This window comes from Mytilus edulis, chromosome 8, assembly GCF_963676685.1.
Source record: "Mytilus edulis chromosome 8, xbMytEdul2.2, whole genome shotgun sequence".
Taxonomy (NCBI): Eukaryota; Metazoa; Mollusca; class Bivalvia; order Mytilida; family Mytilidae; genus Mytilus; species Mytilus edulis.
In genome coordinates this window covers 12,989,328-13,058,451 of record NC_092351.1, presented here as the reverse complement: position 1 = coordinate 13,058,451, position 69,124 = coordinate 12,989,328, and the positions used below count along the sequence as shown (strand labels likewise).

At 32.1% G+C, this 69,124-nt stretch overlaps 2 protein-coding genes across 3 annotated transcripts in view; one reads left to right on the top strand and one right to left on the bottom strand.

Annotated features, from left to right (window-relative positions):
* Window positions 1-3,909, bottom strand: part of LOC139484836 (uncharacterized) — a 9,291-nt gene extending 5,382 nt beyond the window's left edge. Inside the window, exons 1-3 of the mRNA XM_071268827.1 lie at window positions 3,803-3,909; window positions 1,474-1,556; window positions 468-573 (exon numbers count right to left, since the gene is read on the bottom strand). Coding sequence (XP_071124928.1) covers window positions 468-573; window positions 1,474-1,556; window positions 3,803-3,888 — 275 coding nt within the window. The 5' untranslated portion in view covers window positions 3,889-3,909. The remainder of the gene's footprint in view (window positions 1-467; window positions 574-1,473; window positions 1,557-3,802) is intronic.
* Window positions 3,910-8,460: 4,551 nt separating this feature from the next.
* On the top strand, window positions 8,461-55,764 carry LOC139484851 (uncharacterized). 2 transcript variants are annotated; one of them, XM_071268850.1, is made up of 12 exons: window positions 8,461-8,611; window positions 22,303-22,351; window positions 23,708-23,768; window positions 30,222-30,399; window positions 34,066-34,368; window positions 41,446-41,512; window positions 46,683-46,744; window positions 47,077-47,145; window positions 48,761-48,802; window positions 50,425-50,520; window positions 51,866-54,971; window positions 55,264-55,764. In XM_071268850.1, exons 3-11 carry the CDS (start codon window positions 23,718-23,720, stop codon window positions 54,763-54,765), a joined length of 3,768 nt encoding a protein of 1,255 aa, XP_071124951.1. In that variant the 5' UTR covers window positions 8,461-8,611; window positions 22,303-22,351; window positions 23,708-23,717; the 3' UTR covers window positions 54,766-54,971; window positions 55,264-55,764. The 2 variants fall into 2 exon arrangements, with proteins under 2 accessions (XP_071124951.1, XP_071124949.1); XM_071268848.1 differs by lacking the exons at window positions 8,461-8,611; window positions 22,303-22,351 and having other exon boundaries at window positions 23,638-23,768.
* The last annotated feature ends 13,360 nt before the right edge of the window (window positions 55,765-69,124 follow it).

Sequence of the window (69,124 nt, the reverse complement as noted above, 5' to 3'; positions counted from 1 at the left end):
CTATGTGTAGGTTGTCTTCCTCGCCTGCCTTCCTTGTGCATGGACAATGTAAAAGTGCCTTTCCCCCTTAATGTCGCATACTTATTGGAAAAGGATAAAATGCAAAATTCGTATGTCTTAGGTTTAAACCCACGACCTCTCGAACTCGACGCAACCGCGCTATGACCAGCCCATCAATGCGGTGAAATAACATTGACAAGCACTTATCGGTCCTGTCAGATTATTTGCTTTACTGAAATAATTTCATCAAGTGAGTATAATTATAGAAAAGGGAGTTTACGGTATATGCATCCATGGCACAATGCCAAAATGTGACCAGCAACAAACACATAAAGCAAAAAAAGAGTGCCTTCATCGTGTGTTCATCTCATAGTCATGAAAATCATACCGAAACCATACAATGGTTATTTTTATAGTACATACATTGTAGATAAGCAAAATTTACTCATAAGACATATTAATCTTACCTTTCATTTGTCACACAGATACACTTGAATGCACATCTTTCTCCAAAAAAACCTTCTGTACACTTACGGCAATGGTTGCTCTCATTACTGAAACCCTTTGGACATGCTATAACCAAGAACATACAAGTTAATTTATCAGTTTTACAATTTGGTACATGTATTGGGATTGGACTGTAGTAGATCTTTTTTCATGTCGTTGAAAAACTGAAACAACTTATGTTTTAACTAATTATTTGATGCAGGAGGCTAGATTGTTTTTTATGTACATTGACGGACATTGTAATTATAAGAATATCTTTTTTTATCCTTAGCTTAATTGTGACATTTTAAAAGAATCATAAAAAAAGTTCTTGACAAATGACTGAATAGACACAATACGATATTAGTTCACGGTTTTGATTCTTAACTTAAAAATGAGATTACCCCGGGGACAAAAATGGTATAACATAAAGAATTTTGCGTTTCATTGCAGAACGACTTGTTATTTTCATTTAGATTATTTGTAGTTTATTCCATAATAAATTACAAATTTTGAAATAGAAAAAAAACCTTGTGCACATTTTCACTAGATGACTTGTAACACAAAACACATACTGATGATTAACACGAGGCCAGCACAATGACGATATTACACAAGACTTTACTTATCACAAACACCAACACCACCACTACCACCATCACCGATTACATTACCTATATTATGTCGATAAATAACGAAAACAAAAACAAAATATACAAGAAAAATAACTGAACAGAGATTAAATGAATTCCAAAGTCCCTCCTTGATTTTTTATGTAAATTCTTAACAAATTGCAGAAATATTTTGCGAATATTTTGTTAGAAGTGGGATGCTTTGTAGTCCTATATCGTACACCGGTATGTCTTGACCTCGAGAAAATAGTTGTTATTTCTGTTTCCGATATTCAATTATTTGCTTTTATTTGCTGTTTTTACTTCAATATGCTAACAGAGTAGTCCAATGTATTCTTATATATATGATACATACTTTCACATCTTCCATTCTTTTCAATGGCACTAGCGCAGCAATAGTATTTTATAGAATAAGTTGTTGTTCCTCCAGACAAAAATCTACAAATATTGAAAATACATTAAAAGATGACGGGTTTATTAAGTTTTTCTAAGGAGTTGGCTCTGTGTCACTTGGCCTCTTAAACATTCATCTGACGTTGTAAAATTTCAGCAAAAAAGCTACCGGCATAATATGAATATGTTTAAATCACATTACTCTATTAGTAAGTTTTATAAATATTCGTAGCTTAATGAAATAAATATAGGTCACTTTCTCATTACTGAAATAATAAAACTCCTACCGATATCTTTATCCTTTATCAAGTTACATATGGGTTTTGGTATTTTACTTCTTAAAATTATAGTAACTGTATAATGTTGCTGTTTTATAAGGAGTTAATGAGATAAATACATACTAAACAAAAATACATTTTATTAGTATGTACAACTCTGTAAACTTAGGCATTTTATGGAAAATAGGAAATCTGCTAAATTTTCCGAGTTATCTGCCCTTTGCTTTCTTCAATTTTTTTTCATGGCAGATATGGCTATGCAGAGGTCCTTATATTATGTTTTATCTCTGATGCCTTCTATATTGATACTTCTGATTGATAATTCTGATTCATTTTTCAATACACGAATATTTATTGAAATAAATAAAGTGCCGAATTTCAAATCATTTACTCGGCTTACATAGTAAGGTTTAAGATAAGCTCTTCTACTCTCTGTTAGAGCTGTACAGTTTAGAATATAGTGAAAATCATCACCTATCTCTTGAGAGTTACATAGTACATAGTTCCTTTCCTGTCTAATAATTCTACGCCATCTACCGGTTTCTATAGGTAACCGATGATTTCCAGTTCTAAACCTACATAACGTTATTTTATCTTTATATGGTAATAAATTTATATATTCTTCAAATTCGAAATTTTCTTTTTTGTAACATATGGCTTTTGGAGAATTTTCCATTTCTGATTTCCAAGTCTGCTGAAATTGGTAAAAAATCTTTGTTTAATGCTCAAATTTAACCATTTTGGATTAAAACTGTAGTTACTCTGATTTAACCAAATATTTGAATATCCATATTTATTCAAGATATTTTTTATACAAATCATTCATTCGAAAGTAAATCCACCACCTACGTTGAGTTTATTAATATATCTATATATGAAGCTTTTACGAGTACCATTATATAAAATGGCTTCACGAACAATTGGTTTTGGTAAATAATTGTCATTTCATAATTTTCTCGCGGTACTCTCTCGTAATATAGAATAAGACAATTACTATCTTTAGTATCGGAAAATATGTGGTTTAATTGACTTTTGAAAAAGAAATATTCTCTTCGGCCGTTGGCCTCAGTTTTCAAAAGTCAATAAAAAAAACATTATTCGACTGTGTATGTGTTGTGGTTGCGCATTTTTCAATAGCTTCTCAAATAAATTTTGTTTGTACAAAGGAGTAGGTTCAGTAAGACCCCTTTTTGGCCCCAAAATATAGCAGTTTTAACAAATTGTGAAAATGTTACTCTTAGCTATATTTTGGAAAGTAAAATGCTTCTGCTACATAAATATGAGCTGTTTTTGTCAATACAATGCACAAATATCGCGTTCTAGCCTCATTAAGTCATGCTAAATTACTGAGATGTTCAAAATTTTAACATTTTGGTTAATTTTTAGACGGTTTCCTTCTGAAATGAAAGTGGCCGCATTCGTGTTCATTAATGATGATAATACAAAACATATATAAAGGTTGAGGATAAACACGGATGCGGCCACTTTCATTTTTGACAAAAACCATCTGAAAAGTGGCTTTTTTTTGCATATTTGATAGATTTGTCATTTTTAAGCTGGAATCAGAGCGTTTTTAATGACTAAATCAGTTAAAATCTTTCACATAAACTAATCTAATCAATTGAAATAGACACTTTTTAAAAGTGTTTAAAAAGTGTCCAAACACTTTCGTTAGATGAACCTGAAATTTGAGGCCAAAATCGGCCCTTACCGGACCTACTCCTTACCAATTATATTTCTTTTAAACATTCAATTGAGTGAGATTAAGAAATTTTCAAAGGATCAGATTTAATTGTTTCAAACACTTTAGGCTTTTAACTCTCACACTCTTTTTTCTACATTGTTTTGGGGGGATTTCGAATCTATTTGTTTCTGGAATGAACGCAAGAAGAAATTCCAGAAAAAAAGTTTGTTGCATACTGGAATAATCATAGTTTTAATTTTGCCCTTATCCAATATGTAAATATTTTTTAAACACATCAAATGATGTTTGAAAAAAATTTGAAACCATACCTTTCTCGTTTGCTGCAAGTCTGTGAATGAATGCTATTGATGAGCAGAAATTGCATTGCGACAAACAAAAACCGATGCGAAGCCATTGTACCTAAACCAATAAGGAAATATTCACAGACATGACATATTTTATTGAAAACGTTTATCCAGGAAGTCATGTTTATAAATACCGAGGCTGTTAATATATAATAATTATATATTATTTATCAATGTTGATATTTTCATTGCCCATGTTATGTTAAAAATAGAAGGTCAAATATGATCTAAATTCCAGAGTGATTTTGTCCGAAAATAAATCTTAAGGTCGCATAAGTTCTCCGGTTAATAGATGATTTTCTGAAATGATTGATATGTTTCTGAAAACTAACTACACATACATAATGAATGAATTCGAAAAAACAAAATGATGGAACGAAAGGGGCTTTGTTTTGTTTAGACAAAATTAAAAGTATTTTTTTTACATTTTAAATCTATTCCGTTTTTAATTATCTAAATGAAATATTTGCTTACTTAAGGTAGCACAATACAAAGATTTTAACCCTCCAATTCCCCAGTTTTAAAATGCTGTAACTTTCGTTATAATGCTTGAAAATTTATAATAGTGGTATCCATGGATAGCTAACAGACTACTCTTTCAAATCAATGCAAGGTTAGCATTATACAACAATTATGTAATCAATTATAATGATAACTGTGTCAACAAAATTTTACAACAAATGTCCACTTTCAATTGAAATTAGCTTCTTCATGGATCCCCCTAGAGGGTTGATTTTATTATATGTTGTTCCTTGAGTCATTATCTACAAAATAGTGTCTCAGATTTTGAATAGAATGTATAGATCAAATTTTACACCAAATCATACATTATCTACTTTTATGTGGTAAGGATGTTTACACTAATTACAAATTTATGAGAGAATGGAATACGATAGCGATAATTTGAGACACCCTTTTGAAGCTCCTGCTAGTAGTAGGGACGGATCAGTTTGATGCACCCCAAAAACGCGTGGCGCTGTGGCGCATCCAAATATGGTCAAACCCCGCCTCCGGAAGTGACGTCACGGGTGAATGGTTAAACAATGAATCACGCATAGGGACGCTGGAAGTCCTAATAAGGCCATGACGCTCGTACCCTATGACTCATACCATACCAACTTACCAAGTTTGGTGATGTGCCATGATTCATTCCAGGAATGACAAAAGACGAGCCAGCCTCCTATAACGAGTATTTTTTCTGTTCGTTATGATGTTTTATGCAACCCCAAAAACGCAAGGCGCTAAGGCGCTGACGTCATATGAACAGTATGACTCACGTAGATCTTTGCCAATTCTAGTATGAAGGGCTATATATCAAAACGGAAGCACCAGATGTCGGATTATGACTCTTGGACCACCATATGATGAATTCCATATATGGAAAGCGACCACAATACCCTATGACCATATATGGAAATTATGACCAAATTTGGTAAGAACCTTATTTTCACTCCAAATAAACATACATGACCATATATGGAAATCATGACCAAATTTGGTAAAAACCTTATTTCCGTTGAAAAATCAAAATAAAATACATGACCAGATATGGAAACCGACCAGATACCCTATGATCATATATGGAAATGATGACCAAATTTGGAAAAAAAAACTTTTATTTTCACTCAAAAATCAAAATAAACATATATGACCATACTATGGACAGCAGGTCACGTGATCGTATCGAGGAACGTTAACTCTGTTACAAAACAAGGGAAGCAACTCTGTATATATATATCTCGTGGAGTGACAATTCAACGAGGCAAGGTCACGTGATCGTATCGAGGAACTCTGGTACAAAAAAGGGAAGCAACATCAATCACCGATTAATCGTATCGTGAGGGTGGTAAAGGGTTATATTCGTGCAACGTTTTCCGCCTTTTTAATTCACGTGTTTTCGTGTTTTGAAGTTTTATTTCTCGTTTTCTCGTGTTTGACTCGACGTGCGTGCCTCAGTCGTGTTCTCCTTTATTTATTTTCCGTGTTTCGTGTCGGTACTCTTAAGGGCATACGATACAGTATTGAACCTGTATTTACAAGTTGATGAAAATTTGCATATAGGCTATTTTTTATCTCATTAAATCAAATATGTAATAAAAAATATACCTTCATGTGCTACTTTTTGAGTAAAATGAGTTCGAAATTTTGTATATTTGCTCAAAATTCAGATTGTGTCCGTATTTTCTTTTTCGAAAGAAAGAAATAACTTTTTTGTTTTAAAAGACAAACACAAAATGGTTTTTGTTAAATAATCGGTAATTTCTATATTTTATAAGTCTCATTAAAAATTATGCAATTTTTTATTCCGAAATAACTCTATATTTATCAAATGTTCGTGAATAGAGGAAAAAACGTCATTTTTTGCTGCATGCATGTTTATCAAAATTTAAAAAATTGCGCTATTTACAGTTTTATAAAATTTGGGTCACATAATCTCCTTGCAAAATGAAACAAATCGCTGTTTTAAAAAATAGGGGTCCATGCACTCGTTTTCAAATTAAATCAGTTTGAATGACAAAAAAACAGTCGAAAAATGCATCTTTTCCCGATATTTAATGTCAGAGTTTGTCGTCGCGAAAATAACATTTTACGTTAGCAACGTAATTACATTCCCTGTAACTGTATCGTATGCCCTTAATTTCTCGTGCTTGTCCTGCATTTGATTAAGAGTAAGGCCAGGATTAAATTCAAAGCCCCGGTCAGTAAGGGGATTGTTTTAAAGTATATGTGTTCCCATGCAGAATATTTAAAATTGCTATAAAATTAATTATTATGATCTATTATGAATAATATTTTTCTTTTAATTCAGTTGCAACTAGCGGACGCTAAAATGTGACTGCAGGGTCATCATGTCCATCATATATAATGGCTAGATGATCTCCAAGAACGGCTGATTAATAAATTATTTTACTTTTTACATTAATATTTACTATTTTATTTCTCGTGCTTCGTTTTTTCCGATTTTAATTTTCCGTGCAACGTTTTTGCCATTTTAATTTCACGTGTTTCCGTGTTAAGGGCCCCCCTTTACCACCCTCTATCGTGTTCGGGGCAAATAGAAAAAATACCAACGCAGATGTCAGTTTCATATATACGATAAGTTAACGTTCAAATTTCTTGTGTAGCTATAGAGATGAAAGAGCTAAATTCATTCAAGTGAACTGACCAAGATTTTGCCACTAATTGCATACTAATTGATTACATAACTTATAGCCATTATTTTCCCATGAAACTGACTTTAAATGAAGTTTAAATAAAGAGCATTAAATTCATTCTTTTCATGATTTTCCGGTGTATATATTTTAAACCTTGTTCAATATACAATATAAGGAAATGTCTTTACATACCATCAATGAGGTATTGCGTTGAAGAGAAATTAAAAAAAAAAAATATTAAGGGGCAGAATGTTTTTTTTATTCTGACTATGAACCGATTAAAAAAAATTGTGAGCTTTATGCAGATGATCAAAACATACTAAAAAAAAAGAAATAAAAAATGTATATTCTCTCTGAAAAATAGTTATATTTCTTTTTTCATTCCTTATAAGGCCAATTAAAATTAATTGATAGATTTTCATCCCCGCCCGCCCCTCTGACATCGTCCCGCCCCGATTTTTTTTATTTTGAAAAATTTACGATTTCCGGATTTGTTCATCTCCGTTTCCGGTAACCGTCAAAAATTTTGTTTCCTTTCAGACTTCCTGTTTCAATTTTATTTTCGGTTTTCGTATTTGGTTAATGTTCTCTCTGTACAATTACATTATATGGATCATTTTGAAGGTCTTTTGAATCCCCCTTTTTATGATTAATTGTGGATTCAAAAATTTAATTTGCGAAACCATATATATATGCAATAGTGTCACATGATGTAATCTACAAAATAAAGACAGAATGAAAACTTTTGTCTGGGTCTAACTTGAAATAATAAACGTAGGTTGAAAAACTGTCAAAATAGGTACCGTCACGTTAGTGAAGCTAGTTACAGTAGCGACGCGACGCCAACTTAGTCGATTGCAAAAGAAACATCTTCAATTTAACAACTGCGTGTTTTCATATTTAATAATACATGTATACATGTGTGTGTACATGTGTGTGTGTGTGCGCACTACAAATTGAAATAGAGGGAATTCAATGACAAACTTTTGATGAATGTTAAAAGGGTCAAATCAAGGTGGTTCTAGGGCATATGAGTAAAAAAGTGGCAATGTGGGAATGAGGGGATAAATAATGATTTGTCAGTTCCTCTTTTTTAGTAACCTAATTTCCTTAACGGTTGTTTTACGGTCAACAAAAAATGTGTTATTGCATTAGAAAATATTTACATACAAGGGCCAATAAGTTCTGTCGTGTTGTAAATTTCTTCTGTTCATAAAACGACACGTGTTAATATCAATTTTCTAAAAAATACTCCCACTCTTATTTTGGATGTCTTCCAAATATTCGCCTTTTATCGTTTCTGATGCAGATAGCACGAAAAGCGCTTCGGATGCATGCACTTTGCTTGTGTTTGTGACAGCGTTGAACATTTCTTACCGTTAAATAATTAGTTAACACTATTCTTCGATAAATCTACTTCGATAAGTACTTAATATAAAACTATTTTTAGAAATGCAGGAAATACCTATTTTAAAAATAGAAACATATATGTGGACTTGGCTGTGTGCACGACGATGAAAACACTCATACGTTTAAGTGAATATTATAGAATGACTTTTAATATTTGGTTATGTGAACATATTTGATTCTCCATAAACCGTATAACATCTTAAAATTGGTAAGTTTGATTTATCTATTACAATTTTGACATGATATAAATATGTTACATCGATAAATTATTTCATGTTCACCTTCATCCTGGGCCTCGGTCAGTAGGCAAGCAGCAAATGTATGTATACAGTAATACTATAAATGGGTCGGAAATGTGCGCGGTAAAAAGCTACAAAAAAACCAACATCTCTACTGATGCGTAATATGATCTTATATGAGGAGAATGTGTGCAGGTTATCACCTTGACACTTTAATGACATGAATACACAGCACTGATTATAATATCCTATACAGGTAATAACTTTTCTAAAAAGCTTGCCGTATTTTATTTGCTTATATTGAGATCGGTGGTTTGTGGGTATAGTTTTGTTATGGAATCTTGCACTCCAAGCACTATGAATATAAAGTGTCTGTTTTCTTTTCTCCTGGTTTTTGATTTTAGTTGTAGAATGGTGGATCAGGGTTATCATGAAAGGAGGCTTTATACACATATATATGAAAATATATATAATTATGTTACAGTGAATTTGTATAATCAGTGATTATATAGAATCACTGGCTAGTTTAGGGATGATATATAATCACTAAAATTTTCAGGGATTATGTATAATCACTAGAAAAAACTTCAGGGATTATACATAAGAAAATCATATTAAAACATAATCATATACAAAAATTGTAAAATGTTAAGCACAGAATATCAAAATGATAACCCATAAAATAATTTTTTGTGGTCGTATATCAGTATCACGTCGTCGGCGTCGTCAGCGTCGTCCGAAGACGGATAGTTTCCGGATAATTACTTAAGCAGAAGTGAATAGAAATCAATAAAATTTTAACACAACGTTTATAACCACAACAGGAAGGTTGGGTTGATTTTTGGGAGTTATGGTCCTAAAGGTTTAGGAATTAGGGACCAAAAGGGGCCAAAACAAGCATTTATCTAGTTTCAGGACAATAAGTTGTGTTTAAGTATTTCAATTGCTCTGAAATTGTACCACAATGTTTTATACCATAAGTAGAAGGTTGGGATTTATTTTAAGCGTTATGGGGGCAAAGGGTCTAGAAATTTAGGGTCTAAAAAGGGCAAAAAAGAAGTATTTTTTCTAGTTTACAGACATTAACTTGTGTGTAGGGGTATGAATCTCTCTAAAATTATACTACAAGGTTTCTTACTACAAAGTAAAGGTTCTTGCTCCAAGGGGGTTTCAATAAGTTGGGGGTCAAACAAGGGGCTTAAATAAGCATTTTTGTAGTTTTTAGTCAATAACTTGTGTTTAAGTGTGTATAAATATCTCTGTAATTATACCACAAATGTCCATACTACACAGGGATGGCTACGGAGGGGTATTACTGAAATCATTTAGAAAATAGAGGCAAAAAAGGGGATAAAACAAGGGGTTTTCTGGTTAAAGGACAGTTTAGACAATTTAAAAGCAGTGTAAGGGGGGTGTAATCCAATTCTATTTAAAGAAAACTGTTTAATATATTATTTTTTTTTTTCATTTCAGATTTCAGAAATTCAAAATAAAAATTTCTTGAAATAATGTTGTTTTTAGGGGATTAATATTCTGCAGCAAAGTGAATTGCTCAAAAGGAAACACAAATTTTCAAGTTCATTAGATCACATTCATTCTGTGTCAACAATTTAATCACAATCCAAATGCAGGGCTGTATCCAGGCTGAATGTTGTGTCCATACTTGTCCCAACTGTTCAGGGTTAGACCTCTGCGGGCGTATAAAGCTGCACCCTGCAGAGCATCTGGTTTAATATGTTAGGCACACTATATTGAAATGTTAAACACATTTTTTTTTAAATAATATGCTTCACATTGTTTTTACCACAATATCCACATTTTAAAAGAACCCTTTCCTTCAAATATCGATTCAGATTTTATGACACGCCTTAAAGAAATAAAGTGTTCAGTTAAAACATCTGAAGGTACCCCCATGAAAGGGATTTAGCAACCACGAACTGATTCGAGCAAGATACCATGTTTTGTGGCCAGGCGATATCCTTTTTCAGACTTTTCCAGTTGTGAACAATTGACATAATGTGTTTTGGTTTTCCCTTTCCTTTTTTACCCTGTGGAATTGCTATGAGAATATTACAGCAAATGCCGTCATTTGAACAAAAAAAAAATAATTAAAAATACAAAAAATGTTCCATAATCTTATTCACCATTTGTTTACATGTCCCACAAATAACATGCTGTGTGGATTTACAAATATAACATGCATATCCATTTAATGCTGGCTTATAATAAACAAACAATACATGTAAAGTTATCCCTATAAAGTGAATGTTGATATTATTAATTTTGAAGTTTTCAACTATATATCGAAACCCTGTGTTGGTTATATCTTTAAGATCATCCTATGTGTTTAAAAGCAAAATTATTTCATTGGGCAAGGAATACGAATGTAAAAAATGATAATTTGTCTACATTAATTTTTTTATCAAACAAAGCTAGGATCTTTTAAGTAATAGTAAAAGTTCAATGATAAGTTAATATTGATATTAAAAGACCTCCGAACAAAAAGGGATGTTCAGATCCCAGAGCCCGAAGGGCGAGGGGATTTGAACAGCTCTTTTTGTGAGGAGGTCTTTTAATGTCAATATTAACTTAATCATTGAACTTTTACTGACTTACAAACCGTCAAAATTATAAGAAAAGTACATAAAAAGCACTTGCAGAAACCTAATTCCCCTGAACTGGACGAGTCTAATACAATATGTTCAACTTAAATGATAGTTAAATAGTACTCAGACTGATATATACAATTAACAGTTACCAAATTGAAATGAAAACGGACCGATTTAATGGCATTACATCATAAAATTAATATTTCTGATAAAAAAATATTAGCATCAAAATAACACTAAATGATAGTTTTACAAAATTAGGGGGTAAATTTATATTTTTTTATCCAACTTTTCAAAATAACGATTTCTTATTTTATAAATCAGGCAATCGAAATCCCATACAGACCTCATTTATAACTGACCAATGAATATTATGCCCTAACAACTTCATGCTATATATACTTGATGTTTTTGATCTGTCAGTAATCATGAAATAGATTCGTAAAGATCAGACCTTAGAAAACAGTAAGTAAACTCTTCCAACAATTAGTTTTTTTAAACAGCTTGTTTCAGAACTTTTAATCGAACAGACCTAGATGCATAAGGTCCTGCACAATATTCATCCGGTAAATGTTCCTTTTGTATCTGATTTGGTTATTTTCCTACAGTACGTTACATGCGAATGCAAAATAAGTTTTGTCTATTCAGTCCAATTAATAAAAAGATCTTGCTTTATTTGTGTTTTTAAAATAAAAAACTATGCAAGCAAACTTCAATGAATAAAACCGTATTGAACTAGGTTTCACTGGCCCGATCAAAACTTGTGAGGCGAAATATATTCGAAAGGTCAATGCATTATATGAAAACAAACTCTTTGATTTAGTCGTCCGTTATTCCCTTTTCATGTCTAAATAAAGCAAAAACACCTGAAAAAAACTTTTATCTTTCTTAGTTTTATCCTTGCCTGGCAATTTTTTTTTATAAATCATATTTAAACAGTAGAATAGTAAAAAAATATTTAAAACTTTTTTACGCCCGTCAAAATTTTGACGGGACGTATTATGGTATACAAAATGTCCGGTGTCCGTCCGTCTGTCCGTCTGTCCGGCGTAAACATGTCGCACCGTAACTTGAGAACGACTTATTCAAATTTCATGAAACTTAACATAGTTGTTTCTTATGATGGTCAAATGATCTGTATACTTTTTGGTGAAAATAAGATTAAAACTTTTTGAGTTACGGCACTTTGTAACTAAAACAGGGGTGTGTTTTTTTCACATGTCGCACCGTACCTCAAAAACGATTCTTGATTATGGCTTAAAACTTTAAACACTTCTTAGTTATATTAATCTTAATATCTGTATACTTTTTGGTAATGATTCAAAATTTTATTTTTGAGTTATTGAGTATTTTGTAAAAAAGGGGGAGTTTTTTTTTTACATGTCGCACCATATCTCAAAAACGATTTATGATTATTGCTTAAAACTTTACACATGTCTTTGTTATATTAATCTAAAGATCTGCATACTTTTTGGTGATGATTCAAAATTTCATTTTTGAGTTATTGAGTATTTTGTAAAAAAGGGGGAGTTTTTTTTTACATGTTGTGCCGTATCTCAAAAACAATTTATGATTATTGCTTAAAACTTTACACACTTCTTTGTTATATTAATCTAAAGATCTGTATACTTTTTGGTTTTGATTTAAAATTTTATTTAGATTTTTGTAAAAAAAAACAGGGTTGGGGGGTTTCACATGTCCCGCTGTGTCTCAAAAACAATATATGGTTATTGCTTAAAACTTTCTCGGATCATCAAGATCTTGTCTTTGTGTGCTAAGTACTAGTACAGAGAAATCAATTAAGTTAATTGATTGTTGTTTGCTTTACGTCCAGTAGCAAATATTTCATGCATGTTTATGGACTATAACACATAAATTTTAAATACGATAGATAGGTCGTATGTATTGTAATTAGAGGTCGACAGTGAGGTTGGACGTGAAACGTTAAAATACCACTGGAAAATGAGGGTACAGAGCGTTGATCCTTAAAATCCACCCTGAAGTCGATCATCCATGTTTACGTGTAGTTTAAAATATCATTTCACGCATCCAATTTAGATTAGATACTTTTAGCTAGCTTTAGTAACTGTGAGAATTCTGTGAAACTGTATTGTGTATTGTACTTTAGTTTTTGGTATGATATTCTGTACTACCGATCCCTACCGCTCTCTTGGTTGGTCTCGTGTGGGGGCGTTCGGCTCGAGAGCGGGAGGTCATTTGTTCGAATCCCGAACGGCTCAAACAAAGACTTTAATTAAATTGGTATTCTATTTCAACGCTAAACACATGGATTCATAGACGAAAAGCACAGACTGGCCGGCTCGAGTCGGAAATGTGTCCGGGTCGGATGACTTTTCTTCCTGCGAACTAATATCTTGTGAACTTACACAATAAAAAAAACCGACTCAGCTTGTCAGTCTAGTAAAAAAACGGGATTAATACTCTTATTATATTTACATGTAATCGTCCTGAATATCAATTTTATTTGCCGCTGGTCGTCATCCATTATCATTATATATTTTACAATTTTATTATACAGTGAAGGGTTTTTCTTTTACTGTTTTACATTCCATTTTCTTAAATTTTCACGAATCAAAATTAAAATATGGCAGGTGAAATTTTTCAACCAAGCACTTGTGATTGTTGGGATATCTTTGACGATAATATAATTTAATCAAATGTGCCTTTTCGGATATATAATATTTGACGGTAAATATTATTGAATTAACTCCGTATAACTATTATTTAGTCATGGATGGGTTTTGAGCTTATTATTCTGTATACGCATCTTTTTATATAAAAAAAAAAGACCGAATGTTTATTCTAAATATTTTTATTTATCTGTGTCTTTGGGTTGCTGTCGCATTAATGTATACCTTTATCTCCTTTTATTCAAAACCAAATGATTCGCTTGGGTATAGAAATATTGACATCTCTGGACCTCTTCCGTCCCACAGTATACCCTTGCTAAATGGGTGCGTTCGTTTGGCTTTTTGGTTATATAAATACGCAGCTTTGTCCGATCAAAATATGATAGGAATGTATATCCGATGCCTGGTGCAGTGAGAATTTCACGCTATCTTTACCTTAAAAAAAATCATTCGAGGGAAAGACGATCTACGCACGAGTTGAATGATTGAAATGTGTAAACAACAAGAAAGGTCAGCTAAATCTTTTCAAATAAGTCGCATGGCTGATTTTAACAACATTTTTGTGACTTTTGCTAGAACAATAGTAGATGATTTTTTTTTAATAAAACCGATCAGCAGGACAATATAAAAAAATGAAACGCCCAAAATAAGTTGGATCTTTTTATAAATTGTTGTCAACCTTTTTTCGTCATTTTTTTTATTGCTTTTATGACAACTTTTATACCAGTCTGAGATATAAATAAAGTTAAACAGCAAATGTTGTCACCTAGACGAGACAACCGTCGTTGTACGCTTCAATATATGAGTTATTGCCACTCATTGAAGATTGTTTTTCTGTTCTAGTCCCTCCCCTATTAGTTCTGCAGGAAATTATACAATGTTACCCCTGATGTGTACTACGACAACGTTTTTTTAATGTTAAAAAAAGATTAAATGCAAAGAGAAAAATGATGGAAGAAATGCTAATATTTACGCATAAAAATTCAAATGTAAATAATAATGAAATATATAAAAATTGGAAAACTGTTTGAGACTAATCAACTGAGGACAAATGGTTATACATCACTATATGAAGCTGATTAATTTATTGCTCCTTTTTGTCCAGTGGCAAATATGTCATGCATATTCACGACTAGATTAAAAGTGGATCAATCTGAAGGAAATGCTTACAAATTTAGAGCGGCACTTTTTACAATAAGGCAGAGCGTTCGCTAGAGGTAAAACGTATGCCGTAATAGAATAGATTTCAACCATAATGATCGAACTCGTAAGTTAAGCTATTAGCCTCCTTCCCTTTTTTCTCCACGATAGACGAATGTCATAAACAAAACGTCATGAATTTGCAATCAATAACGGCCACTATAAGTAAATGAGATATGGACTTTTTTATAAACAAATTTCTATTGCAGCCAACATCTCCCGGTTCAGGACAGGTTGTTATTTCCACAAATACCGCCTGATTATTGACCAAAAGCACTTTGAATCAAACAAATTCTTAAATTGTTGTTGTCTTTAATGTCGTTTATTTACTTTTATAGTGAAAGACAACTGTGAATACCGAGTGGTATCCACCCTCTATTACCCTACCGCAGAATTACTACCTCAGGTGTTGGTTCACCATATTTAAATTCTTTAATTGTAAATTAAGGTATTTTGCTGGGTGTTTTTTCCCGATCCTATTTCGGACCCCCTGATTTTAAGATGGCGTATCTAATTAGTCATGCCCGATTAACTTTGAGTAAATTGAACCTCAACTTAAAGACCTACACCGGGTAAATAAGTTCGAGGTACAATAAGTAGACAATAGAAATCCTTTGTGAAATGAGATCGTCCCAGGTTTCTTAGATAATTATTTTGCGTTGAATAACAATGAAAAATGCACGAGCAGGTTTGTAATTATTGATAATTCCTGAAATCATGTTAGGGAATTTGTAGAATAATTTATAAAATTTAATAAATTGCAAATATTTCGGCTCAACAAATGGCCTTCTTCGGTGACAAATGTTTTAACAATAATGATATATAATGTATAAGGTGTAAACATAGATCAGTAATAATACAGGTAAGTTTTGGTCGATTGATTTTAATACAAAATCCTGAATATAATAAACTTTTTTCACCGAAGAAGGCCATTTGTTGAGCCGAAATATTTGCAATTATTGTATAACTTATATCATCTGTTCAGTTTTTCCATCTTTGTGCAATGATATTCAACACTTTTTAGTGTTTGTTTTCCATCTATTTATCAGATATCCTTCTTCAACAATAGCACGATGTCAAATGATTCATGTCAATATATTCAAACTGAGAAACCTTTTCTAAATCTTGTAATTTATACAATTTAAGCGAACACCACAGACGCTGATACAATTTTAAAATTTCTAAACACGGCGCAAAGATTACAAAGATATGCCAAATGAAAATAGTTATTTTCGATGTGAACTGGCACAACTCTAAATTTCCAAAGGTTGTGACAGTTTAGATGTTATAACTGCATTGAGGGCAGTCCTCAAACAAAAAAAATCAAAAATGTCCTAACCGATCCAAGTTTGTATGATATTTCAAATTTGACAACGGTAGGGCAATTGCAGCAGAAACTACATATTTGAGCCTGCCAAACGAATAGCAGTCTAATAATGATTAGAAAAATAAGTTTGATCTAATGAGGTAAAATAATTGAACGTGGCTACGTACTTGTACATCCATCCCGAATGAATGGAGCCCTGTAATTTAAACTGGTATTTTATAAAAAGAATTTCGAACTGTAAAGCCAGTACTAAAGCCGGAGTTACTGGAAACAAGTGATGGCAGGAAAATAATGGACTCATTCTATGTTTTCTCATTTATGGCCTCTTGGGAAACTGTCCGTAACTTATCCAAAATCAATCCCGAGCAACTCTGTCGACCGTCGACCAACCCTCGTTGTGGTCTATGATTGTGATGGTTAGGTTTTTGAAATCAGCTTGTGTGTGCCCAGGTGATCTCAAATGACGACTTACGGGTAGGTCGGGCTTGCAAGTGTAGTCACTTCGATGACCATTCATGCGTTTGTTGAATGGCTGCTCTGTCTCTTCAACATACTGCATGCCACATCGACAATGAAGGAGGCATACAACATTCTGGGTTTTGCAAGTTAATATAGTGTACACAGACCCAGTCGAGTGGCAAGTAAATGTTTGAGTATTAAGTATTTGTTGACAAGTCAGACAACGTCTGTTACCACATGACTTGCACCATCCTGCAATTGAACAGCTTTTATTTGAGGAGACGTCAGCTCTAACAAATAAGTCTTTTAGACTTGCTGGTCTCCGAAAAGCTAAGACAGGAGGATTGGGAAAGATCTTGGATAATTTAGGGTGGACTAAATAAATGTTCAGTAGATTCAGACAACATATAATGGCACTAAAGAAATGTTCAGTAGATACACACATCATACATTTTTTTTAAATAGTAATGCAAGCACAATGGTTACAAAACGTAGCACAGAAATATCAATAGCACACACTAAATGAATGTTCTGTAGATCTTCATCCTAGTTTAAGTAGGTGGGATACTTAATTAGTGTAGTGATATACGTTGATCTGTCCTTGCTGTAGTCTATCCTTAAGTTGGGTCAGTCTGTTGTCTATATTGCGGTACTTTAACTTGCGAGTCTTGCGTTTTCTCCCTGCGTCGTTCTGATCATTATAACCTGTTGAAGTTTCTCCCCATTCTGTTTGTAAGTCGATGTTTTGTCTGGTTGCGGGCTGCCTATGTAGTTCAGTATTGCGTTGACGATACAGTGAGGATTTACAGACTGTAAAGGTTGGTATCTTTTCTACAATCTGCCTGGTGTTTTCGTCCCATTCCCTGCACCGGAACTGTAGTATTTCACTGTCACAGAGTGTGGGTAGTGGGTCTAGGCAGAAGTGTGCTTTCTCTGGTAAGTGTGACATGGATAGCTTGGCTTTGATATATGCATGTGATGGTGGGTGGTTCTGGTCTCTTGGAAATCTGGTAACTAGATTATCTGTGGTGTTTACGTTGCCAGGGCTTACTATTTCTGTTCATTTCCAGTATACAAGTTTTGCACCTCTGCCCTGTTTTCTGGTCTTAACACACTATCTGTAGCTTGGAAAGATTGCTGAGTACTGTTACATAGTTATAATTTTTATATCTTGGAAATATGGGCTTGGGTTGTGAAAAATGTTTAAAATTTTTGCATTGATTAGCAAATATTCTCCGTGTTGAAGGCCGTACCTTGACCTATAATGGTCTACTTTTATAAATTGTTATTTGGATGGAGAGTTGTCTCATTGGCACTCATACCACATCTTATTATATCTATGAACACGAACAATGTTTAATTTGGTAATCACCTTGAATCTGCATCAAGAACATCTTGCGAATTTGTTTTGAGATAAATTAGCAAACATTTACGTGCCGTCATCATTTCCGCTTTCTAAGCAAGGTTTATGATCTGCTCAGCAAAAAGTAAACCATAAAGGATGGGGGATTACTTGGGGTTTCGGTTAAAAATGGGTACAGAAGAGCTACTGGAATGTGACCCTCCTTTTATGTACATATTAATAAATTAAATTTACAGCCCACTCATATTTGAGGGTGGTTCAGAGCACGAAAACACCTGAAATCAAATATGAATTAACCTTTGTGATACATATACACTTTACGCTCTCAGCAATATATATAACAACAGATTTGTACACGCCAAGAGCTTTTCCTTCCGGGGAATCGCAATAATTCAGCACGAAAAGGGCGAAGGGGTTACTTCGGTTTTCGGTTAAAAATGGGTACAGGAGTGCTGCTGAAATGTGACAGTCCTTTCATTTATATATTAAAACATTAAATATACAGCCCACTCATATTTGAGAGTGGTTCAGAGCACGAAAACACCTGAAATCAGATGCGGATTAACCTTTGTGATACATATTCACTCCACGCTTTCAGCAATATATATTACAACAGATTCAACACGAAATGGATGAAGGGGTTACTTCGGTTTTCGAATAAAAATGGTACAGAAGTGCGGCTGGAAAGTACCCCTATTTCATGTCATATTGAGTAGAAGTATTTCGTTTGTGACACGCTTCAAAAAGATTTAAGACCCTAATATCGCCTTACACCAAAACTATATATATCTTCAAGTTATGAACCAGAGTATATTTCGAGTTTTTTTCTAGTATATATATATATATATATTTATCCTAAATGAATTATTTTTATTATCTACAAGGCTTGCGTAAAGGTTGTTTTTGGGATACGATTGCTTTTAAGCAATCTGTAGACTTAAACCATTGACTCAGGGCCATGCCCTTGCGTCAACCGTTTCATTCTAAACATCAAGGAACATCTCAGAGTTTTGATAACATGCGAGAGTTCTCCGAATTCTGATCGATAAATCTATTTCTGTCATATAAGAACTGAAATGGAGTTTTCTGATATGTCACCGTTATGAAACTGATATTTGATATTGTACTTCCATAAAGAAATGGAGGTCGTTTAATTAACATTTAATAAACGTCCTTGATACAAATCACAAGTCTAGGTTTTTTTGGATCAAGTATATAATACGTGATTGTAGTACCATCGGACTTATATTTAAGTCAAATGAAGTAAATCGGTTTTTATACAAGTTAAATTATTTTCCAGGTTTATTATTTGAAGATTGTAGTTATGTTTAATCGCCATATTAAGTTGGGATTGACAGGTCGACAGGACGACAGGTCGACAGGCCGACAGGTCGACAGATCGACAGGTCGACAGGTCGACAGGTTGACAGATTGACAGACCGACAGGTCGACAGGCCGACAGGTCAACAGGCCGACAGGTCGATAGGTCGACAGCGACATGTCAACAATTAGCTTGATTGACAGTCTGACAAGTCGAAAATGTAGCTATTTCTTTTTTTATAATTTTTAAAAGTTTAGGCAAACGGTTCTACAGATAAAAAAACATAAGCATCAACACATTCAATAACAGTATAAGCTATATATAGTTTTTCATCTAATATATAAAAGAAGTGATTGTATATTTTATTTGAGAGGAAAAATTAAATTTCAACAAAACAAAACTCGTCAATTACTTTTTCTAAAAGTTTACAGTGGCGCTTTTTAATCCATTTTAGTTTATCTTTTATTGGCGTTTCATTTTTTTTCATTAAAGATTGCAATGTCCTTTAAAAATTTATGGAAAACGTCTATGGACAAATAATCTATGGATAACATGAAACATCTGCTGACCTGTCGACCTGTCGTCCTGCTGACCTGTCGACCTGCTGACCTGTTGACCTGCTGACCTGTTGACCTGCTGACCTGTCGACCTGTCGTCCTGCTGACATGTCGACCTGCTGACCTGTCAACCTGTCGACCTGTCGTCCTGTCGACCTGCTGACCTGTTAACCCGTCGACCTGCTGACCTGTTGACCTGTCGACCTGTCGACCTGCTGACCTGTTGACCTGCTGACCTGTCGACCTGCTGACCTGTCGACTTGCTGACTATTTAACTGAGTACCAAACCTTCCCTCTACACAACATCCTGACTTAATGACTAATAATCTATGGATAACATGAAACATCTTCTGACCTGTTGTCCTGCTGACCTGTCGACCTGCTGACCTGTCGACCTGCTGACCTGTCGACTTGCTGACCTGTCGACCTGCTGACCTATCGACCTGCTGACCTGTTGACCTGCTGACCCTGTAAACTTGCTGACTATTTAATTGAGTATCCAACCTCATGCTAGTCCCTATCCACATTGACATATTAACAGCTGTTATGTTAACCCCCAAAAACACCGACCCACAAGAACATATTTAATGTTTCAGCGAATGAATATTTCGATTATTGCCGGAACTAGGCCTTCAGATTGTTGCGCGCCTAAACATATTTAAAGTATTGGCGTATGGATATTTCGAATATTGCCGGAACTACTTAAACGTATTCTATACTTGGGCCGTTTTTTTTAGGTAAGTAAACGCATGCGTATAGTTTTCTTGACTTGAAGGGGTATCAGATTGAATGGTTGCTCTGGATTCCCCACTCCATTGATTAATTTGAAACTCACGAGATCCTTTCTATGTCTGTCTGCTATTGAGGGTTATTGTTGTTGCATAATTTTAAATCATTTGCATAACATCATCATTTAAGTTAAGATAAATGTAGTCCACAACGTAAAGGTGTAACTAAAACACCCCTTCGGCCAAAATAAAGTCTTCCATATTATCGCTTCGAGTTGTCTCCCTTCCGTAAGTAACTTTCGTCAAATGACGATACGTCGAGAAAAATTAACTCGTTCTGTCGATAGACGTCGTATTATATTAAAATCGATCGCATAAACAGAGGAATGTGTACGGAAAAGAGTCATGCCTACTGACCCAAAGAAAATTAAATATTTAAAGAGTTAGGAATGGGGTTCTACCTAGAATTCACTTAGGAAAATAGGTGATACGTTACGAAGTGAAATACCTTCTCTCACTCTTAGTGACTGCTGTGGAAAGTAAACTTGGAATTGATATTACAAAAATAAAACACAATAATTACATTATTCATATTGTATTGAGGATTGGCTATTTTTAAAGTTGAATAACTATTCAGATTACGTAAATTACATTTTACGAGCATTTTACACGTGCAGTTGAATTATTTTAGAAAATAATACTTATACATGTATCAATGAAAACCATGGCAATCGTGTCCCTCAGAGCAATCTGCTTTTTGATTAAATGTTTAAAGGCTCGGTTCATCTAGGTGTTTAGTTAAAAGTGTTATACAATTCGTCTTATAATTTCTTTTTGGTTATCAATTTGTGCGGAAATTTCCACATTTTTATGATTTCTATTGAATTCTTTTTGGTGATAGTAATTTTTTGGGGGAAATTTCCCTTTTTTATTGATTTCTTTTAAGTTTTCATCATTTAGTGGAGATTTCATCATTCTATTGATTTCATTTTCGTTAACATATTTTTAGAGAAATTTCCCCATTCTATTGATTTCTGTTGTCATCATTTTTTTGGGTGAAATTTCCCAAATTATTGATATCTGATTGGTTATCAACATGGTGGGGAAATTTCCCCAATACTTGTTAAAATTATTTCTACGTTTCTTGTACATGTAAAGTAAAACGTGTATATTTCTTGAGATTGTTTTCCAAGTTTTGTTGTGTAGTGTTATTTGATACCATCATGACATATATGTAGTGTTACAATCATGGCAGTTAAATTGTTGTTGGAGGTTTTTATTAACACAAATAAAAAACATTGAAAAAGAGAATAAAATAGAAGTTCTCATTTTTAAATAGATGGTGGTATAAGGATAAATAATAATTAGTTAATATAAGCTTAATTCTTATAGTTCTCTGTGGGGTTTGCTCTTAAGGTCTTTTATCTGATGATTTTTCTTCTTAGGTCTGTTTTTATCCATGGGCAACCATCCTTTTACGAGAAGTCTTAGTTGGTAAGTTTTTATTAACGCTATCTTCAAGTGATGTTACAAATAGGTTCCAGATGTCATTTACAAGGAGGAAAGGTTATCATGGAGTAATTTGGCTGTGAATTTAATATTGTGAAGTCGTCTATCACACTTTGCCATTTTGCCTTTTTGTAAAGAGGATCTTTCTTGGTTTCTTTTGTAATTTTGATGGTATTATGTCCACTTCAATATATACAATGTCATGGTTGGATAGGCCATGTACCACTCGTGTTCGTCTAAAGCTACCTGGGTAATTTGTTATAAACAAATCCAAGAGTTTAGTTCGTCTTGTTGGTTTAGTAATTATTTGAGTAAGCCCATTGTCATCTAGCATGTCTGTAAACTTGTGGTGGATGTTGACATTCTGGGTGTTTGGTTTTAGTTGGTTGATTTTCTATTTTTTTTAATATTGTAATGATGATCTCCTCAACGTTAACACTGTCTACTTACATCAACAAAAATTTATGACCGAAAAATATACTAGTAATAAAATATCTCTTTTAAAAAAAGTGTTCATCTGGACTGTTCTTAAAATATCTCTATACACTCAACAATGAAATATGACGATATGCCCACATTATCACACTATTATAACGTTGACTGTGTGTATCGTTTTGGTTTGTTTTGTTCTTACAGGTTAGAGATTCATATTGTCTAACAAAAGCAGCAATAATGTATTAATTTCATTCCATATTCATACTATAAAACATCTAAGAAAAGTATACTACATCTGGTAAATTGAGATATTCCTGTTTAGCCAAATTGTTCAAATAATGCTCTTATAAGAACAATAGGCATTGTCAAGACGTCGATAACGTCGGATCAAAACAAATTGTGATTGCGTAGAAACAAATATAGTTCCCTACTTATTTTACTTTAATTTCATCAAAAAAGCTACTTGCCAATGTGATAAAAAGACTAACTTATAAAAGAATTCAAATTTCTAAAAATATTCAACTCCTGACCGAACAACACTGACAACAACACTGTAAACATATTAATACTGAGTCATACTAAATTAACTCATGGGCTACGCGTATTCGTGAGTTAATGTGTTGTTCGGTTACTCGTTGACTATTGTTCTCTATTTGTATTCTTCGATTAGTTATTCTATGGTTATTTTTTTTCGGCTACAGGAATGAGATAGTGTCGTCTCATAACTTACCCGTACATGTTTATCTCATCAAACAAGACCTCTTGAGATTTGATCAAACATATTTTATCATAGGTTATAAATTGATGTTTAATATTGAAGTAAAACGTTTAGTTGAGATTATCTTTGTTCCATGACACGATGTTGAATCATAATTTATGGAATCTGAATTGTATTTTGTCTTTCAGATTGACAATTATGGATGAAAAATACAACATGTTTTGCTTTAAATGGTTTCGTCTACTTTTTGTAAGTATTTTAACGTATGGTTTATATGTATTACACGACCTTGGACATGTACAAGTTATATACATTACTACACATACATTGTGACGATAATTGTTCATTACATATATAACTGTTGAAAGTTCATGAATTGATACTCAGCTTTACTTTTAATCACCTCTATTTGACCCATTATAGTTATGAAATTTGTGTTACAATTGTTTTACCCAAAGTAAGTATTTAAACGTGTTAAAACCTCGTTTTTAGTATATCAATATCACTATTTTATAGTTACACATTCAAATTAGGTATCTCTAGAACAATTGCTCTACACAGTCAGTTTTAAATTAAAGAATCTATCTAAGATTATATTTTGTTTATGTATGTTATCTTTGAAGATTAGTCTTCTATACAACTGTTACAGTAGTTATATCTCCATTAATTTATGAAGTAGGGGTTTACTATTTTACTCCTGTCAGTCCTACAGTATGTGTGTCCGTATATAAGTAATACATAATTTTTGCTAGTGAACTAATACGATATATATTGGGTCAGTAAAACCATATGGAGTGAGAGCAAAGCTCGTTCGCTTTCATCTTATATGGATGTACTGACCCCGGGCCCGTATATATCACATTAAGTCATTAGCACAATATGTAACGAATGTATCTTACTGACTATCTTTATTTGTTGAATTTAAACAATAGTTGTCTCATTTCCTTTTGTTCCACATCTTCTTATGCTTATATTGAAGTGTTCAAGTGTTCAAAGGAGTAGGTTCAGTAAGACCCCTTTTTGGCCCAAAAATTAAGCAGTTTTGCAAAATTGTGAAAATGTAATCTTTTAGCTATTTTTTGGAAAGTAGAATGCTTCTGCTACATAATTATGTGCTGTTTTTGACAATACAATGCACATATATCGTGTACTAGCATCATAAAGTCATGCTAAATTACTGAAATCTTCACAATTATAGCATTTTAGTTAAATTTTAGACTGTTTCCGTCTTAAATGAAAGTGGCCGCATTCGTGTTCATTCATAATATTGAAATGTAAGTTGTATTTGATGATAATACATAACATATATAAAGGTTGAAGATGAACACGGATGCGGCCACTTTCATTTTTGACGAAAACCATCTGAAAAGTGACGTTTTTGGCATATTTGATAGATTTTTCATATTTAAGCTTCAATCGGAGCGTTTTTAATGACTGAATCAGTTAAAATCTTTAACATAAACTAATCGAATCAATTGAAATAGACACTTAAGTGTTTAAAAAGTGTCCTAAATATCTCGTTAGATGAAACTGAAATTTGGGGCCAAAATCGGTCCTTACCGGACCTACCCCTTTAAGAAATTAATTTTATTGGTCTGCACGAAAAAAGTAATGTCAACAATAACAATTTAATATCAACAACCTTAATATAACAATAATAAACAGAACTTTCAATACTGTACATTTAAATCAATAAATCGTGCCAAAGTCGTAACTATATGACTAAACGTGTATTGAAATAATCCATGCTTCCCTACTTACCTAATATGGAAGATACACAATCTCCACGCGGACGCTTTTAACCAATCATATTACTGGAAATGTAGAGGAGGTAAGATAAATGTTTGTCCATCTTGTCCATCGTATTTTTGTCACTCTTATGAACTACAAATAATAGTTTCCAAATTTATTATCATGCTTCATTTCAGCATGCTTTACCATGTAGTGCAGTTTTAGATTAATCGCTCCTTAAACTTCCTATTAACGAAATACTTATATGTTCTACGCATAATAATGCAACGTCATAACTGCCTTAAGTTGATAATCAGCATTATATGCAGTTGTCACAACGTTATATGTAGTGGTCACATTCATATGCAGTGGTCATCACATCCTTATAATATGTTGTGGTCACATCATTATATGCAGTGGTCACAACATTATAGGCAGTGGTCCCACCATTAAACACAGTTCTTACAACATTATATGCAGTGCTCACAACAACACGCAGTGGTCCCATCATTATATGCACTTGTTGGGACATTATATGCAGTGGTCACAACATTATACGTTTTTTCTTGATAAAGGTGATGATGATGATTGATGTATGTTATGTTGGTGGTTCAGATTCGGTAGACTTTGGATTTTGTTTTAGCGGAAATTGCCGAATCCAGTCATATTTGGTAATGCCCATCAAACAAATTAAAACAGTTATTAAAGTCATGTTATCGTTAAGGCAATATACAACATTATAGCAAAGTCATGTTATCGTTAAGGCAATATACAACACCCGGAGGCGTCCTTCAGCTGGCCCCTAAACAAATATATACTAGTTCAGTGATAATGAACGCCATACTAATTTCCAAATTGTACACAAGAAACTAAATTCAAATAATACAAGACTAACAAAGGCAAGAGGCTCCTGACTTGGGACAGGTGCAAAAATGCGGCGGGGTTAAACATGTTTATGAGATCTCAACCCTCCCGCTTTACATCTAGCCAATGTAGAAAAGTAATAACAATACGCACATTTAAAATTCAGTTCAAGAGAAGTCCGTGTCTGATGTCAGAAGATGTAACCAAAGAAAATAAACACAATGACATTAATACATAAATAACAACAGACTACTAGCAGTTAACTGACATGCCAGCCCCAGACTTCAATTAAATTGATTGAAAGATTATGATTTCATCATATGAATATCAGGTACAATCCTTCCCGTTAGGGGTTAAGTATCATACCATCATAACATATATGAGAAGTACATAACCCGTGTCATGCCAACAACTGGTTTTTAAATAAATGTGTTTAGTTCCGATGCAAAGACCCTATAAGTGAATCAATATTAACGCCAAAATTTGCAATCTTTAATGACCTGACAACAGTATCGTAACAATATCCTTTCTTAGTTTAAACAATATTTATTGAGATAAATCAATATTTAACATATTAAACAATGAAATAATATTAAGGATTCAGGAACAAGCAGTTTGCTTTTACAAATCTGTCTCCTTTTACAAAAATAATACACTTATTGAACAATACATAAATATAAATACTGGCATGCTCTGTAATAAATATATGAATATGAAAAAGGTGAAAAAAGAAGAAAAAAAAATTCATGAGAAAAATGAAATAAAAATAATTATAAATAAACGTGAATTATTGTAATGTATACAGTATGAAATGCTTGGGTTCCTATTGAGTGATGAAGCATTAATATCAACGGTTAAAACGTTTACTTTTAATAGTATATTTTGCACCACACTAAATAAAATACTATTTTGCTCATCTGAGAGTACCGTTGATCCAAAAAGCAAAGTTTTTGTGTTTACTTGAACAGGAAGAACTGAAATAGAATCTAATAGTTCATGTCTTAAATTAGTGTATATAGGACAAGAGAACAGAAAGTGAGTATTTGTTCACCACAACGACAATTTGGAGAGTCTACTAAATTACGAACGAAAAGGTGAGAATTGAATGAACTTGAATCCATTCTTGAGCGAGCATGAAGAATTTGACCAAAACGATGTCCTATATAATAATACGTTGGGACCTTACTATTCCTTCTTAATAAGTCTATTTAAAGGTTTTGTTAGTTTCTGACTTTTTTTCGCAGCTGCTTGATGTGTCTACGGTGTTTTAAGAAGCTCTAGGTAGCACTCCACAGTTAGGTGTGTAGTTTTGCATTTTGGCCATTGTTGATTTTTCAAATATGAGAGCTAGTGTGCAATAAAATTCATTTTTGGATAGCTGAGTATTAAAATAGCCTTTGTGTTGGGTTTATATAAACATCAAGGTTGTGTAATGTATGTAATATAGGCTGTTTTCTGTATGACAGTCCGTATTTGCATATCATGTCCGTACCATACATTGGTCCGGCAATTATTGTAATGTTTTTTTCCAACTTTTTATCACACGAACTTTGTGATTGGATTTTACGAAAAAATGAGGCGTAAGACACCCATTTTTTATTTGACCATTAGGAAGATGAATGGTAACAGCTTCTAAAAAGGTATTACTCAAAGTCATTGAAATTCTAGTTTGATCCAAATTGTGGGGGGACATGTGACATGATCACCCCCCTTTTTGCAATATTTTATGGTAGATAAATGCAGAATGTTGCCATGGATACACATAAAAGGAATTAATTTTCACTCTTTTAACTTTTGAAAATCAAATCTATGGAAGATACTGATTACATGCATATGCACATGTACAACACAAACAGTAAGGTTAATGTATTGGAAATCCAGAAATAGATGATAAAACATTTTGTGGTTCAATTTTAATTTCATTTTCTAACTGTGGAGTGCTACCCTAGATCTCAAATATTGTTACATGACTACAGAACGCTATATTCACAGGACAACTTAAAAAAATACAATGGTCCCTGCCCGTGATATCATCTACTTTACGCAATAAACGTGGTAAATCAGAAGACACCTTGTGAACCAACGGTCCAGTATACTTAAAATAACAAAACTTCCTTTAATTTACAATATGTGCATTTGATTTTGGCATCTTCTTATTGTACTTACAAATAGTGAGTAAAAGTAACTGTGTGAAATTTTGTTATTTAGTTTATCTTTTTTATTCAGAAAATATAATAAAATGACCTTTTTCACACATTATAACTAGAAGCGTCATTCCTTATGAAGAGTGCCAAATAATTTAAAGTAGACGTGTTCATAACCCCGACCATACGTGTATGCTCGGACCATATGAGTATATACGCATTTGGTCATGACCATACGCGTATGGTCCAAATACTCATATGGTCCGGAACATATACAAAAAAGTCCAATAATGAAGTTTCTATAATGACCAATTTTTGCCCCGTGAGTGATTTATATACAGGAGAAAGAAGCCCCAGAGAAGCAATCAAGATCCACCGTCAAAAGTAACGTTTCTAGATAACGAAAAATATTCAGATGTGAGATTTTCAACCTCTAACATTGATCCAAACATGGGATATGGAAAAACGTTTTTTAGCCAAAATAACAGACTATAGACAAAAAATCAGACTAAAGACAAGCTTGTATATGATAAGAATTAGATTAGAAGGCCAATGACAACAAGGAAAAGATTTCACATTAAAACAAAACTAGTAGTTCTCCATTGATATAATTATATTACAATTAAATATTGATATAATAACGATTGCCGTTTTTTTTGTGCTTCTGTTATGGTGACAAATTTTTGTGCGGACCTTCAATAAAATCATTATGCCATGCGTATTTCTTACAACGAACAGAATTAGTTCATTCATTCAACTCTTAGTTTCATCATGTTCTCAGATTAAACGTCCCGTGCATTATTAAGATTATGTCTGTTCAATTTGCAGACAATAGATGCATATAATGTTGTGAGCACTCCATATAATATTGTGAGCACTGCATATAATGTTGTGAGCACTGCGTATAATGTTGTGAGCACTCCATATAATATTGTGAGCACTGCATATAATGTTGTGAGCACTGCGTATAATGTTGTGAGCACTGCATATAAAGTTGTTAGCACTGCGTATAATGTTGTGAGCACTCCATATAATGTTGTGAGCACTCTATATAATGTTGTGAGCACTCAATATAATGTTGTGAGCACTCCATATAATATTGTGAGCACTGCATATAATGTTGTGAGCACTGCGTATAATGTTGTGAGCACTCCATATAATTTTGTGAGCACTGCATATAATGTTGTGAGCACTGCGTATAATGTTGTGACCACTGCATATAAAGTTGTGAGCACTGTGTATAATGTTGTGAGCACTCCATATAATGTTGTGAATACTGCATATAATGTTGTGAGCACAGCATATAATGGTGTGAGCACTGCATATAATTGTGTGACCACTGCATGTAATGGTGTTACAACTGCATATAATGGTGTGACCACTGCATATTATGTTGTTATCAATGCATATAATGCTGATCATGAAGATAAGGCAGTCATTGCGTTCCATACATAATGGCCTTTTACAGCTTGATATGAGGTATGGGTTTTGATGGTAGTTGGAAGCCTTACGATGACCTATTGTTGTTAATTTCTACGTCATTTATTCGCTGGTGGAAAGTTGTCTCATTAGTATTTCTTAGTTTATAATGGAGAATTGCATATTACAAACATAGTTGCAAATGTTTCTACAAAATTGGAATTTTAGGAATCTAGTTTTGTTAACGTTTGAAAAATGATAACATTATCCCCTAGAATTCATGTTGATTTCAATTAAAACTTTTGAAACGACCGCGTGCAACAAAACTGTTAGGATATTGCAACTTAAACTTTTAATTTGAAAAGAAATGTTTAATTCTGCATATATGCGACTCATCACGTTTTAGATTATCAATGATATACATTTAGATAATCATACCGCATCGCCTTATAAGTATATTAAATTTATTTTTCTTTTATTTATACAGTCGTTAATCGATGTAGTTTGAAGTGTATGTAATTCATAACAGTTTTTCTATTTGTAGATTATTGTAACAACACCAGTTCTAAGCTACTCTAACTTTGAATGTCCATCCCGAACTGAATGGAAATTGAGAGCTGCCAGTAAATGTAACATTTCGGAGGGTTATCACTGTTTATTTGATGAAAATACAAATGAGTTTGGAGAATTTTGTGATACGAGATCATATAATGATCCAGCAGGTTTGTTACCTGTGTTTTGATTATAGAAACTGAAATATTATCAGTCACACTCTATATATGTTAATATATTGTATATATATTAGATACTTCACGGTAGTCGTAACGTTGTTATACATTACTATATTAACAAAAACAATTCATCGAATAGATAAAACTATTGTAGGTTTTCTTAACAGGAAACTAGCACAAATTCATCCATTTTTTTCCGAATATAACTATTCCGAATACACACTATAAGTTTATGTAGCTTTTATTTGTATTAATCTTGTCTATATGAGAAGTAAGCATCAAATGAACGCTGCAGGGGCATTGACATATTTTACAAAATATGTTTTTTGCTCCATAATTAATAGCCGATGCCATACGCACACTTTCTTTATACAATACATCTTGAAGCAACATTTATGTTGTGTAGGACATTGAAGTAGATGTGAATATTAATTGTAAGCGTCTTTGTCTCGAGTTAGGGAGTTCGTGGATTCGCATCCCAGTCGTGTCACATCAAAGAGTAGAAAATTGTCATTCTAAGCATGCGGCATAAAGGAGTTAGCACAAATGCTGGTCAGTTTTGAATGAACTATGGCGTGAAAAATCCAAGTCACTGGGTCGGTCTAGTACAATGTTGGGTTAAAATTCATATTACATTAACATGTTATCTTGATTTGCAGATATCTCAAATTGATACTAATTTATCTTTTTAGCTTACCTGGCCCGAAGGACCAAGTGAGCTTTTCTCATCACTTTGCGTCGTCTGTTAACTTTTACAAAAATCTCTGAAACTATTGGGTCAAATTTAACCAAAATTGAACACAATCATCATTGGTTTATCTAGTTTACAAAATGTGTCCGGTGACACGGCCAACCAACCAAGATGGCCACCATGGCTAAAAATAGAACATAGGGGTCAAATGCAGTTTTTGGCTTATAACTCAAAAACCAAAGCATTTAGAGCAAATCTGACAGCAATGAAATTATTTATCAGGTCAAGATATATCTGCCCTGAAATTTTCAGATGGATCGGACAACCTGTTGTTAGGTTGCTGCCCCTGAATTGGTAAGTTTAAGGAAATTTTGCTGTTTTTTGTTATTATCTTGAATATTATTATAGATATAGATGAACTTTATACAGCAATAATGTACAGCAAAGTAAGACCTAAAAATAAGTAAACATGACCAAAATGGTCAATTGACCCCCAAGGAGTTATTGTCCTTTATAGTCATTTTTTAATACAATTTTCATAAAATTTGTTAATTTTTACTATCATTTTCCACTGAAACTACTGGACCAAGTTCATTATAGATGTTAATTGTAAGCAGCAAGAATATTCAGTAAAGTAAGATGAACAAACACATAACCATCACCAAAACACAATTTTGTCATGAATCCATCTGCGTTCTTTGTTTAATATTCACATAGACCAAGGTGAGCGACACATGCTCTTTAGAGCCTCTAGTTTATGTTCAACTTGCAATTATGTAAAACATGATTAAAACAATTTCAACACTGATGTCAGCTAGTCTTAAGTCTTATGAACATTCAGAAGTAGGACATTTGTAATTTTGATCAGCAAAATGTTTGTTTTATCGGAGACATTATCTGAAAATGTCTAATTTTTAGTAATAGGAAAAACAAAACAGAAATGTCTTCCGAACCGGTTTTTTAATAGCTCAAATCGAAGAACACACACTGAGGATCTAGGAACTGTTTTTTGTAATTCAAACAATTGTTAAATGTGGTAATAGTTGCAATTGTAAAAATGGTACAAACAAATTCCAGTTCTTTCCCGTTACCAAAGTGAATCAGTTTAAAAAAAAGTTTCTAATGGGAATAAGGAATAAGTTAAGATACTATTTGTGATTTACTTTTATATCCTGCAATAGTTTATTGAATGCCAATTATTTATTTAAGCATTTTTTATATAAAAGGTTTAGAAATATACTAAAATATAGTCCGATATGTCGGTAACATGAAAGAATCTTGAGTAAGAGGACAAGTAGCAGGACGGAATTATTCTTTCAAAACAAATGCTTTATTTCATAGTTAAAGAAAAATACATCATTTCAAATTGGTCTTGAATGGAAGATAACAGCATGCAAGCAAGGTCATTTGTCTTTTGAAACTGTTTTTGCAAGATGGAAACTCTGTTTAGGTGACGAAAAATTCTAAAATAAATTCCTTTCTGTTACCATCTACTGTAATACTGGAATTATTGCACAATATTCTTTGCTGTTATCAAAAGTAAAAAACTGTCTTTATTCAATATACTGTATATTATGTTGAGATTTATTTAACATAATGTTCATAACTCATATTAAATGAAATGGTTGGCATATATTAGATTAACTTTGTGATTCATTAGTGAAATTGTCTTTAACATCCTTTATGTTACTAATTATGGTTATGTTACTTTTAGTCAGGTAACATGACAGAACGTAACAGAAAGGAATTACAAAGTTCTTTCTGTCCTTTTATTCAAATTGGGTGGAAGTTTACTTCCATCTACATATCAATTTAATCACATACTAATACTATAAAAACACATGTACTGTTTTAGTGCTGATAAGGAAATATTCTCAGAAGGTACACAAAAAGGTTGGAACAGGAGAGAAAAACAAAATTCGTCATCTCTAAACTCTGATCGTTGGGTAGTTCGGATTTATTAACTAGCTGCCAATGGCCTATAGATACATAAGAAGTAATACATTTAGGAAATGATGCTCTTCTCATTGCATTACAATAAATCAAATCTTGGTCTTTCAAACATTTCCACAGGTGAAAAAAAAACAGCGGTAACACGAGGGAAAATTACCCCTTCACCAAAATTGGAAAGACCCTTAAAAATGCAATATTTTAACACATGCTTTAGTTATGATAAAATCAGACCAGAAAGGGACAAGTTTTCTATATAATCTATCATATTTGTGACAATCGAAAGTCTGTTTTCGTAATTTGGGTATTCTTTGAACGATTTAGAAAACAACACCGGACAACATGATTTTTTGGGGTGTTGAACATTCAAGTTATATAATATATTATTGGAAGAAATATAAGAAAGTGTGTTTAAATGGCAATAGTTGGTGCAATATATACACTAGTTAATACTGAAACTTAAAATTTTCCAAAAAGATGGTAGAATAAAAAAATAATTGCTGGGTGAAAGATGAAACATTTTAAAGGCACCAAACATGTTGCTTGATTAGCCTTCTTCTCTTTATTTATCCTTAAGCTATACTTGGTTTCTAAAGAGTTTTAATGTAAGGATTTTCTAACTTCTAATATAGCAAACATGTTTTTGTGTTCTCAGTACTGGAGGTGTTAGGATGTCCCTTATTTGGCCAATAAAACTGCGAAATTATTCTAGTTTTCTAAAAGAATGTTAATTCTACTAATAAATGAACCAGTTTATTTGAACTTTACGCGTAGACAGAAACTTTGTGATTTCACTCTGACGAAATTACTTAATTGATCTTAAAATCAAGCTACGTTAAGGTAAGGGTTCCCTCATGTTATAACGGAAAAGGTAATCTAAACAAGTCAACTGCACTTTGCTCCAATGACAAAAACCTCATATACGGGGGTACAAATTCATTTAAGAAAATAGACCATGAAAAATGATACTAGACATAAGTATAAGATTAAATTCTTTTTTTCCTTCTCTATGGCAGGACATAAACTCGTTTTGGTTGGCGATCTTGATCGGCGGGATTGTGAAGGTACCAGATATCAGCCGTTTTCCTTTTCTACCAATGGAATGTCATCTTGTATCTTTGAAAAGACTAACTGTAAAGAAGAGGGACAAGTTATCCATACTGAGGGAACAGCTGATTCTGACAGACAGTGTCGCTGTGACTACACAAGGAGTTATGTCTTTATTATAAAACCAGAACACAGTTGTTACTGTGTACCTTCAAAGGAAGACTGTTCGTGTTACAAAAAAACATGTCCTCTTGGATTTATCATGACCCCTGGTAATTATTATTGGCCTGATACAGTATGCTTGATAATTATCAATTTTTGTCGAGCCTGCAACTTTTGTTGCAGAAAGCTCGACATAGGGATAGTGATCCGGCGGCGGCGGCGGCTACGGCGGCTACGGCGGCGGCGTTAGCTAACTTCTTAAAAGCTTTATATTTTAGAAGTTAGAAGACCTGTATGCTTCATACTTTGTATATAGATGCCTCATGTTACGAACTTTCCGTCAGTCACATGTCCAATGTCCTTGACCTCATTTTCATGGTTCAGTGACTACTTGAAAAAAAAGTTCAGATTTTTTGTAATGTTAATTTCTCTCTTATTATAAGTAATTGGATAACTATATTTGGTATGTGCGTACCTTGCAAGGTCCTCATGCCCGTCAGACAGTTTTCACTTGACCTCGACCTCATTTCATGGATCAGTGAACAAGGTTAAGTTTTGGTGGTCAAGTCCATATCTCAGATACTATAAGCAATAGGGCTAGTATATTCGGTGTATGGAAGGACTGTAAGGTGTACATGTCCAAATAGCAGGTGTCATTTGACCTTGACCTCATTTTCATGGTTCAGTGGTTATAGTTAAGTTTTTGTGTTTTGGTCTGTTTTTCTTATACTTTATGCAATAGGTCTTCTGTATTTGGTGTATGGAATGATTGTAAGGTGTACATGTCTAACTGACAGGTGTCATCTGACCTTGACCTCATTTTCATGGTTCAGTGGTCAAAGTTAAGTTTTTGAGTTTTGGTCTATTTTTCAAATACTTTATGCATTAGGTCAACTATATTTGGTGTATGGAAATATTTTATGATCTATATGTCTGTTACGCAGGTTTTATTTGACCTTGACCTCATTTTCACGGTCCATTGCTAAGTGTTAAGTGTTTGTGTTTTGGTCTGTTTTTCTTAATTTATAAGCAATAAGTCAACTATATTTGTTGTATTGAAGAATTGTTAGCTGTACATGTCTGCCTGGCATGGTTCATCTGACCTTGACCTCATTTTCATGGTTATTGATCAATGTTTTGTTTTCTTGGTTAATGTTGAGTTTATGTGACAGTTGTAATAAAGCTTTATATTTAGGTCTATCAACATAATAACAATGATTAGTAAAGAAGGCGAGACATTTCAGCGTGTGCACTCTTGTCCAGAAATTATCATTATTTTTAGATAAAAAAAAGGGCATTTAACCGTATATTAATTCCTCGGATCAATGAACAATCTAAGCAATTTATCAATGAAAAAAAAATATGATTTTTATGGTAATTGTTGAGGTAAACATAAATCGTTTATGCCTACCAACTATTACATTTTAATAACACTACTGCAGATTTAGTACATTTACTTTTTACTCTTTATTGATTTTTCAAAAGCTTTTGATTCGCTAGAATGGGACTTTATGTATGAAGCCCTTATAAAATTTGGTCTACCAAACTCTTTTATTAAATGGGTTAAAACATTATATAAGAATATTAAAAGCTGCATGCTAAATAATGGGTGGATTTCAGAAACTTACAATGTATCTCGCGGGATACGTCAAGGCTGTCCGTGCAGCTCTCTAATTTTCACAATAGCAGTAGAAATTCTTGCATGCAAAATAAGACAAGATACTGGTATTAAGGGATTTCAAATAAAATTAGATTCCAAAACACATAGTCTGAAAATCTCACAATTAGCCGATGACACAACTCTTTTTTTAAAATGCAAGCAAGAAATTAGCTATGCTCTGAATATTATTGAAATATTTGGAACGCTCTCAGGTCTTAAACTCAACCGATCAAAAACAGAAGGAATATGGCTAGGCAGACTTAAAAGCTGTAAAGATAAATATGAAAACATTAACTGGAATAAAGAACCTATTAAAAGCCTAGGTGTATACTTTGGACTTAATAAAAATGAATGTGACAAATTAAATACTGAAAAAATTCTAAGAAAGTCTCAAGATACAATCAATAGCTGGAACAGAAGAAATCTCACAATGATAGGTAGAATAACAGTAATTAAATCTCTCATCTTACCAAATTTAACTTTCTTGGCATCAGTAACAACCATTTCCAAAGAATTTTTAAATGAATTTAAAAAAATGATTTACAACTTCATCTGGGGTAATAAAAAAGAAAAAGTTAAAAGAATCACCCTATGTAAAGATTACTTGGAAGGAGGCCTTAAAATGATCAACATTGATGATTTTTTATCAGCTATACAATTATCCTGGGTCAAACGTTTAACATCAACACAATTTGCAAACTGGAAAGTCATCCCCCTTTTCTTTTTCAATAAATTTGGAGAAAACTTTTCTTTATTTAACATGAATCCAGGTAGCATAAAAGCAATCCCAAAACTCAGTAAAACCATCCCTATTTTCTATTTAGAAATAGTCAAAAGTTGGTTTAAGATGAAAAATATCTCTGAAATAAAAACCAACAGTACAAATTTTATTAATATAAGACAACAATACATATGGGGCAATAAACATATAAAATTTCAAAACAAATGTTTAATATTCTCACATTGGATAACCAATGGAATACTATTTATTAATGATATAATAGATGAAGCAGGAAATATATCACAAAAGGCAGTATTAGATAAATTGACCCTCAAATCCAACTGGATATCAGAACTATCTAGAATAAGAGCTGCAATACCAAAAAAATGGCAAATGATAATGAAATCAGATAACTCGCGCAATACTCAAGTTAAAACAGATAAAAGGCTATACTTAAAAACACAAAATAATACAAAATTGATCAGAATTGAAAACCTTCCATCAAAAGAAATATATAAAAGTACTAGCTCATGTTATATACTGGAAAAAACACCAATTGGCTTTCTAAAATGGAAAACACAATTAAAATTAGATTCATCAAGCCATTTGTACAAAATGCTGAACTTTATATTCAATAGTTTACAAGTAAACAAACTAAAAATATTCAGATGGAAGTTAATTCATTATATACTTCCTTGTAAACAACTATTGTACACCTGGCATCTGAAAAATGATGACCAGTGCCATATTTGCAACCAATTAGAAAACTATGAACATTTTTTCATTTCATGCAAATACTTTAAAAACTTTTGGAAAAAGGTCAAAATACTCCTTGATAAAATAAAAATGGGAACACACATAATCACCTTCAAAAATCTAATACTAGGCTACAAAATATATGATAAAAATTATTATGACATTAATCTATTTCTCACTGTAATATTATTCTCTATTCATAAATCTACATATGCATCAGAGTATAAACAAAACAATGTTGATGTCTATAGAATATTTAAAACAGAATTTAAACAACATTATGAAAATATGAAACTTCTTGATAAAACAACAAGTAGATTTTTATACGACCGCAAATTTTGAAAAAATTTTCGTCGTATATTGCTATCACGTTGGCGTCGGCGTCGTCGTCGTCGTCGTCGTCGTCGTCGTCGTCGTCGTCGTCGTCGTCCGGCGTCCGAATACTTTTAGTTTTCGCACTCTAACTTTAGTAAAAGTGAATAGAAATCTATGAAATTTTAACACAAGGTTTATGACCATAAAAGGAAGGTTGGTATTGATTTTGGGAGTTTTGGTCCCAACATTTTAGGAATAAGGGGCCAAAAAGGGCCCAAATAAGCATTTTCTTGGTTTTCGCACCATAACTTTAGTTTAAGTTAATAGAAATCTATGAAATTTTGACACAAGGTTTATGACCACAAAAGAAAGATTGGGATTGATTTTGGGAGTTTTGGTTTCAATAGTTTAGGAATAAGGGGCCAATAAAGGGCCCAAATAAGCATTTTTCTTGGTTTTTGCACAATAACCTTAGGTTAAGTAAATAGAAATCTATGAAATTTAAACACAATGTTTATGACCACAAAAGGAAGGTTGGTATTGATTTTGGGAGTTTAGGACCCAACAGTTTAGGAATTAGGGGCCAAAAAGGGACCCAAATAAGCATTTTTCTTGGTTTTCACACTATAATGTTAGTATAAGTAAATACAAATCTATGAAATTTAAACACAAGGCTTATGACCATAAAAGGAAGGTTGGTATTAATTTTGGGAGTTTTGGTCCCAACAATTTAGGAAAAAGGGGCCCAAAGGGTCCAAAATTAAACTTTGTTTGATTTCATCAAAATTGAATAATTGGGGTTCTTTGATATGCCGAATCTAACTGTATATGTAGATTCTCAACTTTTGGTCCCGTTTTCAAATTGGTCTACATTAAGGTCCAAAGGGTCCAAAATTAAACTTAGTTTGATTTTGACAAAAAATGAATCGGTTGGGTTCTTTGATATGTTGAATCTAAAAATGTACTTAGATTCTTGATTATTGAAGTTTTTTGGTCCAGTTTTCAAATTGGTCTACATTAAGGTCCAAAGGGTCCAAAATTAAACTTTGTTTGATTTCATCAAAAATTGAATCCTTGGGGTTCTTTGATATGCCAAATCTAACTGTGCATGTAGATTCTTCATTTTTGGTCCTGTTTTCAAATTTCAAATTCTACATTAAAGTCCAAAGGGTCCAAAATTAAACTAAGTTTGATTTTAACAAAAATTGAATTCTTGGGCCTCTTTGATATGCTGAATCTAAACATGTACTTAGATTTTTGATTATGGGCCCAGTTTTCAAGTTGGTCCAAATCAGGATCTAAAATTATTATATTAAGTATTGTGCAATAGCAAGTTTTTTCAATTGCACAGTATTGCGCAATGGCAAGAAATATCTAATTGCACAATATTGTGAAATAGCAAATTTTTTTTTAATTAGAGTTATCTTTCTTTGTCCAGAATAGTAAGCAAGAAATATCCTATTGCACAATATTGTGCAATAGCAAGAATTTTTTTTAATTGGAGTTATCTTTCTTTGTCCAGAATCAACTTAAATCTTTGTTATATACAATATACAATGTATATACACTTTTTACTACCAACTGATAAATTTAAATAATCTTTACCATTCAGTGATAACAAGCAGTTTTTTTACATCTTAATATTTTATGATGTATTTAAATGAGTAGTTATTGTTGCAAACTCCATTAGAAATTTGAATTGATATCAGTTTTGAAAAAGGGAAACGGGGATGTGAAAAAAAAAGGGGGGGGGGGTTAAATTTTTCTCATTTCAGATTTCATAAATAAAAAGAAAATTTCTTCAAACATTTTTTTGAGAGGATTAATATTCAACAGCATAGTGATTTGCTCAAAGGCAAAAAAAACCTTTTAAGTTCATTAGACCACATTCATTCTGTGTCAGAAACCTATGCTGTGTCAACTATTTAATTTTAGATTTAAAAAGTTTGAAGAAGAAATCTTTAATTGATTTGTAAAATCTTGGCATTTGTTTTGTGTAAAAAAAAAACCATGTAATGTCAAAAATTTGATCACAATCCAAATTCAGAGCTGTATCATGCTTGAATGTTTTGTCCATACTTGCCCCAACTGTTCAGGGTTCGACCTCTGCGGTCGTATAAAGCTGCGCCCTGCGGAGCACCTGGTTGAATGATGTTTATAAAAAAATATAATAACCATAATGTATTACTGCGCATGATCATTCTTCTGTATTACTATATATATTATGTAGAAAAACTCAAATGTAAACAAATGTATTATTTTAAGATGTTTAAATGTGACGCATGGTCAATGTTTACCTGTAGGACATGATTTTTGACCCCGTACTGTCTACTGTCTAATTACTGGAAAATATCTAATATTTTAGGGGGAAAAAAATCCTTCTTGATCAATTTATCATAAGTCAATGGGAATATAACAAAACTCACCTTTAGAAATACTCAATTTAGATCCTTTGTTCATGAAATCATTCCACGTGTTATCCTTCAATCATTCGATCATCTCAATTTTCACGAGATTATGCCGATCAAGGTTAAGGGTCAATGATTAAATTATAACCAACATCGGATAATGAATAGTACAACTTCCGTATTTACGTTACATTATGATGACCTCCACATAACTAAGAACTTAGACAAATTGTTAAAATCAATGTATTGTATTTATGATAACTAATCATAATTAATATATATATATATACATATAAATATAAATTTACTGTATAATCTCCCTGGTTAAACAGTAACTAATTCACAGGGATACCCGGCTGAATGCTGTGAGTCGAGTAATTTGATAAACAGCAAAGAAATGTGCAATAAAAGATTTATCGTTTAAAAAAAAAAAAAAAAAAACATTTACTTTGCATAGTATACGAATCTAGTATCTAAAATATCATTGTTAAAATTTGAGTTATCTACCTTTGTCAATAATTGTAGATCCGACTCAAATTATTGACAAATGAGATTCGTTTTTAATGTTAGCTTAGTATGATTCCTTTATTTTTTCGTTTTAACTTTTATCATGCTGAAACTTTAAATGGTTATGTAAGCTTATTCTTTAGTCATACGATACACGTCTTGTGGATCTTTTACGAAAACTGTACATCTCATGTACACGCATATTGAAAAGATTAAAAATGTAAAGTATAAATGAATTGATAAGTTCTTGATGATAAAAATATACAATATATTATAAGTATGCCCCTCTTGTCCCCACCCCTAGACGAAGGGGGCACTAATTACATTTGTGTATCTAGTACGTGTCCATTTATTTTTTTGTGGCTTTTACCCGTTATGAGTAATGCTCCTTTATAAACATGAAAACTGCAGAATTTTCGTTTCTGTTGTCTAATTTTACTCAATCAAATGTTACAAAACTTATACCCTATGCCTGCTTATAATCACTAGACATAGGTTAAGTAAGAAATCGGGTGGCTCCACGTTTACAAATCATGAGTTATGCACCTTCATAAACATCAAATCTGCCGAATGATTATATTTAATGTTTTAACTTTGGTTTACCTGAACCAAATGCTGTGAAATTTATACACTAGTTGATGCTTATTACCACGAAACACAGAACACGAAATTTGGTGGCGTCACTTCCACCGTTTTTGAGTTATGCATTTATGAGGTGGTGTCACTTATACAGTTAGTGTATCGACTCATGCATATTTACAAGCAGGGGCATATATGGTTTAAATAGTCATTTTCTATTTATTTTATAAATATCTTTCAGATTATGAATGTATAAATAAAAATGTGTGGACAGGAAAGTTTACTTGTGCTTTGATACATTTCAATGGGTGAGTTACTGTTAAACATAATGCACATTACTGTATTGTTTGCACATTTATGTTAACTTAATTAAGGAATTATAGTAGTCTCTGCTATCTCGGATTGTAAACTGGAAGAACAGAAACAGTCTTTATTTAATAAGTTTATCGTCTATTCAAATAACGTTCCATTTTTTTTGTATAATCTACGCAATTTTTTTACTTTTTTTTACAACCTCTAGCATTTGTTATTAAATATACACAAAGACCCCCTGTAATCGACAAAAATGTAGTCGTAACCTAAGACTAAGCTCGTAAGATATATAACAGGCATATTTTACTTTGTACAGTGGCATATCGAAAATGGTATGGATGAGAACAAACTATTTATTTAACAAACAAGTCTGAACATATATATAATAAATTCTTTATTCCAAAAGCAATACATGTGATAGATTTCAAGTACAATAAATATGATGTAATTATTATATATTATCATTATTATAGTAATCATCCCATAGTACAGTATATATTAGTTATAGCATGCTATTAATTAACAAATTTAATAGTCTCACATCATTATATCAACTGATACAACTTAACAATCTTAGAACATAATATTAACAGATACAACTTAACAATATACTAGCATAATATTCATTAATATGACTAACAATCATGTTATGGGGTGCCTCAATCTCAAACCACATATTCTACGAACAAATAACAATGATATACGTTTGAATACTGATGGATTTTCCAGAAATAAGGCTGTATTTGCTTTTTATTGGTCAATATCCATAATGCGCCTCATATTTATAAATCTATGTGTAGTGAAGAAGACATGTTTCTAATTTTTAAGAAGTGACTGAGCTTAACCATTGTCTTGAATCTGGAGGTAGAGGGTCATTGAATAATTGTGCAAAAACTATGGAGTTATGAAATGTTTGTAAAGTATTAAATTTCCCCCAAAAAAAATTGAGAATGGGAATTTTTTATTACAAGGAGCTTTTTCTTGACAAACTTTATGCTAATTTACCAGAAAATGAATCACCCATTGACCCCCAAAATGTAACCACACATGTGAAAATGTCTCAGTTTCACAAAAGACCATCATACATATCTAAGTTGCTGATTTGGAATGAGGTACAGAGAAAAACGTCACCATTACCGCCTATACGGAAAATTATTTACGTATATTGTTGTTCATAGGTGTTTCTCGTTTTTTATTCAGATTAAACCGTTGTTTTTCACTTTTGAATGGTTTTGCATCATTCATATCTTGGGCCCTTTTTAGCTTGTTGTTTGGCGTGAGCTCCGAGTTGAAGACAGTTCTTTGACCTGTAATGGTTAACTTTTACAATTTGTGACTTCCATGGAGAGTTGTCTCATTGACACTCATACCACATCTTCTTATATCTATGTATAGGCGTACTAAGATTAAGCTGCATATTTGAATTTCTTGCATGTATGTATTTGTAAAACTGACATTCAGGATAATACTTTAATATGATATTATTTCTTAACAAATCTATCAGTAACACGCTTCAAAACATCTTCATTTAGAACATCGTGTGTCAGCCATACATAATGAATCTCTTATTTTGAATGTCCATCTCAAATTAGTTTTACTTTTTACATAGCTAGTCTCCTGTAATTCTGCTGAATATGTTTTTTTCAGAATACTATCGTCAGTTATTAAAAATATACACCAATATTGAATCATTGTACAACACGTCTGTACATACAAAAGAACCTTCTTAGTTGCAAATTGCCATGTGATTTGATGTTAATTCGAATGTTGTAACTGTCAAACGTTTTGAAACCTTTCATATAATTACACGTTCTAAGAAATTCTTACATTTTACGACTATTGGTCATGGTTAAACTGCATCTTTTGTTTCGCCTGTACGTTTTAAACGGTAAGCATTTTTATTTTATGTTGTTGGGAATGCATTGTCAATAAGTATACTATATAAGTTCACACGTTGTTCTTTTAAATTTGACTTCGTTCATCGGTTTCTTTTCGGTTTCCATGTCAGTATTTGTTTTACTTTCATACCGATTTTGTTGTTTCAAATGTTTTCATAAGCTGGTGAAGTGTACTTTTTATTGTTCTGTGCTCGACATGCACGTTTGGAAAAACCATTCACTTCGTTTTAGGACACAATGTTTTTTTTACAAGATACGACTTCTTTGTCAATAGTTTTAAATTTTTAATCAAAATTGCATTCCGTTTTTCTGTCGAGTCTAAGTTTTGAAAATTTTGTTTCTAAAACTTAGGATATATTGTTCAAAGATTAAAATCAAGACAAGGCGGATCGGATGATTAGCTAGGTGATTGTGAATATTGTTCTGGATTGATGCGGTATACCTGTGTATTGATTTCCTGGGTTTATCGATTAAGTCTTATAATCAATATTTGATTTGATTTATATTCCTTATTCAATTGTACGTATGTGCCGACTTTAAATAACATTTACTCACTGAATGACTTACTTACTAATTCATATTTCCAATGTTTGCAATGGTTGGTTGCTTGACAATATCTGATTTTAAGAAGAGTTTCTCGATGAAAGATATTCGTTGTCTGTTACAGAGCGTGTTTGTCTTATATTTTATATCTCGACATTACTATAGATTGCACTTTGTGAATACAGCTGTTTCTCAAACCACGCCTCTTTTGAGGAGATGTAGAATATTTATAGAAAATTAATTTTGTTTACATAATGGTACCCAGTTATGCTCTCTGTGTTCCATCTCATAGAAGCATAACTTGGGAAGTTACCAGTAAATATACATGTGCATATTGTTTACATTGAAACCTGTGGTAACCCTTCATTTGAGGTAGGGGTAGATAAGAAAATTAGTGTTAGTTTAAACTTTGAAAAGTGCAGGGCATATAAACGTATATAAATATGCCGCACAGCCCTATATTTTGACCTTTGAAAACAAATGTTGTGCCTATGAACTTGCAATTCTAGGATAAGATTTTTTTTAAAAACTTCATAGTTAAAGTGGTACAATTTTAGTCGTATAAGGAGTAAGGAGTACCTATGGGAAATTGCATTGTCAATATTTACAGAAATGCAACCTTTACTGATTTACCCTAGTTCAGAGCACAACTTACCAAATTGTACATCATATATTACGCCAAATGTATTGTTATGTAAATGTTGACTTCTATTTGTACTCGCCAGAGTCCAATTAAAGAAATCAATTATTTCTATATTAGAGACGACAAATCAAAACTACTGTAAATGTTTAATTCTTAAATATATCGAAAAAAGAAAAACAGATATACCTAATTAAGAATTTTGTAACTGAAAATAAAGGATTCGGTACAATAAAAGGTGATTTATAGAATATTACGTTTTGAAAGACAAACTCAGTCAAAATATCTCCTTAAAAATGAGAAATTGAGAGAGAAATATGCGGCTATTCAATCCTCCCCATGTTATTTTTGGTACGACGCAGGTGTCAACGATCGCAGGTAGAAAAAAATGTATAAACATTTTACTTTTTTAAGTAATTGTGTTGGGCTAGTTTCAAATGATAAAAATTATGAAGGTACCATCTAAATATAAACACGTATTGGTAATCGGTCACATAATGTTAATTGTGTTAATCACGTCTTGCATACTAGTATCTTTTTCACAAGCGAACACTTTCTTCAACGACAATTACACTGAGATATTTGAACAATATTCTGTTTGCTATCACATTTTATATAGAGTGTTTAATTATGGAATCTGGTTTAAACAATTCAAGGTTAAAATATATAATATATAATTCTTGCACTTATCGGAAAGTATGATCAACTTTAATCTTTTCTTAAAAAAAATATTTTGGAGTATGTGCCCCAATTATACAAAATTTTCATTGTGCGCTTATAAAACTATATCTCGTTTGAATTAGATACATAATCATATGATACAGACAAAATTATACATTGCATGTTGTAATTTTATTTTGGGGACTGTGCCCCAAACTGAAAATGATGGAGATAGCTTGCTTCGTCATTGCATGCTGCTTTTTAAAAATATGTTATTTTATCAATTTGGGGCTTGTGCCCCAAAATATACAAGCTTGCCAATATCAAAGCTATACACATTTCATTCAAGTAAAGTGGAAAAAAGAGAATAAAATAGATTTTCTCTTTTTAAAATAGAAATTGTTATATATATATATAATATATCATGCTATAACCCTTATGAACTCAAATTCAACCAGTGTTTAAACAAACAAAACCACTTGATGGCTTTGCCACACCCTTTTTTTCATTTAAATTTCGTCCATATTTTCGGAATCAAATTACAAATAAGGCTTCACTTTTAATAAAAAAAAAAGCATCCACATTACGTGTTTATCGGCAGTTATCACTCTTATAGAACCCACTCATGCCGTTCAATATTTCACATACAGATGTTTTTTTCTTTCAAGAAGATCAAATAAAATCTAGGAATATCATCAAACGTCAATTTCGTGACTTATGCGATTGCGTCTATCCAATGCAACTCAAATGATGGATAAAGCAGATACAGCAAAGCTTGACAGTAGGCTACAGATCGATAACGAGAATTGATAACTTAAATCACTTAAAAGATAAACTAAATTTTTAAGTACAGATAATGAATTTTCTGCATTTTCTGAGATAAAGTATAATTTTCTCAAATTTGAATTAAGCTGAGATAATCTTAGTCATTTGAGATAAACCGGGTTTATCTGAAATAATAGTGTATCTGAGATATAATCTAAGACTAATTAATAAAAGTGGTTCAGGCGTGCCATAAATACATGTGCCAATCCAGTAGCAGTTGCATACAGAATATTGTAATGCTTTTTACAGCCTGCATATACAGCTTTGTATAGCTTTTTACAACTGGCATACATGCTTTTCGATTTGAATGTCCTTTATAAATGAAATAAGATCAGTCAAAAACACCTTTTTCTTGTGTATATACGAAAACGAAATAAAAATCATTCAGATGAACAACGGCTGTGATAATCATATATAAGATATATAATGTTTTGTTATATTTTTTTTATTTGAAAAAAAAATAACTGTATTAATCACATTACTAAATATACCTGGCATGTTTTTTAACAAGTGTTTCTAGGCAAGTTTCAAGCCATCAAATGACATCTGCTAATTTCGAAATTGCTGTTAATATGATAGTTTGTTAATCTATTTTGACAGTGACAAAGACAGTAAACCGACTACATCATTCATTCCAAATAGCAAAGAGACAGAAAGTAAAGGTAATTATGTCTATCATTATGTCTATGTTAATTTATACTATTCAGTAGCATGTTCAGTTAAGACACAACACATTTTAAGTGTAAAATCAAATCTAACGTTATTTTAAGATGATGCATTTTCATGTTGAATATAAATTATTGAATGTCAGAAATCTCTAAAAAAAAAAAAGAGGTGCAGTTACTGATACAAGTAAATATTCAAACAAAATTCTGAAATCAAAATTAACACATTAATTTACTGAAATCAAAGGAAAAAATTATTGCAAACATAGTAACTGTGAAGAAGTGTTAAAGACCGTAAGCGAATTATAACATTAACTTTTTTTTTGCAGCATACAATTTGTCAAACGAATATAAAATTGTCTTTACTGTAGTTGTGGCTGTAATTTTGTCCGCAATAGGTAAATATATCGTATTGAAATGTATATTTATTCTGAGATAATACTTAAGGTGGTATGGGTGTCCTCCTCCATCTTGGATTGTAAAAAAAAAGAGAACTAAAGGTCCAGATTTTCTATCAAGTTAGCCAAATTTGATGCAGGAATGCAGATATTTAATGTGAATTTTTATTTATTTGAGAATATAAATTATAAATATTAATAATTTTGCAAATGTTGATTATTTTTGGTTGTTTTTAAAAATGATTAAATTGGAATTTTTAAAGGGAGGTAACTCTAAAACAGTGCATTTTCTGAAGGATCCTACTACATGGAATTTTTCTATTTTGTATTTTAGCCGGAAAAACGTACGGTGACCCTATCTTTTCTTTTGATATTCTCAAAGCATTGTCTGAAAGCTATCTTTTCCTTAAGTATCTAACGATTCTATCATTTGTTTTAGTTCCTAATCAGAAAATGGTGTTTTTTCCTGTATAATCCATACAAAATATGTCATTTTGTCACGTCCTGTAGCTTGAGAAAATGCGCGGTTACCTATCATTTTTATTATATTTTTCAACATATATCAATAGATACTATGTTTTGGCAAAGTATGAACAAATTCTATCATTTTTATTTTAGACTCCCATACCATATGATCAGCTATTATACAAGAACACCAAAATAATATATTTGTCATGCTTTATATTCTAATCTTTAATGTTGAGGAATTGCCATCGTTGAACATGTATCTAGATCACGATGAGAAACACACGCTCTTTCCGAAAGACGTTTCTTTTGTTCCTGTCGACTATTGATTAAAATTAGTACTAGTACGATACAATGTTTTAGTTTTTTATTGCTTCTACGGAGCAAAATTATCTGGATAATAAGTTCATGTAATATTTCGTCAATTCGGTTTCCGTTTTGAAATATCAAAAGCAAAATGCAAACAACGAAAACATATGTATTCAACTGTGTGAAATTTCATTTTAACTGTTTATATTATTTCTTCAATAGTCTGGATTTACTCCCAACTACCCAACTCGTATATTATCAGATACGAAAAATAGTACATACTATATTAATCTACAATGTGAATTTTGAAAGGATGGCAAAATTCGTCTATTAAATAATGGCAACAGTGATTTACACTCAAAAATAAAAGAAAACAAACGACACAACGTTATAATGTAATACACACAGAAACGAACTATAATATAACAATGGCCATATTCCTGACTTGGTACAGGGCATTTTTAAAGGAAAAAATGGTGGGTTGAACCTGGTTTTGTGGCATGCCAAACCTCGCACTTTTATGGCCATGTGAAATATAACATCAAAATGACAACACAGGACTACAATATAAATAAATTGGAGAACACAATTGACAAAGAATCACACGAACAACAGCCAACAAAAGGCAACAAGTTCAAAATTTTAATACGCCAGAAGTGTATTTTGTCCACACAAGACCTACGTGTGACGCCCAGATACAAAAGTGTAAAAGCCGAAACGAGTACAAAGTTGAACTTGACAGTGATTTTGCAGACGTCGTCTTAAAAGATACATTTGAAAAACACTGAACTTTGATTACATGCTTTATAAGTACTAGCTTTTTGATATGTCTAATTTGCAGCTTTTATGATGTGTGTGCTCTTCCTTGCCAGATCTCTGAGTGGTAAGTTAGTTTACAAGAAAAAGGAATATATGCTTTACTAGAATTCAAAAATTCAAAAATTCTAAACACATTATAATACTCGTTAATTGTGGAGTATAAAACGTCTTCAAGCAATGTGTTTAAAGTTCTTGTTGTATGATTAAAACATGTGCGTATTGGGAATTTTCTTTTCAGATCATTATTTCATTGTTCAATATTTAATCAAATTTTCGCAGGAAAAATTTGTTATTGATTTGGGGATGCACCATGTAGGGGCCGAATGCCAAACAGTGTCCGTTCATTAACATGAAAACGCTGGACGATTTATTTTTTAAATTTAGATATGTTGTTTCCTGTGGTGACTAAATGAAGGTCAAGTTCATTTCTACACGACTTTAGCTTTTCCCGTTCATGAAATTTTGGACCCTTTCAGAAATTAAAAGATATTATAATGTCTTATTATCTGATTGAATTATTGCACTTTGAACACAATTAAATTAATAGGTTGTTATATAGATAGTCTATTAATGATTGTATCTTTTCAATCTGGTCAAGATTTGTCAACAATTTCTTTATAACAATTTGTTTAAGTCATGTGTGTTTGGATGTAGATGTCACAGTTGTTACGTTAATGTTGTTTTTTTGTTGTTGTTATGTGTGTTAATGTTTGTGGGTCCAGATTTCCAAACATCAGTTTCATCAGACAAAATATATATTTTTTACTAAACGATATATTTCGTTACTTTATATTGTGTAGATAAGTTGCAGATCTATACATGTATAAGTTGTTGACAAATGAAAGAAAAACTATTGCGAACTATTGATTATATTTGATTATAATTTGAAAACATCATACCTCATTTTAGAGAACTATTGTGCTAGAGGTTAAATCATATCTAATTTTAGATTTACATAACTGGGTCATGAAAATAAGTTTGAGTTATTTCCATTTGAACAGAAATAGTTCAATTTAAAAGAATGTCATCAACAAATGAATTTTGGGTCACATTTTTCAATTCGTTGACTACATACATTTTGTGTCACAAACCTACGTTGTATCAAATATTTAATCACAAAACGAATTCAGAACTGTTTTCAAGCTATAATATTGTGCTCATACCTGCTCAATTGTTCAGGGTTCTGCATGCGTTGTGCTTCACTCTCTCTGACAGCCTCTTGTTGTAATTCAGAATAATTGTTAAAAAATAAAATTCAATTTGATAGTCTCTGTATTCGATTAATTTTATTAAACCTATAGCTTTAATAAGATGGAGCATGCATTTTTCTTTGTATAAATAGGAAATGTTACTTTTGTAGAAAACCAGACAGTGTCGTAATTCCTTTTCGTGTACTAGATCATGACGTTTCCATTCAGATGGTCACAAATAGTCTCCCTAGTTAAAAGCTTTTATTTTGTTTAGAAATCAATGGCAGTTTTAGTGTACAGAAGTTCTCTGTGTTCATATCAAAGCAAAATGATAAATGTATGTGCAAGATTTGTATGGAAATGATTTACACAGACAAAACCACTGACATTTATTCTGATGACTTAAAAAGTACTTTGTAGTGGTTATATACAGTAGCACTCACTTTATAAATACTATGTGTTCACTTGACGCTTCACATTACCTTTCCAATTTTAGGCAGCGTAAATGGACATATACAATTTGAAGCTATTATGCGAGAAAACCTAGAATTAAAGAATAGGCTTGATAATCCAATACCAGAAAACATCAAGGGTAAGGCATACTATATACAAAATAGATTTTGCTAATCTCAAATTGTACGAGTTTGTCTGAATAAATATATTATAATCACTTGGCAGTTGTTGTATGTAATGCGGTTTCACAAGATGAAACAACTGTATTTTCACATAAAATCGTCTCTAAAATTCGATACTTTGTGAATATTTAATAACTTGTAAATTGAACTCCTTGGTATTTACAATGAATCAGTACCAAATGAATAAGTATGCTCAGTCGGTAACTAAATATTCAACCTTAATAGCCCTTTGTGGTACGGTTTCTCAAGGAAAAAACATCCCCATTTTCACAAAAACCCTTCCCATGAAATGTATTACCTTGTGAAAATTTATTAACCCCATAGTATTTTATACTGAAGCAGTACATTACAAATAGTTACTAGTATGCTCAATCAGTTACTAAAAATAACTATATTAAAAGCACTCTGTAATGAGTTATCTCGGGATGAAACATCCCTATTTTAAGACAAAACCTCTAAAAATTCAGTATTTTGTGAAAATTTAATAACTCTTTAGTATTAAGACTACCTCTGTAAAAAAAACAAATAGTAATACTCAGTCATTTGATAAAAATAGCAACGTGTCAAATATTGCTGAATGTATATGTAGTTTCTTGTGTACACGTTATATTTGAGTTACTAACTTTGAGGCGCATTAGTGATATTGACCCATATTGAAAACGACAGATTTGATTTTACCAAATAGTGTTGTGATCTATGACTTTCAGTTTAACTTGTGTATTTTTGTCCAGGCCAATAAGTAAATCAGGTAGTTTAATAGTTTTAAGACAATGGCTCCCACAACGCTTTACGTTGTCAATTTTGAATACAATGTATAAGCATTACATATTTATGCCAGGTACATTTTGGTAAAAAAGCAATTTCATGTGATTGAAGTTTTTGCAAACCACTTAAAAACAAAATATTGTACCCACTTGGACTGTGGTGAGCATCATTCTTATCATAAGTAAAAATCACAATGAAGTGTTAAATTTTGAAAAATTGTTCTATTACAAAACTATTGTGCACTACAAAATTGGTAACAACAAATCAATTTTGTTTTATAATTTATTAATCATGAACATTTTAACTGAGATAATGTGTTATTTATATAAATGTTAGATTTCTTTAAATAAAGTTTAAAAACAAATGAAAGAGATAAATTGAAAACTTTCGATTGTTAGTTATCAAACTACGAGATCAAGTTACAAGAAAATTTCACCAAAATCTGTGACATAGCCAATCAACCTGTAAACGTTTTGTGTCAGTATAATTCTGAAAAAAAATGGTATAATTGATTAAATGGGTATCATTTTTTTTTAGAACTACAGAATTATGAAAAGAAGCAGTGGAAAGAACGTTTGCATCGATTTGTTGAAACCAAGGCATCCAAAACAATATTAGAGAGCATGAAGAAAGGTCAGTGTATCCTGGTGTCAGGACCACAAGGATGTGGAAAGTCGTCAATGGCGTTTCACGTAGCATTAGCTATGGAGGAAACCGAGGAATTTGAACTATTGATTATTACAAATCCAGATGACATAGTTAAATATGCATCTAAAGATAAGAAACAGATATTTATCATTGACGATATATTCGGAAAGTATAGTGTACATGAGTATGATACTATGTGGTGGAGTAAGCAAGGTCATTTGGTTCTTGCGCTAATGGATAGAAATAAAGATTTTAAAATATTAGCAACTTGTAGGTCATATATTTATAGGTCAGTTGACATTGTTAGAGTGAAATCATCTTTTGTTCACCACAACCTTATTGCAGATGGCTTGCAGTTAACCGAAGACAATTGGCGGACAATAGGAAAATCATATTTAAGCGCAGAGACAATAGACCAATTAGGCAGTGAAGTCATTATGAAATTTAGCTTCTTTCCTACACTGTGCGCAGATTATTCATCCGATAAGAAAGAGACTGTTGTAGAATATTTTTCAACACCCTATAGTTATGTGGCCGCAGAGATCGAACAATACAATAAAACCAAAGATTTTCATTACTTTTTATTAGCACTATTAGTGATTTTGAACAATAATGTTAAAAAAGACAAACTTATCCATGATAACAATAATCGAGTTCAAGATGCATATTTTTTTGAACTTATTCGTTTTTTGGCAAATGAAATTGGTTATACCCAAATACCATCAAAACAGTCAATACTTTTTTGTCTGAAAGCCTTAGTTGGATCTTATTGCATCGAAACGGAAGATAAGTTTTCCTTTATGAACGAAACTTTGTTGAATATAATTGCACATATCTTGGGTCAACATATCCTACGAAGTTTACTGAAATATGGTAAAACCCTGTTTCTAAAGGATAGAGTTCAATTTTTGTCTCTGAATGGACATCCTCCAAAGTTGACAATTATGATTCCAGGCATACTAGAAAAAGCATACTTTGACCGAATCTTAATCGATATCAAAAAAGGGTTGTTCTGGGATGTTATAACGGATACGCAGAACGCATTTCCTCAATTTAGAAAAACATTTACTTCGTATATGAAAACCATATTAAAATGGAATGACTTAAAATACTCTGATGACGGTTCAACAGTTGTGCATGCTGTGTCATTAGCAGGTTATGACGACTACCTAACATATTTCTTAGATTTAGACAAATCCTTGGTGAACAAAGACAATAGGTCTGGTCAGATTCCGTTGCATTTGGCTTGTCTCAAGGGCCATAGTCATACAGCGCACCTATTAATTGAGAAAGGAGCATTTATTGACAAAACGGATAAAAATGAAAATACAGCTCTAGATATAGCATGCGCTGGTGGTCATAAAGATACAGTAGCTGTGCTTTTGTCGAAAAAAGCTACTATAAAACAAAGACATACAGATCTGAAAACGCCATTACATGTAGTTTGCAGAAATGGAAATAGGAGCATAGCTGAAATGTTATTGGATAGAAATGCAAAGGTCAATGTAAAGGATAAATCTGGATACACTGCTTTACATTTAGCTACAATGAAAGGATCTGCAGACGTAGTTGAATTGTTAATTCATAATAAGGCTGATTTCAATCTTACTGACAATAAAGGTCGAACTCCGATATTTTTAGCTTGCGAGAGGAAGCAGAAAAAGATTGCTGAGTTTCTTTTAAAATGGAATGCTAACACATTAATAGATAATGAAGAAGGAAAGCGTCCAATACATTGTTGCTGTGAAGTAGGAAGTAGTGAAATAACCGAGCTGTTACTTTCTCATGGTGTTGACATAAATCAACGTGATTCACATCAATCTACTCCACTCCATTGGGCTTGTAAAAAAGGTCATGAGCTAATTGTTAAAAATTTATTAGATAACAATGCAGACGTTTTTCTCTATAATAAGAATAAAAATACGCCGCTTCATATTGCGTGTAAAAAGGATAATGTCAGCATCATTAAGATGTTGTTAGACTACAAGGCAAATGTTAATTGCACAAACATATATGAAAAGACTCCACTACATCTGGCATGTGCACACGGTCTACAGGAAGCAGTTTCCTTCCTTCTGCTACATGGAGCAGATCCTTGTGCTAAAGACATAGAATCAGCCACTCCTCTTCATCTAGCTTGCTTCAGTGGAAATGCAAGTATTGTTGAAGAATTATGTAAGCATGGTGTTTCAGTTGATGAAACAGAAAAATATGGTAGGACACCTCTCTATATTTGTTGTGAAAAAAGTCATTTAGGCTTGATCCAAATACTAAAACAATATGGAACAGATATGAATAAAACGGAGGAAGGTGGTTTAACTCCTCTGTATATTGCTTGTCGCGACGAAAAGGTAGATATCATTAAACTGCTTTTAATATACGGTGCACATGTAAATGAACCAGATAAAGATGGATGGACACCACTGTATCTAGCATGTAAAGAGAGTAACATAGAAATAACTAGAATTTTAATACAAGAAGGTGCGAACGTAAATCAAGCTGATAAAGATGGTATAACACCTCTTCATGTGACTGCTCAGACTGGAAACACTGATCTTATGAAATTGTTGATTGAAAGTAATGCATCTGTAAATATGGTAGAAAAATTAGAACAGACGCCTCTTTTCAAGTCTTTATCAGCAGTCCATAAAGACGTAACTGAATTATTGCTTCAGAATGGTGCATCTGTAAATGTGAGTGACAAGTTCAACATGACGCCTATTAAATTTGCTCTACTGAAAAAGGACAAGGAGATAATAAACTTACTACAACATTACAATGTGGAGTAATTTAAAGATGACAGAATAGGAGTGCATGTCAAATTAAATTGATAGTTTATGTTTGTTCTTAGCTATAAGGTAAACAGAAAGTTTTAATCTTAATTCCTTTGGCGCAAAAGACGTATTGATATACATATTTTAAACTCATGGTTTTAAACCATTCCATTTACTAGTATGTGATGTTACAACACATGTATACTTTCGTCGCCTAGCATGTACAAAAGAGGGACGAAAGATACCAGAGGGACAGTCAAACTCATAAATCGAAAATAAACTGACAACGCCATGGCTAACAATGAAAACGACAAACAGACAAACAATAGTACACATGACACAACATTGAAAACTAAAGAATAAGCAACACGAAACCCACCAAAAACTAGGGTTGATCTCAGGCGCTCCGGAAGGGTAAGCAGATCCTGCTCTACATGTGGCATCAGTCGTGTTGCTCATGTTATAACAAATTCGGTAAATAGTCTTAATTCGGTAGGTCACATTCATGAAAAGGCAAATGTACATGTGTACAGAGTAAGGAAAAAAAAAAACATTTCAAATCTTTTATGATTATTTGTTTTTTCTAAATTAATTAAGTCGACTGTGTTATGAATGGCATATTCCTTTTATGGTTTCTATTTGTACTTTGCCAAATTAAAACATAGGTAAAGTACTTCATTAGTTATAATGTATAACATTTGGATGTAACTATTCTTGAATATTTCTTACAGTGTACATGGTATATGTATGTTTTTGACCGCAAACAAGTGTCTTGCAGGTTACATTGTGACAAATCAATTTAAATTAGAAGAATATATATCCACAAAGTTAACCACTAATCAGCACTCAATTTGCAAAAAAATAAATAATATTTTATTGTGTAGTCAACACTTCCTTTCACACCCGAGCCATTTAACTTTGTAGAATGTTTTGGTTTTTTTTATCATTTTATGATGTGCATTAAACATTGTTTGCAGTCTTTCCAGATGAAAAATCATAGTGAATTTTAAGCAAAATTTTCTAATGTTTTTTTTGTGTTTTCGGTAACATTGTATTTTAAATAAATGTAATATATGTATTACTGGCAAGTCAGGAATTTCATTACTACAAATTGACTAAAACCTTAAACCAATTTTCAATAGACACACAACTTTGGTTTGTAAGTTAGGCTGTACTTGTAGAAACGTTTTTCAAACGAGAAATTAAAGCGCATTCAAGTTTATTTGAAAATGTTGTTTATTGAGCCAGGAAGAACTAATCGGTTCTTGAAATAAACTTACTTTTAAAAGGTTACCAATTCAAAACTCTAGTTATATCTTTAAATATTGTATTTTTGGTATAAATGTTAGTTTTCTGAACTAATTTTATTCTTAAATGCACATTCACGATTGTACAATCTGTTTATTCCTGTATATTGGTATTGCACAAGGTCATGTTTTTCTCAAACTCTGAATGACATCTTTACACCAAATATATATATTGCATATTGGATGTGTACTGATTATGCTTATTGATACTTTAATCTTAAATACATGATGTTTTTACTTCTAGTTATTGGCCTTGAACTAGCTGGCAGTAATTGCTCATTACTCTCAAATCTATACTTAGTGTATATTGTTGTGGATATATAAATAACCTGCCATTTTTGGTCTATGGTTTTATAACTTGTTTTTCAAATTTGTATTGATCTGATGAGTTAAGCCTTTTTCAACCAATTTGTATAGTTTGTGCATAGCTGTGCTGTGCTGTTAAACCCCTGTTCCGGGTTAAGGGTTCGGTTTGGTGTCGGCAATCATGTTTAACCCCGTCACATTATATATGTTCATTTCCCAAATCAGGAGCATGTAATTCAGTGATTGTCGTTTCTTTGTGTACACCATATAATAGTTTTTCGTTCACTGTTGTGTATATATATTAGGCGGTAAGTTATCTAGTTTGAACTGTTTAATATTTGTCATTTTGGAGTCTGTTATAGCTGACTATGCGATATGGGTTTTGTTCATTGATAGAAACCATACAGTGATCTATAGATGTTAGCTTCTGAATTGTTTGGTCTCTGGTTGAAAATTTTCTCTTTGCAATCATACCACATATTCTTGTTTTTAGGTCCAGGTAAATTGACTAATGCTGGGATTTTCTGGTCTTTATGGTCCGTGTATATCTGCGTCCATTCGTTTTTCGTTTTGAAATATCAAAAACAAAAAACGAAAGTGTTTTCATTTGTCGTTTTTGATTTCTTAAAAACCAAAATGAAAAACGAAAGTGTTTTCATTTGTCGTTTTTGATTTCTTAAAAACCAAAACGAAAAACGAAAGTGTTTTCATTTTTCGTTTTTAATTTCTTAAAAACCAAAATGAAAAACAAAAGTGTTTTCGTTTTTCGTTTTTGATTTCACAAACAAAAAACGAAAAACAAAAGTATTTTCATTTTTCAATTTTGATTTCTCAAAAACTAAAATCGAAAAATGAAAGTGTTTCATTTTTCATTTTTGATTTCACAAAAACCAAAAACGAAAAACGAAAGTGTATTTATGTTATCTTTCCAACACAGTTTAATTGTCATTCAAAAAATGACAATGTTGTCATATGTCATTCATTTAAAGGTCGATAAGTTTAAAAGCACAGCAGTTGTCATATCAATACTACTTTAATCGAAGATATTGTCGACGGATGCAAAAGTCTTTAGCAATCGGAACAATATGGATGCGTGAACTTTATTACTTTTAAGTTTAGAAAGGTCGATCCAAGATTATTAGAATTGATGACCAAGATCCATCTGCCAGTATTTTACGAACTACGAGGACGATAATGTATTTTGCTTGATTTAATTTTCAAAATTTCCGCAATTTCACAATTCAAACTGGGATATTAAATTGGTTTGTCATTAGGAGCCTATAAGGTATTAATTTTGCTTATTTGTGAAGACTATAAGGTGACATTAACTAGATGTCGTTGATGGGGGATTATTGAATTGGGAATAGTGGACAAAAAATATAAATAATAGAGACAATGGACCAAGAAGTAAATAAAATAGCTAGAATAATGGTGTTAAAATGTAATGATAAGAGAATAATTGTCAAAAAGTATAAAGAATAGAGAAATATGGCATAAAATATCACAGAATACAGAAATTAAGAACCCCGAATCCAGACCATCATACTAGTTGCCTTAATGAACGTTAGTTTGTCTCTGGGAGATTGCTATTGGTTATTATATGGTTTCTCTTTATTTCTATGTCTATTAATTCAGAAGAATGCTTTCATTATTTACCAACATTTTACATATCACATTATAAAAAAAGACTATTATTTTGCAAACTACCATAGATTTCCGGTAATTGTTCTGCATAGACCACACCACATTGGAGTCCCTGTAAAATTTTTTCAAGTGGACCGCAGTTACCCACCCTACCCCATCATTACATAAAAGTTAATAAACAAATGTCTACGGAAATATTTCTGTCCGAACAATGTGTAAAGGGGAGCTTGGTAGCTGATGTCTGCTGGAGAAAAAAATCAAGGTTGCTGTTTAGCTTATTATTTTTCAAAGATAGGTCCAAAGTTGGGGTCGAACACCGAACCCCATCCCTACCGAAAATGTAATAAAAATTGTCCTCACTAGGTGCAAAGGGAAGCTGGGTAGCTGGGGTCTACAGTAGAAAAATCCAAGGTGTTGCTCTGCTTATTTTTTTTTTATAAAGTAGGTCTAAAGTTGAGGTCGTATACCCTACAAAAACCCTTACCAGACAGTTAATAAAAAAATTCTGCGGCAATACTTTTATCTGCTCTAGGTGAGAACGTAAGCTATGTACTTGATCAAAATTACAAGTTAATTTATAGCACAGATCAATCTTTTTTAAGCTAATAAATAATTTACTTGCCCACCATGCTTTGAATACAAAAAATAAACCTTTTGTCCAGTCATATTTAAGCGAAATCCACTAGTTCAGAGGTAGAATGTTTTGTAAAAACAGTTTTGTGTGGCAAAAAAAAGTTAAAGCACGAGTGCAACTTTCTTTTCTTTTAAAGCAGAATTATTATTACTTTTCATGAACTATTTGACAGGATGCCGATAATAAGGAAAGTTATTTCACCCAATAGTGCAATTTTGCCATCATTAAAAAAAATCATAATTATTTACGATTCTATAAACACTCCAAGTGTTGACTATTTAAAATGTAAAGCGGGCAGTACGCTGTGTAATATATCGAAAGCGATTGGTTTTGGCTTTATATAACTAATAATAACATAAGATGTATGTTTCATTATAATTCGTTATTCTGATTGGCTAACTGCACATCTCATGTTACATTACACAACGAAAATCATTATTCATGACGACACGAGGTCCCACAATAAAGTGCAAAGGTGAATTTAATAAAAACTTGATAAAAATCGTGTTTTCATGATCCTAGCTAAAACATGTAATTATAAATATTGAATGCTTCTTTTTGTAACTTCATAGGGTTGTAAAAGCATTGACCGTGCGTACATTTTCAGAATGAAGCGCTTCCGCTTTTCATACAAAATGTATTTCGGTCATCGCTTTACACCTCAATGAAGTAACAAAAAAAAAGCATTCAATTCTTAAATAAACCAGAAATGAAATTTTAAAATTCATTGAAAAGTGTCTTTGACTGCTTAATTATATTTTAAAAACTGATGATATAGTGGTTATATATTAATAAAAACATTTTAAGTACGTTTGAGTCTTATGCAATATTTGTTTTTATATATTTGAAAACTGACTGCTACCGACTGGTTGCTTGAGCCTGGTCTCACAAACTCCGCATTTTCATTACAGCCGATTACATTGAGTGTGTAGACAAAGGTAATATCTTTGGATCGCTTGTTTGTTAGCTGAACTATGAAGTAACTAGGTAAGGTATACCACCTCCTGTAGAAGGAGCCTAGTCCTACAGACAGATTGATTGGTTATTTGTCGAACTAGTCTACTCTTACAGGAGGGTAGTTTACTTAACCTAATAATACAAGCAAGCTAATCAAGGATAGGCTACCTTTGCCTACACACTCAGTGCAATCGGCTGTAACTTTTTTACATTACAGGTTGCAACACCTTGCCAAATCATTAGGTTCCAATAAACGTTTGGAAAATTTAGTTAATGTGCTTTCCAATAGGGTTTTATGCAGAACAATTACCGGAAATCTATTATGGAAACTTGCAAAAACAATATCAAAATCGAAATCTAAGTGAACAATGAAGTTACTCACATTAAAAAAGGTTGAGACATTGAAGGCCAAATATTTTTTTTATTCTTGCGTGTCTTATTATAATCAGACGGTAATTTTAGAGTTTACAAAGAAATTTAATATTAAGACAAACATTAATGTCGAGTCTCATTGGTGAAATTAACACTACAATACAAATAAAGGATTCTCAAATGATCATGACTTTTGCTTGTAGTAAAATGATCAATCGATCAATCAATCAATCAATCAATCAATCAATCAATCAATCAATCAATCAATCAATTGATCAATCAATAAAATTGAGCATGGAAATAAAAAATGTGTCAAAGAAACAACAGTCAGCCTAACCAAAGAGCACAGCCGAAGGCCACCAATGAGTCTTCAACACAACGAGAAAATCCGGGCTTCAGCTGGTCTCTAAATAAAAATATATACTAGTAATGTGAAAATGGACGTCACACTTAACTTCGACCAAAAAAAAAACATAAAAAAACTAACAAAGATCAGAGTCTACTGTCTTGGGACAGGCGCAAAAATACGGCGGGGCTAAACATGCTTTGTTAGATCTCAACCTTCCCGCTTTACAATTATATCTAGCTTATGTAGAATAAACAAACACACAACAATATGCACAGAGAAACTCAGTTTAAAAGAAATCCGAGTCCGATGACAAAATAGTAAACAAAAGAAACTACACAAAACGAATATGATTCATAAATTAACAAAGAACTACTAGCAGTAACTGACATGCCAGCTCCAGACCCCAATCAAACATATCGAAAGAATATACAGATATATAGATATAAGAAGATGTGCATGGTATGAGTGCCAATGAGACAACTCTCCATCCAAGTCACAGTGTGTAGAAGGAAACTATTATAGGTTAAAGTACCCTCTTCTACACGAATCCTTGGCTCACACCGAATAGCAAGTTATAAGGATCCTCCAAAATGACTAGTGTAAAACCATTCAAACGGGAAAACCAAAGGTCTAAACTCTATATATAACTAGAGGCTCTGAAGAGCCTGTGTCGCTCACCTTAAGCTTGGTCTATGTGTTTTTGGTGATGGTGATGTGTTCGTAGATCTTAAAAATGTACAAAATTATGAATATTGTTAAAAATTGACTATAAAGGGCAATTACTCCTTAAGGGGTCAATTGACCATTTTCGTCATGTTGACTTATTTGTAGGTCTTACTATGCTGTACATTATTGATGTTTACAGTTTATCTCTATCTATAATAATATTCAAGAAAATAACCAAAAGCTGCAAAATTTTCTTAAAATTACCAATTCAGGGGCAGCAACATAACAACAGGTTGTCTGATGCATCTGAAAATTTCAGGGCAGATATATAATGACCTAATAAACAATTTTACCCATGTCAGATTTGCTCTTAATGCTTTGATTTCTGAGATATAAGCCAAAATCTTCATTTTACTCCTATGTTCTATTTTTATCCATGGCGACCATCTTGGTTAGTTGGCAAGGTCACCGGACACATTTGTTATACTAGATATCCCAATGATGATGGTGGCTAAGTTTGGTTAAATTTGGCTCAGTAGTTTCAGAGGAGAAGATTTTTGTAAAAGTTACGACGACGGACGACGGACGCCAAGATATAAGAAAAGCTCACTTGACACTTCGGGCCAGGTGAGCTAAAAAACGAGAAGCGAGAACGAAATCAAAAAACGACAACTACTGTTTTTTTTTTACTAGACCAAATATTTCATGATTTTTTATTATCTAGGACTGTATTTTTGATTAACAATTGATAACCAAGTTTAATAAAATCATATGTGTGTATAGCAAACATATTAACTTTGGCTTGAAAGACGTCTATTTAATTGTTTTCGACTCGCTCTGCTCGGTCGGAAAAATTGACAAGAATAAAATCCTAAGATTGAACGCGTTCGTTCAACAATCTTATTAAAATTAATATATATTAATTTTCTCATACACATAACTATTACGAAATTAGAGATATACATTTTGATTAGATTAGTTCGTCTAATTTACAAATGTAGTGTTATCTGTAGTAAATTTACTGACTTCTTTAATAAAGGATTTGAATAAGAATGTGTCCATACCACACAAATGCCCCACTCGCACTATCATTTTCCATGTCTAGTGGACCGTGGAATTGAGGGTCAGAACTCTATATTTGGCATTGAAATTAAAAAGATCATATGATATAGAATATGTGTACTGAGTTTCAAAAAAATATATCTGTACATTAACTTCACTTTCAAGTATAGAGATGTGATTTTTTTTCTGAGACAAGTGCCTGTGACAATCCAAAAGAACTTGCAGTCATTCGATGTTCAGTACTTCAGTACTCTGATTGTTTGAAAACGAGGTAAAAATACCCTGCCACATTCGGTATGTGTTTTTGTTAGACCTTTTTTTTCCTTCTGTTTTGTATCGATCTCATACGTCAAGCCCTTTTCCACTGATTTGTATAGTTTGTTCTTATGCTGCGCTGTAACAAAACTGTCCCGGCTGTTTACAAGCATGTTAAACGCCACAATATATTGCATGTGCCTGCTCCAACTCAGGAGCATGTAGTTCAATGGTTTTCGTTTGTTGATGTCTTTTATATGTGTTTTTCGTAATTCATGTTGTTTTAAAATAGGCTGTTATTTTTCTCAATTGAATGTTTCATATTTTTCAATTCATGGACTATTGTAGCCGACAATACCGTATATTTGTTCTCATTGTTGGAGATTATATGGTTGCCTATATATAACTGCTTACATCCACTACATTTGAACTTTGTTGGATAGTTGACTCATTTGCATTAATACCAAATCTCCTTATTAAAAGTTGAGGGGTGTGTGTGTTCTTTGGAAAATTTCAATGTTTTTCTCCCAGGTCACCCAGTTTGAATAGAATATTTTGACATTTTGCTGTGCTCTTGGATTTGAGTTAAGAGCCAACCAAAGCTCACGGCCTGTTGGTGGGTAGTTGATGACTATATGGTAAGCTCTGGATGTCTTTTTGAGTATTGCATACGGTGATTTGGTGATGTCTTCATGCCATGCATTGTCCTATTACTTTATATAGACAGCTTATCAGTCAACCTGATCTATCAAGTAGCTCTCCTCGCCTTTGTATAGTCAGACGAAAAACAAGATATAAACTGACTTAGCTTGGTATATACATGTTATTTAATATAATCATATAAATATAAAAAAGAAGATGTGGTATGATTGTCAATAACTCCCTTGTTAGTGTGATGTTGTCATCAATCTATTTATTTGTACCACCTTTATATAATATTATATTGTACAATTTAAATTTGTGATTCGTTTAATACTTAAATATAATAATTAATTCTTTATCAAAGATATAAACAAGGTAATTTGAAAGTCTTTGATTACTTTATCACCGTAGTTCAATTCAGAAGTCATGCGGTCTATTTTGTCTACATTATGTAGAATGAATACCGTGCATTAGCAACATTTACTATCAATGACTGTACATCAAGATAAAAAATAAATGACTGTACATCAAGAAAAGAAGACATTTTACATTATAAATTGAGAAATAATTAAAATTATATACAAAACTTTATGTTCACCCTTTTGGTATGTAACAAAAATCGACAACATTGTTATAATTTCATTGTCTGAAGCACCTTTAAATGAATGACAAATGACAACATTGTCATTTTTTGAATGACAATTAAAAACAGTGTGGGAAAGATAAATTGAACACACTTTCGTTTTTCGTTTTTCGTTTTTTGTTTTTGTGAAATCAAAAATGAAAAATGAAAACACTTTCATTTTTCGATTTTAGTTTTTGAGAAATCAAAAATGAAAAAATGAAAATACTTTTGTTTTTCGTTTTTCGTTTTGTGAAATCAAAAACGAAAAACGAAAAACTTTTGTTTTTCATTTTGGTTTTTAAGAAATAAAAAACGAAAAATGAAAACACTTTCGTTTTTCATTTTGGTTTTTAAGAAATCAAAAACGAAAAATAAAAATACTTTCGTTTTTTGTTTTTTGTTTTTGATATTTCAAAACGAAAAACGAATGGACGCAGATATACACGGACCCTTTATGGAATAATTTTAAAACTTCAAATTTATATTTGAGTTAATTAGATTAACATATCAAAAGACAAACCAGAAGTATCTTTGCTTTCTTCTTTCTCCCCTTTAGAGTGCTATAGTGGACGATATGTCAATTCATGCTGTGATAAAATCATTCAATTACATACAATTGTTAGTTTGTCGTCTCTGCATCAAAATGATTTCACTTAGGCTGTCATCACCAAATACCAATTGAATATTAAATCTATGTTTAGTAAAGGTGTTTTTAAACTAAATGTTAATCCATAAAATAATTCTTTAAAGGCAACAACCTAAAAACAAAACCAATCAGTTGATATTGTTGATGATGTTTTAATCACTCAATAAGCTTTGAACTTGAACTCATTGATAATGACTCCATCCTTCTGTGATATATACGCGACAAAACCCAATTATATAAAAACGAAAATAATATATTTACAAACATAGATATATACGTTACAGTGGTTGCAAACGAATAAACAATTTAGCAAGAAAGACCTAGAAGATTTTTAAGGAAATTACATAAGAATTAGGTTTTACAAATTCCGTTTAACTGAGTAATCAGTTTATTTTTTTAACTCAAATATGAACGCAAGCCAAATAGTGTAGATGGTGATAGTAAGGGTTCCTAAATTCATTTAATAAAGAAAGAGCATTCTAGTAGATAATAAAATTTGTCTCAAATGCTTCCAAAATTTCAAAGATGACCTTTTCTATCATGTCTATCAAAGTTATTCTACCCCCTCAGTTTGAATAAAAGTCTAAGTTTTGTTTCTATATTTACATAAAATAATACTTTCATCCAGATCCAATATCTTCAAACTGTTTTTTACAATCATTACGTTCTAACTTTGAACACAAAAATACCGTCATAGTCCGCACAATTATCAAATAATCACGACAATATGGTATTGAACAGATAATATACATGAAGGAATGTTTTGAAATAGTTTGACAGACGTTATGTTTGAATTATAGAAATATAACAAAAAAGAATGTTGAAATTTCACACAAAATAAATGTAAGTTTATGAAATAAAACCATACAACTTAAAACATGTTAAACAACATTGACAAACATTTACTTATTTACACATGATCAGTGACAACATGACACATGTGGTATAGATTCTTCAGGGAAAAATCATCATAATGTGAATACAACGTTATCTTAATGTTATAGCCGTGGAATGAAATACAGGAAGATAGCTCTTAGAAAATGCTTTCAGAATATCAAAAGAAACAAATGGGGTCATCGAAGATTATTTCCTGTTTTACATAAAACAGAAAAAAATATGTAGATTCCTCAATAAATAAAACTGTTTCCAAATAAACACTCACGGATACCTTAATTGAAAAAAAAACAATCAAGCAAACATAATCTCTCCTTCTATAAGTATAAGATATTCAAAGTTAAGATCGCCAATATTAATTTTGTTCATTTAAATGAAAATTAACATTACTTAATCTCATTTCTGCATCAATTTTTTTTTGTCTGTCATTCACGGTCTTCGTGTCCTCCTTTTTCTTCATTCCGTGAATGTCGATATCCAAATGTTCTATTCCAGTACATTATATTCATGTTTAGTATTAGCAGATGACGCAACAAGTGGTTGATATGGATGGAGATATCCTGAATCACGCAGATTTTCATCCGAAGGAAGTGAATTGTCTTCTTCGTTCTTCGTAGTGTTATATTGATGAACATCTACCTCAGTTGATATAATTGGTTGATACGGGTTTAGATAACCTTCGTTTACCTCTTCTTTGATTGATATACTGTTTTCCTCATCTTCATTATCATCCAAATTGTTTCCTTCATTTGTAGGAATTGTTATATCACATAGCAAACTGTCATCAATTTCGTCATACATATTTTCACTATTGTTCTTTTCGTTCTTATTCCAATGAACATGATTTCTTTCCTGAATACAGCCCTGATCATTTAATTTTGCATTTGGTAATGCTGTTGTTTGTCTTTTCTTTTCATAACAGATATATGTTATCAAGATCAAAACAATAATTGCCAGAATACCCGAACTTCCTGTATAAATAAAACTTTCTTTAATTTGAAACCCTGCAAAGAATCAAATATGTACAGATGAGATAAAAAAAAAGATGGGATGATGAAAGCACAACAAACTGTATTGCATGTATGGCTTTATCATAATGATTGTGTGTCCCCTTTTCTTACCCCAAATCATATACACTGCACTAATCACAGATAAGTCACGTCATTGTGAATGTCGTGAGTAGACGAACACACCCCAATAAATGTCAGCATACGTTCTATAACTAATAAGACATTTTAACTAAATTTGTCAGGTTCAAAATCTTTCCATATTTTCTAAGAACCTATATCAGATCAACCATCTAAACAAAGTTATCTAAAACGAGAGATACAATAAGGGACAACCATTGAAGAAGATGAATATAACAATATATGATTTAAAGAGTTTTCTTGTTAATTAATCTATGACGAATTATTAAAGAATTTGAGTCTCAGTTGAGGTGTAATATTCCGAAATGTTCGTAACAAGAAAGTTTGAATGAAACATTTATAGGTAGTTACAATTCTGTTAATAGTAAAAACAAATCACTTACTCAACATACACCAGGATTGAATATACCTTCACATGCCGTTCAGGAGGGGGTATCCTTTTCTTAATGGCAATTTGATTGTATAATTTATTTATCAATTAAAAATTTAGCTGTAATATATACATGGGTTATGGTTGTCCTTTTGAATTTGTTTTACATTCAACAATCTAGTTTTATTAATATTTTATTTACATTGTGTCATAGATAAAATGTATGCGTTCGGTGTATGTTCACTTGTTTTTCATGTTTTTGTTACTATGTCTTTTGTTTCAAATAAGACATTTCAATTGATATTTTAAAGTGTGTCTTTTTATGTTACGACGTTACGCTATTGTTTCATGTAAAGGTGAATGTTGGTACCTATCAAAACGAGTATACCCGCTGCGTTTATTTGCATCTATTCTAAGTCAGGAACTTGTCAGATTTTCAGTGGTTGTCGTTTGTTAATGTGGTTCATTAGCGTTTCTCGTTTCTCATATCTTGTAAAGATTAGACCGTTGGTTTTCGTGTTTAAATGGTTTTATAATAATAATTTTAGGGGCCCTTTATATAGCTCTCTATGTTGAAGGCCGTATTTTGACCTATTATGGTTTACTTTGTACAAATTGTTACTTGGATGTAGAGTTGTCTCATTGACACTCATATCACACCTTCTTATATATATGTATCTGCTAGCATTTCAAACCAATTTGTTTGAAAATCACTTATTTGGAAAACTTTACAATATAAATTTATGGCAGGTACCTTTAGTTCAGTGAAATTTAAAAAAGAGAGTAAAACCAACCATCATTTCTCCTTTTATGATATCGATTTTCATCTATTCTAGCATTATCACCTGCTTATTTATTGATAAAAACATGTGAGCTGAACATGTTAAATACACGAGCCGACAGGATTTATACAATACATGTTTTATAATACGTTCGCATTAATAGGAAAGTTTTGTTAATTTTGATAAAGCATGAATTCCTATAGCATTGATGTACATTCACTTTAGTTGTTTTGGAGAATAGACAAAATATATTTGTAGGATTATCTGAAAGCTCCTTTAAACAGTATAATCCACAAAAAAACCAGCTCCAACAATATCTCTTGTTATCTCAAGACTATTCATTTCAGTAGGAATTATTTTTTTACATATTTATCCCTGACGTCCAATGAAGCATTTAATTTGTTCAAATAATTCGTTTAAAGTCAGTGAACAACTGTTCAATCACTTTGCATTTACTTACTAAAAAAAGTAAAAGAGTTGTGATAAGATTGCCAATGCCACAACAATCTACCGGTTATCAAATAACATAGATATAAAAGTATCCATATAATATCAAAAAATCAAACCATCATCATATCGTGAGTAAGGCATTTCATGTGGAGCAGGATCTGCTTATCTTTCCGAATCACCTGGGGTCATTCCTTGTTATTAGGTGGGTTTCGTGTACTTAGTCTTTATTTTTCTATGTTTTGTCTTGTGTACTATAATTGTCTTTTAGTAATTTTCTTTGTTTACCATGGCGTTGTCAGTTGTCGATCTATAAATTTGACTGTCCCTCTGGTATCTTACTTTCCTCTTTAAGGGCATACGATACAGTTACAAGGGAGGTAATGACGTTGCTAACGTAAAATGTTATTTTCGCGACATCAAACTGTGACATATCGGTAAAGATGCATTTTCGACTGATTTTTATCAATCAAAACTGATTTAATTTGAAAACGAGTGCATGGACCCCTATTTTTGATAACGACATTTTGTTTCATTTTACAGGGAGATTATGTTGACCAAATTTTATAAAACTGTAAAAAATGCAATTTTTTTAATTTTGATAAATATACAGCAAAAAAATTCATGACCATTTGATAAATATGAGTTATTTCTGAATAAAAAGTCCATCAATTTTTAGGATACTTATAAAATACAGAAATTACAAATTATTTAACAAAAAACAATTTGTGTTTATCTTCTAAAACAAAAAAAGTTATGTCGATAAGAAAATTTTGAGCAAATATACAAAATTTCGACCTCATTTAACTCAAAAAGTAGCACATGAAGGTATATTGTTTGTTACATATTTGATTTAATCAGGCATACGATACAGTTACAGAACTTTTGGATTATAGCTCTTCATCTTTTATATAAGCTTTGGATTTTACATATTTTGGCCACGAGCATCACTGAAGAGACATGTACTGTCGTAATGCGCATCTGGTGCAGTAAAATTGGTACCGTTAATGTTATTACTACCACTGGGTCGATGCCTCTGCTGGTGGACTGTTAGTCCCCGAGGGTATCACCAGCCCAGTAGCCAGTTCTCCGGTACTGGCATGAAAATACGGATTTTTTTGTGTTATTAAATTGCTGTTACAAAATATGAAAAAAAATATTATAAATTCAGGAATGTATCTCCCTCATGCAAAACTCTGATTCCTTTCACGAATTTGGCTATACTCTTTGGAACTTTTGGATTATAGCTCTTCATCTTTTATATAAGC

Coding starts and splice junctions, on each gene's coding strand:
- LOC139484851 (XM_071268848.1), top strand. CDS start 23,661: ATGTTGAATCATAATTTATGGAATCTGAATTGTATTTTGTCTTTCAGA. Junction 41,513..46,682: donor GCTTTGATACATTTCAATGG/GTGAGTTACTGT, acceptor CTATTTTGACAG/TGACAAAGACAGTAAACCGA. Junction 48,803..50,424: donor CCTTGCCAGATCTCTGAGTG/GTAAGTTAGTTT, acceptor TTCCAATTTTAG/GCAGCGTAAATGGACATATA.